The 60,948-nt window shown below is 43.3% G+C and overlaps 10 protein-coding genes and 1 non-coding gene across 11 annotated transcripts; 3 read left to right on the plus strand and 8 right to left on the minus strand.

Annotated features, from left to right (window-relative positions):
• Positions 1-30,199: 30,199 nt before the first annotated feature.
• On the plus strand, positions 30,200-31,199 carry LOZ57_003131 (uncharacterized protein; the record flags this gene model as incomplete). Its single annotated transcript, XM_049252185.1, has 3 exons — positions 30,200-30,282; positions 30,337-30,874; positions 30,966-31,199. 3 exons carry the CDS (start codon positions 30,200-30,202, stop codon positions 31,197-31,199), a joined length of 855 nt encoding a protein of 284 aa, XP_049108689.1.
• Positions 31,200-32,070: 871 nt separating this feature from the next.
• On the plus strand, positions 32,071-32,565 carry ACB1 (acyl-CoA-binding protein (ACBP)/diazepam binding inhibitor (DBI)/endozepine (EP); the record flags this gene model as incomplete). The annotated part of the gene is made up of 3 exons (XM_049252186.1): positions 32,071-32,157; positions 32,238-32,315; positions 32,416-32,565. 3 exons carry the CDS (start codon positions 32,071-32,073, stop codon positions 32,563-32,565), a joined length of 315 nt encoding a protein of 104 aa, XP_049108690.1.
• Positions 32,566-32,952: 387 nt separating this feature from the next.
• LOZ57_003133 lies at positions 32,953-33,025 on the minus strand. Its single transcript has one exon. It is a non-coding gene; the product is annotated as a tRNA-Thr (tRNA).
• Positions 33,026-33,428: 403 nt separating this feature from the next.
• LOZ57_003134 (uncharacterized protein) lies at positions 33,429-34,565 on the minus strand (the record flags this gene model as incomplete). Its single annotated transcript, XM_049252187.1, has 1 exon — positions 33,429-34,565. The coding sequence occupies one exon, from the start codon at positions 34,563-34,565 to the stop codon at positions 33,429-33,431; it is 1,137 nt and encodes a 378-aa protein (XP_049108691.1).
• Positions 34,566-34,706: 141 nt separating this feature from the next.
• Positions 34,707-36,559, minus strand: LOZ57_003135 (uncharacterized protein; the record flags this gene model as incomplete). Its single annotated transcript, XM_049252188.1, has 4 exons — positions 34,707-35,465; positions 35,518-35,917; positions 35,982-36,094; positions 36,152-36,559. The coding sequence occupies 4 exons, from the start codon at positions 36,557-36,559 to the stop codon at positions 34,707-34,709; spliced, it is 1,680 nt and encodes a 559-aa protein (XP_049108692.1).
• Positions 36,560-38,367: 1,808 nt separating this feature from the next.
• On the minus strand, positions 38,368-39,384 carry LOZ57_003136 (uncharacterized protein; the record flags this gene model as incomplete). Its single annotated transcript, XM_049252189.1, has 2 exons — positions 38,368-39,316; positions 39,380-39,384. 2 exons carry the CDS (start codon positions 39,382-39,384, stop codon positions 38,368-38,370), a joined length of 954 nt encoding a protein of 317 aa, XP_049108693.1.
• Positions 39,385-40,837: 1,453 nt separating this feature from the next.
• On the minus strand, positions 40,838-43,208 carry RIM8 (ph-response sensor protein; the record flags this gene model as incomplete). The annotated part of the gene is made up of 2 exons (XM_049252190.1): positions 40,838-42,661; positions 42,714-43,208. The coding sequence occupies 2 exons, from the start codon at positions 43,206-43,208 to the stop codon at positions 40,838-40,840; spliced, it is 2,319 nt and encodes a 772-aa protein (XP_049108694.1).
• Positions 43,209-43,624: 416 nt separating this feature from the next.
• URA9 (Dihydroorotate dehydrogenase (quinone), mitochondrial) lies at positions 43,625-44,900 on the minus strand (the record flags this gene model as incomplete). Its single annotated transcript, XM_049252191.1, has 2 exons — positions 43,625-44,656; positions 44,721-44,900. The coding sequence occupies 2 exons, from the start codon at positions 44,898-44,900 to the stop codon at positions 43,625-43,627; spliced, it is 1,212 nt and encodes a 403-aa protein (XP_049108695.1).
• Positions 44,901-47,181: 2,281 nt separating this feature from the next.
• On the minus strand, positions 47,182-49,168 carry LOZ57_003139 (uncharacterized protein; the record flags this gene model as incomplete). Its single annotated transcript, XM_049252192.1, has 2 exons — positions 47,182-48,746; positions 48,817-49,168. The coding sequence occupies 2 exons, from the start codon at positions 49,166-49,168 to the stop codon at positions 47,182-47,184; spliced, it is 1,917 nt and encodes a 638-aa protein (XP_049108696.1).
• A 2,652-nt stretch (positions 49,169-51,820) lies between these two features.
• Positions 51,821-52,917, minus strand: LOZ57_003140 (uncharacterized protein; the record flags this gene model as incomplete). Its single annotated transcript, XM_049252193.1, has 3 exons — positions 51,821-52,120; positions 52,208-52,558; positions 52,621-52,917. The coding sequence occupies 3 exons, from the start codon at positions 52,915-52,917 to the stop codon at positions 51,821-51,823; spliced, it is 948 nt and encodes a 315-aa protein (XP_049108697.1).
• Positions 52,918-58,880: 5,963 nt separating this feature from the next.
• Positions 58,881-60,197, plus strand: LOZ57_003141 (uncharacterized protein; the record flags this gene model as incomplete). The annotated part of the gene is made up of 3 exons (XM_049252194.1): positions 58,881-59,623; positions 59,707-60,074; positions 60,139-60,197. The coding sequence occupies 3 exons, from the start codon at positions 58,881-58,883 to the stop codon at positions 60,195-60,197; spliced, it is 1,170 nt and encodes a 389-aa protein (XP_049108698.1).
• Between the last annotated feature and the right edge of the window lie 751 nt (positions 60,198-60,948).

A 60,948-nucleotide genomic window follows, 5' to 3' on the forward strand; every position in this document is an offset into this window, starting at 1 on the left:
TGCTGTTGATTTTCATTTATGCAACAGAGAGTTATGTCTCTGAAGACTTTGAGATCTCTTTTCAGACATCACAGCTCAGTCAGTCTGATTCTGATTATGATGATGTAAGTGATATTCTTTCATTTCTTCTTCTTTTAATGCTTCATAATTACTTTTACAAAGTCTGAAATATTCTTTATGAAGTGTTTTCTCACTCCATAATTCTCTTTTCTGTGTGCATGGCTGATGGCATATTCAGAGCACTAATATTTAAGCTTAATGAAAACACTCAATGATGTCTACTGTGTCTAGTAACAATTCTTTTTTGACTACTAGCTCTGTTGTCTTAGTTGATCAGATCTTGAGAGAGAGTGATCATTCATCTCTCAAATCTGAAACTCTTGTTGATAATGTGTCACTCTGTTTTTCTTGATCTGATCTGTTTCTATCACATTTATGTTCTCAGTCTGTGTTCTTTTCTATGCTGTGTTCATTCTCTAGCATTGATTCTGTCTTCAATACACTCAAGATATGTTGAGTTGCTTCATAACATGACTTATAAGACAGTTTCTGCTTTGTAAATTCATTTATAAAGTGATATTGAGAGTCTCAGCTAATGCTTTTTCTTTCTTTAGAAGTCAGTCTCATCAACTTCTTCTCTATCTGCTGTGTCTGCTTCTGCTTCTGCTTCTGCTTCTCTGATCTCTGCTTCAGCTGTTAACTTGTCAGTCAGAACACTGATTACTATGAGTCATCTTTCACTCTTAATTTCAGATCAGAATTCATCTAATTGTGAGAGATGACTTCTTGCTTTCTCTCTTCTTTGATCTGCAACTCTTACTGATCTAACAGACTCTGTTCAACTGAGAGATAGAGTCCAGCTTCAGAAAGAAGTTCTGATCATCATGACAGATAATTATTCTCAGCAGTCATGTACAGCATGTCAGAGTAACTTAAATTCTTCATTGAGACAGTGTGTCACAAATTCTCTTGATAGAGACAGATGTAATAACTGTGTCTATCAGACACACAAAACTTATTCTTTCAATTCTTAGAGTTGTCTTTTTGTTTTCTTTCTTTTGTTACTGTGAACTTTGATCACTAATAGTCTAGTTTTCTCTTTCTCTTGTGAGCTTCAGTCATTAATAGTCTAGTTCTTTCTTTTATTTTAGAGTAAATTCACTACTTCTGCTTCATGAACTACTTCTTGATAGTTGTAAATGCTTTTACAGACTGAGTTTTCTTCTAAATTGATTCACTACTCAGACCACTGCTCTTCTGCTTCATAAATCAATCTCTAACTGCTTCATAAATATCTTTACAAATCTAACAAGATCTCTCTAAGTGCACATTCTCAGAATACAACATAGATCAGACTTGTCTGAATGCTTTTTATGAAACTCAAACAGCTTCTTATCTAGATGTCTTACATTCTTTGAAGACTCTTAAGTTCTTTTCTCATATCTCTGCCACTGCACAAGATATTCAATTGCTCAGTTATTCTTACAGAAGTCAACAATCTTCTGTATCTGATACTCTTGCTTTACAGAAAATGTCTCATGAATTGAGTGATGTGATTGACTATTCACTTTCTCCCATTTCTTATGTTTGATTAAGAGAGACACATGAAACACATTGTGTACTCTCAGTTCTGATGATAGTTTCAATCAATAGATTTGGAGTCTCAATTTTTCCACAATTCAGCATGATCTGTGCTGAAGAACATCCAACTTCTTGCTAAAATGCATTATTTTAATGTTACAAAGATCTAATCACATCTGATCATCTTTGTAAAATGATACTGCAGTATGTTTCTTGTCATAGTAGCTCTTTTAATAGACTTGTGTCTTTATAAGACTCTCTTAAGTCATCTTATGCAGCTCTTTCAACTGATCTGTCAGTTTATAAGACTCAGTTGTGACTGACACTAATATTTCTGCTCTCAGAAAATCCATCTGCAGATGACTTATCATCAAAAGCTCAAAGAGACTCTTCTCTGTTGAGAATTGTCTAGAGTTGTTGTAAGTAAACTCTGCATGAGACAATTTCTCAACTCAGTTATTTTGTTCATAATTGATGAAGCTTTGTAAGTACTGTTCAAGAGTACTATTCAGTCTTTTAGTCTGATCATCTATTTAAGAATGAAATGCTGTGCTTATTCTTCTATCAACTTTAAGAAGATATAACAGATCTCTTCAGAACTCACTTGCAAATATTGATTCACAGTCAGAGACTATGCTTGAGAGAAGTCCATGCAATCTGACTAGCTCATGCATAATCAATTCAGTAAGTTGTTCAGATGTCAGCTCTTTTCTAACTGAAACAAAGTAAGACATCTTCATAAACTGATTCATAATGATCAGAATACAGTTGAATTTCACTTTCTCAAAATTCTGACTTGATGGAAGATCTGTAATCACATTCATTGTGATGTATTCTCAAGACTTTTTGAAAATTGACAAAGAAGACATCTCTTCTTGTGATTTCATCTGAATCTGTCTGAATCTCAAGCAAACATCACAGACATCAACACATTCTTTTACAAGCTTCTTCATTCTTGATCAATAGAATCTGCATGCTAGCAGTTTATAAGTTCTTTCACTCACAAAGTGACCCACCAGAGGTAAATCATGATGTCTTTTAATCAATTCAATTCACAGAACTTCACTTGTGAATATATAGAGATGTTCTTTCATAAAGAGACAGTCTTTCTTCTCTGTTCAGTTTGTGAACTTAATTGAATCTAACTGAAGACTTTTTCTAATCTCTATTGCATGATCATCATCAGCAAGCATCTCAGATAACATTATCATTAGATTCAGAGATGCAGTTTCTTATAAGTCTGTTTCATTCAGAGCATCACTGAGAATGAGCTGCTTGACATCTCATAACTCATTCTTAAATCTTTGAATATTGTGAGTATCATTCAGAAGCAGCTTTACATAAATCTGTTCTGATTCATAACATGTCTTTCTGTTCACAGAGTGCACATTTCTGTTAGGCAAGACATGTTCTGAGTCTTTCTTTTCAGCTCACTGATCAGAACAGATCAGCATGAAATGAAGCTGTTCAGCTACTTCACACTCTTGAATATTCTCATATCTCAATGCTTCAGTATAGTCTGATCTTCACAAAGAATCATCTGCTGAATTCTTTGATTCTTTCACATAATCAATCTTAAATCAGAAAGCTGACAGCTTCTGAATTCATCACACTTGTCATCTTGACAACTTTTGTGTGATTTCAAAATGTCTGAGACTGTTATGATCAGTCAGAACAGAAATGAATTGAATTGATCTCTTCAGTCAGCATTTTTATTGACAGAATGACTCAACTATGGTCAGCAATTCTTGATCATGAATGTCATAGTTGTATTCAGCTGAAATCATCTTTCTTGAATAGAACTCCACTGATCTTCACATGCCATTCTTCTGTAGCTGAAAGAGAATTTCACACACAGCAAATTCAGATGCATCTGTTTTCAGCTTAATTTTTTTCTTTGAATTAAAGTGATATATCACCACTTGCTTCATAAATGTCTTCTTTAAGTTATAGAAGAATTTACAAGTCTCTTCTGTGAGAAAGCTGAATGAACTGCTCACTTCTTCACTTCTTCTTCTTTTCTTTCTGAATTGCTTCTTCTCTGACTTTCCACCCTTTAACATGCTAGTCAAACCAAGCACAAGCTTGGAGAACTTGAGAATGAACTGTCAGTAGAAGTTAGTGAATCTCAGAAAGATTTAAATATTCTGACAACTCTTGAACTCTGATCAAGAAATGATCATGTTCATTCAGACTTTTTTCATTAAGACATCTTCTGGCAATATCACATATCTCAGAAAGTCTATCTCTGTAACACTGAACTGGCACTTGAATCTCTTGCAATAGAGTCTGATCTCTTTCAGTGTCTTGAGCACTTTACAAACATGTTCAGTGTGTTCTTTCTCATTCTCAGAGTACATCACAACATCATTCAGATACATCATCACAAAGACATCTAAGTACTTTCTCAGTGTCTTGTTGATGTATGACTGAAATGTCACTGATGCATTTGTAAGTTCAAATAAAACCATCTGATATTTAAACATTTTCAGTGAAGTTCAAAAAGCTGTTTTCCATTCATCTCTCTTTTTTATTTGTAAATGATGATATGCATTCTTCACATTCAGCTGGATATAGATCTTAGCTTTTCCAATCTGATTCAGAATGTCTTTAATCAGTGGGAGTGAATATCAGTTCTTTACTGTCTTTGAATTCAAGTTCTGATAATTCACACACATTTGTAACCCCCCATTCTTCTTCTTTGCAAATAGAATGAGTGACTCAGCTGATGATCTGAAAGATCTGATGAATTCACTTGACAAGATGAAGTTGACATACTCTTGTAAAGTCTCTGTCTCTGTTTCTGAAAGTCAATAAATGGGGCCAAACTTTGGCACTGCCCTCAGCAACAACTCAATGTCTAGATCATTCTCTCAGTGAGAGAGCAAGAAAGCATCTTTTGCATCACTAAATGCATCAATTAAATCTTTATAACTGTCTGGTATCTGCAGATTCACATTCATGATGGTGACTTGTTCACTTTTACAAACTCTCATTACATAGAAGGGTTTACCACCATCAACAAGTTCATTTAGAGAAACTGACTTGATTTTTGTCATAGAGTCTAATCCACCCTGCTTATGAAACTCAAGTGACAGATTTTCAAATGAAACAACAGAATCATGATGATGTAGTCAGAAGAGATCTAACATTATGTTCTCAGATATATCAGCAATTAATACTTACTCATTAAACATCTATCAATTATTCATAGTATCTTGTGTCTCAAAGAAAATGTTTGTAATTTCTTCAGATACTAACTTTAAATGATTCTTTTCTGCAGTCTTCATCTCAACATTCATTTTATGAATCTTCAGACCCAGTCTTACTGCAAGCTTCAGATTTATGATCAGAAAGAAACATAGTGAGTCTGCTGCAGCAGTTCACTTAACTTCTTTTTCTACTTCAGAGTTATGAACTCTGATAAACAATGTGATTGAAAGAACAGCTTGTAGCTCAGACAACTTCAATTGCTTGATATTCATTCTATCTACAGACTGCTCCTCAAATCTCTATTTCTTCTTTGACTTAATGCACTTATTCACATAGTGATCAGTCTCATCACAATTGTAGCAAGCATTCTTATCTGATTTTTCACTCCACTTTAAATTTGTAAACTGAAAATTGAAGATTCTCTGATGTTGGTTTTCTCTCTGTTACAATGAGATTCAGATCTTGTTTCTATAACTCTGATCTCATGGTCCACAGGCTCAATTTGAATAGGATGGTGTTCCACCACAGTTGGTATTTGTCTCTGAGGTGAATTATAACTTTGAGTTGGGAGTGAAGCTTTTGACACTAAATTGTAATTGCATTGTAACTGTCTGAATCTTGTTCAGTTTCTCTGGGAGATCCTTCTGTTCATTCAGCTTGTTGCACATAGATTTGTCATATTGTCATAGGAAAAGATGTTTGATGAACTTATTCACACTCTGTGTCTCTTCACTCACTTATTGCAAATGTTGTTGAAATTGTTGCAATCAGTCAAAGTCTGATTCATCATCTCTTTTATGAAGATGGAAAAGATTTCTCCAGGTCAATTGGGTTCAGTTTTCAGAATCATTCAGTTGTAAAAGTAGAAATTGTTTAAGTTCAGTTCAGATGTTCAGAGTAGAGTTCTGAACTGAGTGTGATTCTCAAAGATCTTTCTCATTATAGTCCAATTCTGTGACTGCATACTTCAGAATTTCATTGTCATCCAGACCACTAGCATCTTGAATGAATTCTATTTGAAAGATAAACTGTTGATAGACTGCATAGTTCTTGATCTGATAGTTGATCTTGTATTGTGAAGACTTGATGACTGAACTCTTCTTTGAAGAATTTGAATTAGAGATCAGAACATTAAGTGATTCTGTTCACTCATGCTTTCTATTTAGAGTTTGTAAACTCTGCTATAGTTCTTGAATTCTTTTCATGAGATGTATCTGCTCTCTTAAGTTCTCAAGAGATTCTGTGTTCTCTGAAGATGATTTCTCAGTCTGGATTATGCTTTCATTCAGATTTATTGTCACACTTGATGTCTCAGCTAACTCTGATACTGAGAAAAGAGTTGAGAATTCAGTTTGGTCTTGATTGTTCTGTCTTGTGAAAATCATTGTCAGATCATCTGCTTATTTGAGTGGCAAACTGTGAGAATTGAGTGGTTGCAGATAACATGGCAATGGCTTACAGTCTTTGTAAATGAGGTTAGATTGAGTGAGAAGTGGTTATGAAGAGATCTAAGCATGAGAGAGAGAGATAACTTATATTGCTACAACAGTATTTAGAGTCTCTAGATATGTTGCCACTGATCTTTGTAAAGAAGTGTCTGTGGCAGATTTTGTGTGCTCAGCTTTGCTAGTGTGATCATGTGATCAGTTATAAGATTTACAAATCTCAGATGCCATGGAGCATGATCATCTAAGCATCAAGGAGATTTTATGAATCTCTTTGAGATGATGGGATGAATGTAAGAAGACTGCAGTGTGGAGTCTTACAAAAGCATTAAAGAAAGTCTTTTCAATTGCAAAGAGTTCAGCATCAAACACTTTTATATGTTTACTCAATCTTCAAGAATATCTTTGATTTATTTCTGAAATATAAAGATCTGCATCAGTAGTCAGATTTTCTGACTGTGAATCATCTGAATACATGGTCAAAAAGTCTTTTAAATTGAGAAGAAGTTGTTGATGATTTTTCTTTATAAGTATTTTCTCTGCTGAATCAATTTGAATGTCAATGATTTCATTCAAACTTGAACTTCAAGGTTTATTCCATTCTGAATTTACTGTTTCAATCTTGAGAGAAGGAATTTGATCTGAGATCATAGAACAAAGTTTGAACAAGTGACTTGAATATTTTTTAATTCTTTTTGTTCTTTTTCTCTTTCTTTTTTCAGGTGTTTGTTCAACATGATCCAGAGTCCACTCATTCTGATTTCAGTCCAGAAATTTTCTCCAGTCCAACTCAATTTCATTTGAATGTGGAGAAAAACTTAAAGAAACTCTTGTTCTGATTGCATGTTTTTCTGACAATTTCAACAATCTGAAAGCATAGTTTCTGCACAGTTTATTGAATCTCACTTTGGGTGGAGAAATAGCAGCTTCAATTTTCATAGCATAGATTGAAGAAGTTCTGAAAGTCTCTAGAATCTTTCTTAAAGCTGAATTCTGAAGTCTTTCAAACTTGTGAAGTAGACTTTTTTGACCATTTCACCAAACTGGAACTTCAAAATCAGCAACAGAAGTGATGCAAGCCATGTACAGTTGTCTCATTGCTTGAAAAGTAAGATCTTTTTCTGTGTTTGAAAGTCTTATTATTTGATTCAAGACTCTTTCAGCTGATGCAATTTTGATTTCCACATGTCTTTTGAAAATGAGTTGATTGTCAAACCAGATTCTCAACCATCTAACTAGATCTTTTGGTTTGAAAGTCAGATCATTTAATGAAACTGAATCTGATTCAGAATAATCTTTGATGAAGTGAATCAGCTCAGTTTTGTCCATATTAAATTGAACAACATGAGATGTCTGTCTTTCATACATCACACTGATTGCTTTATTCAACAACTCACAGTTCTTCTCAACTGATTCAGAAGAAACAATCAAATCAGTGTCATCAATGTAACTTGAAATTCTCACATCTTTCAGTTCTTCCAAATTTTCAAAAAGATATCTTGTGTAAATTGAAAAAAGAACTGATGAGAGTGGTGAGTCTTGGAGCACATCAATATTAATTGAAACTGATGTTGACTGTTTTTCTTCATCAAAAATCAATTGAATCTTTCTGGTTCTCATGAAAGATTCAATCCATCTGGCAAGATTCTTGAGCAACTTCAAATCCAAACAAATCTTCATCAATCTATTCACTGACACAAAATCAAATGCTTCTTTAATGTCAATGAAAAGAGCTGAAGTCACCAATTTTCTAGCTTTGGCAAGTTGAATGTCATGAGTGAGACTTAAAGCAGCATCAATTGCAGACCACTGTTTCTTTCCACCAAACTGATCAAAGTACAAGAGATCAGTAGTAGTTGCTCAGAAACTGAGTCTAGTGGCTATTACTCTTTTCATCACTTTGCCCAAACAATTCAGAAGTGAAATGATTCTGTAAGACTTGGAAATAGAATCATTTCTGTTTGGTTTCTTCAAAATAACTTCAGTAGCTTGTCTTCAAATATCAGAATGATAGTTCTTCTCAAACAGACTCTTGTAGAGTTGAAACAATCTATCTTTAAGAACTGAATAGATTTTCTGTAAAATCAGAAAAGAAATTCCATCTGGACCAGATGCACTGACTTTTGAATCACTGAAAACTGATCTTTTGATTTCAATCTCAGTGATTTGCTGCCATTCCCACTTCTCACTCTCATGATATTCAGATCAATTGATTGATGAATATTCAGATGATTTTCTGAAAAGAGTACTGATGAAAGCATTGCATTTCTCATCAAATGTGACTGCAGATTTTGATTCATTATCTGAGTCAACATAGTTGAGAATTGGAGTTTTTTCCACTTTCAAGTTCTTTGTGTACTTGTATGCTTTGAAGATTTCTTTTCCTTCAGCTTTTTCAAGAAAGTTATTCCAACATCCAGCTTTGACTTGTTTCACAGTAGAAAAGTATTCAGTTCTTTGAGTCTGATAATCTTCATAGCTGATCAAATCTCTTTTGAAGTCTCTAAAAGCTCTGGTCATTGATTTTCTTTTCTCTTTCAGAAATGAATTCCACCATGATTTGGATCTCTCAGTTATTCTCTTTCTGAAAATATGATCTTGAATTGAGACATGAATAAGATCTCTGATCTTTTCAGCTTTCAGCTCAAGTTCTTCTGGAAGATTAGAAACTGAAGACCATTGATATTCACTTTTTGACAGATTTATTTTCAAAGTCTCATTGACATGGAATCTTCTGTACATATTTACTGAAGTAGCTTAGTTAGTATTAGTCATCCTCAAGCTTATGATCAAAGCTCAAAGGAAGAAGAATAGAACATCTTCTACTACTCAATCAAAATCACATGAACATTCCATAGCTCTTATAGATCAGATAACAAACTGGTAGCATGTCTTGCTTGATCAGGGACTCTGAGGGCAGCCCAAAATTTTAAAATTTCTTGCTAAATTATGCATGAACTCTAAACATATTTAACAACTAAATAACTAAATTTCCTGAAATAATGGAACCAGCAAACAAAACCAGATCAATTATTGAGTCTCTCCCAAAGTCTGTATTGCAAATAGCTAAATACATACTTAACTATAGCCAAAGTAACCCTAGCTCTCAAGTAATTTCACTCAGCACCCAGCATTTAGCAGAATTCATCATCAAGAATAATGGAATATCATTATCATAAAGTCAAATCTCTAACATTTATCAATCTTGTATATTAAAAGAGAATCCAAAAGTGCTCTCACTGAACAGTTCACAGCTGACTCAATCAGAATCAGAGCTCTCTGACATATTTTATCTCACAGACTGAAATCTGAATCCATCTATAATCAGAACAGCAATCTGCAAATTCATCCAGAATATAATGATAATTACAAAGCTAACTTTCTATAGAGCATCACTATCAAGCAAGCAAACTATGTCAGACAGATTCTCAAGCAATCTCTCAAGTAATTTAATCATGAATCTTTCATCTGAAAGTGATAATTCAAACAACATTCCATCAACAACTTTCAATCAAATGCAGCAGAAACTACTCACCCCAACAACATATGAAGATTCATCTTCAGATCAGACAACTACAGCAAATTAACAATTCATAATCATTCAACAATCTATTACAATCATGTTCTTCAAAGATTCAAATGCTGACAACTCTTCAGAATCATCAATTAAAGCTTTGGGGAAACATGCATCTCATACAAATAATATGAATATGCAACAGATCATAGATGCAGTTACAGCAAATATGCATACAATTATACATTCAGAATTAGCAGTCTTACACAGAGAATCAACTACTTCTCTTTCAACAGCAGTTTTATCAGCCCAACATTCTACTACAAGCAATCACACACCCCAGCAAAGCTGGAAAATCACTGATATTGACTATTTCTATCTGAATATGCCATGTCATTGAGGCTGAGACATTGCAGATCAAGAAGAAAAGATCTGAATTAAAGATGTATATCTTTTTACTGTCAGAATTAAGACTGCAGCTGCCATTAAAGATCCACTGCAGATAGATACTGAATTGCACTCATGTCTTCATGAAAATGTCATGATCTGATGAACAGTTAAATTAAATGATCTAGCATGCAAAGCTCTTATCTGTGATTCAGTTGACATTCAGAATTGATGCTTTGCTCTTGAAAAACATTTTCAGATATCATCAGCACAAGCACAATCTAAATTTGATAGCATTCACTATACAGTTGCAGATGCTCACAACAGCAAGTCAACAGCATTCTATCTCACTAATATCATGACAGCAGCTCATCAATGTGAACTAGTCACTTCAGAATTTACAATTGTACTGCATGCATGATGTCATCTTGAAACTTCTCTACAAGTCACAATAGATGAATCACTAGAAGACATAACAATGAACATCTTTCATGAACTGCTGACTTGCAAAGAAGCCAATTGATTTGATCAATATAACATAACACTCACATATCACTCTCTGTACAGAGCTGTCACATTCCAGACATCAAATACAAGATGTCAGTATACTGCAGATCAATTCTATGGACAGTTCAGTCATTCACAGAATAATTAATCATGAAGAATGCAGTCAAACAATCAGTCCCAAAAATTTCAGTTCAAGCCAACTGAACAAAGTCCACCATCTTCATTTCATAATACAGTAGAACCACAACAAGCATATATAACAGATTCAGACTCAATAAATGTTGATGAAGATTACTCATATAAATCAGAAGAAAACTCAATTACTTCTGAAGACAACATATCTTCAGAATCTGAAATGAATCAGATGAATGCTGATTCTCACACTATTTGCTATCATTGTGAAGAAGTCTTTTCTTTGCAAAATCAGCTCTTCAAACATCTAAATATCTGTAAATCATCAGCCTACCTCACTAGTTCTGAACATAATATAGTGGTGTTGCAATGCATTGATCTCATTTCAGACACACAACAGAACTTCCATCACTGAAAACATGCAACAGTGCAAGATTACATTAAGAACTCTTTCAAACTAACAGTCTGTTGCCTTGACTCAGAGTGCAACTCTATGTTAGTTAATCATAAATTTCTCCAGAAACAGGATCTGACAATAATTATTCAAGATTTAACATCATTGTCTGTTAGTGGAATTGATGAGAGATTGATATTCCATGTCTCAGCATGCTTCCCACTACATTTTTCAGATTTCAACTCAAAAGATGATAAAATCATCATTTGCATCATGATAATGACTTGAGTTGTCAATACTCTGTCAGTTAACATACTCATTGAAGTCAACAATTTGGTGTCAGAAGGCATTATTCTTGATTTTCTTCAACAGTGTGTAATATTTGCAAGAGCAGATAACACCCACACATGACTGACTGTCACTCCAAAATCTAATCATCAATCAAAACAAACATTGTATGTCATCTTGATCATGGACATTTCATCACATTCTCAAATCAAACTATCAATTAGAATCTGAAACCAACAATCACTATCAACAGATAGAGACTATATTTTTCACCTCCAATGCCCTACTTTAATATGCTATAATTAAGTAATGCAGACTAACCTCCCATTTACTATTTTAGAAAACAATATCAATACCCTCTACATTATTAAACATTGTGCTCACATTGAATATCTAGAGAAAGCTCAGAAAGACTTTGCATATCATGTTAACATCTCAATATCAGAAACTTTAGCTTGCATATCAGCACAACAACCATCAATAATAAAATTAATCACACCAGTACTAGAGAAAACCAAGCTACCAAATGAAGTCATCATATTCAGCAAATCATCAGACACTCAAAAGCTGACTGATGCAGTCATGACTCATCACAATGTATGGAAAGACAAAGAGACATTTGTGAACATTTCACAACACAGATGAATGAGAATCTCAATTAAAGACACTGCTAAATCATAAGAATCTGCAAGAAAGTATCCCCTTTTCAAACAAAAAGAAGTCATAATTGACAAGACATTTAATGAACTTCATCACAAAGATCATATAATGCACAGTCTACATCATGCAAAGTACACTTATTCAGTCTTTATAGCATACTGATGAATCATGAAAAATGGACAGCAAATAGTCAAAGACCACTCAGTGATTGACATTTGCTCATTAAATGTCTGTTCAGTCTCAGATATCTATCCACTACATCAACAAGAGAATATAATAGCAGTCATAGTTGACTGTTTCTACATTACAGTTTTATATGCCACATTCTTTTTTTATCAATGATGAGTACACTCTGATGACCAAGATAAACTAACAGTGGTAACACACAGAGAACAGAAAGTTTTTAATGTTGCAGTCATGAGATACATTAATAGTGTCCCTTATGTTCAATGTCAAATGAATTATAAATTCCAACACTGGAAAAAATTTGTCTGTATATATATAGATGACATAGTCATTTTCTTCAAAACACTAGAGAAGTATATTCAGCATCTTCACATTATTCTTAATCATCTTGACTCTCTGAACATTTCTCTGAATTCAAAGAAAGTCTTCATTGGATTCCCATTGATCAATCTTCTAGAACAACAGATTATCAGTCTAGATATGTTCACAGCAAAAGAAAAACTTGAAGTGATTGCTCAATTGAAATTCCCAAAAACTTTACACCAACTGAAAATGTATCTTGATTTAACAGAATGGCTACACCAATACATTTCTTACTATGCACAACTCAGCAAACCACTCCAAATCAGAAAAATGGAACTCAATACAAAAGCACCAACTAAGAGCAAAAAGCAACTGAACTACACTAATAAAACTTATATGAACAATTCATTGCAACAAGAACTTAATGCTTTTGCAAAAATTCAAAAGCATTTCACTGTTGAAAATTTTCTTGCCCACCATGATCCCAATCATGAATTATTTATTGACATTGACACTTCAAAGAAATGAGGCTTTGAAGTTATGATTTTTCATGTCAAGAGTACATGAACTGGCATAATTAACAAGCAATTTACTATACCATCATCTTTGACATTAATTGAACTGATCATGTTTCTAAGCAAACTACTCAACAAAGCAGAACAGAACTACTGATCAATGGAACTTGAAGTTTCTTGTCTAGTCTGAACTCTTCAGAAAACTCATCATTTAGTTCTGAATAATCACAATCCAACAGTAGTATACATGGACCATGCTGTCACTCTAGTCATAGCTAAACAGACTTCAATGAACACCACAGCCACAGACAAATTGAATTTACATCTGGTTCAAGCATCAGCATATATACAGCAATATCAACTAATCATATACCACAAATCTGAAAAAACACACATAATATCAGATGCACTATCTCAACTGAAATCAAATCTTGATACATCTGTACATGTCTTTCTTGTCTCATACACTGTCACAATTGTTGAACTTAATTCAAAGTTCTGTGCTGAACTAATAGAAGAATATACCAAAGACTCATTCTTCATTAAAGTCTCACAGACACTTAACTTATCAATGACAGTCAAATTATCATTCTATGTACAGAATGATCTTATATGACATCAGAATAATGGACACAACAGTCTCTGCATTCTCAAAATAAGCATATCTACAATAATTGAATTAGCACATGATTCAACACACTTTGGCATTGAACAAACATTAGCACAGCTCCATGAACTTTTCATTCATTGAATGCATCATAATGTCTGAATCTACATTCAACATTGTCAATAATGTAACCACATTTGCCCAAGACATCATAAATCATTTAATGACTACCAGTCAATATTAACTCCAAAGATTTCCCATCACACAATCACTATGGACTTTATACTAGAACTATCTGATGAACAATATAACATACTCATGACAGTTACTGATAAGTATATCAAGAGATTTGTCTTGATCTCAGACCACACAACATGAACAGTCCATGACTGGGCTATGATCTTCTACACCAGACTCAGTATAGCAGATTGGGCAATCTCTAAAGTTATAATTTCTGACAGAGATTCAAAATTCACATCACAATTATAACACTTGCTTCTAGTCCAAACAGATACCAAACTACTATACTCAACAGTCTATCATTCACAAACAGATGATCAGTCAGAAAGAACTAATCAAACAGTTGAAATTGCACTCACTCATCTTCTACTAAGCATCAATGACTCATTGCAATGGCACACACTTCTACCTACATTGCAAAGATATCTAAATTCAGCAATGAACATCAGCACAAAAACATCAGCATATGAAATACTCTATGATATAAAATCATCAACAGTATTAAACTGACCACTGAATGATCAATCTTGATTCACAGTCAAGATGAATGCTGCTCTACTTCTTGATGAAGCAACAATGGTAGCAAAACATTATTTTGATAAAAAGCATTGATATTCAGAATTTAAAGAAGAAGATTAAGTTTATCTTCAACCTTGTAAAGAATATATCATCATGCTCAGCAAACAACTGCAAAAATTTGGTGATCAATATGCAGAATCTTTTATCATAACAAAAAAAGTAGAAAAGTTAGCTTGTGAACTGAATCTGCTGGACTCATGGAAAGTTCATAAAACAGTCAGCATTGCCCATTTGAAATCAGTCTCAAACATATCAGATTTCTTTAAACAAACAATCTAATCTCCATCATCAATATAAATCAACAGTCATGAGGAATATGAACTAGAACAAATTGTTGCAGAATGTCTCAAAGACAAAGATATCAAAGCAAAAAAAGAATATCTAGTTCACTAAAAGAGATACAGACTCCAAGAAGACTTCTGATTAAAAGAATCAGAACTAGTCAATGCAAAAGAACTGTTGCATCAATACAAAAATGTGAACAAGCTTATATAATGTTACATTCAACAACAACAACACAAACAATCCACAAATACTAAGCAAATATATAATATTTCACTTTCTCCAAACATTCTCCATTCTACAATTTCATCTAACATAACATCTTTTCTGACATTCTTTAACAGACATCCTCTAGTATTCAAGAAACCAATCTTTCAATTTGTATTCAAGCAATTGCTCAGTCTCTCCAACTCAAGCAACAGTCCATTCACTTTGTATTCAAACAACTGCTATTTTCTTTCTACTCAAGCAACTGCACATTCTCTAATTCTCAAACATCTGCCCAGCATGAACATCTCCCCAAATACTAATGCATCTTCAAAAATCTCTATTAGGGCATCAAAGCTCACTATTCTATCTGCATCAAAGACCCTCTTCCAAGTCAAGAAATGATGCAAACTTCAAGATCAACATGAAGTTCCAGAAGAGAACACAGACTTTTAAGCAGACTATACTCTACAATTTGTATATGAAAATGCTTAAGTCAGAATTCTATCTGCTAATGAATGAAATTTTCAGAGTTCTTCATCACACAATCTCTCATCAGCTGCTCCAGAATCACATCATCTCACTCAGATTAAGATAGAAATGATCACAGATGCATGAAAGGACAAGATTATGACAAATAAGTGTACAGAAAACAAAACCATCACACAAAATCACAATGAATGAATTTATATTTGTCTATTCACCAGAGCACCTTTTTTTGAACAGTGTGATTCAGTGGGATGTAATATTGATGATGAACATGTTCAATATGATGAATCTTTTACAATCTTGCAACAACACACAGCAGCTGCTTTAGTCCTACAAACTCAAGCTGAACTAATCAGAGCTGAAATCAACAGAAAATGTGAAGAAGAAATGATTCAGTGAAGAGAGAGTCAGATCATATGAAAGCAGAAATTTCTTCAACAAGAATGATTCAAAAATCACAATATCATCATCTGAGCTTCAGAAACAACAGATATGATAATCAATGAAGCAATTAATCATCTAGAGAATCTTTCAGAAGAGAACTCCCAAAAGAAATTGTCAATTGAATACATTAACTGTTCAGAAAGACAAGAAATCTGGACAAAGAAATACAACATGAAAGCTTCAGACAACATCTTTGACTCATCAGAATCTGAAGATAATATTTTTGCATGCCTTAATGATGACTTATCAACTAGTCCACAAACTGTCCAAACCAATGACAATTTCATCACACTCATGCCAAAACAGAAGCTCAACAAATGTAAAGCTCCCAGCAATAAAACCACCCCACACAAGAAAAAAACATCAGTTAAACAGAAAGCAATTCAAAAGAGTAAATGACTACTTAAGTCTACTGAAAAAGTCAATTCACTGAATGATATCTCTGAACTCAATGTTAATGAGCTCTTCACTGATGATAACATGACTTTCTCTACATTCTCTGACTATCATGCTAACAGTTCACTTAATTGAGAAACACCTAGAAGCCATCTCTCATCAGAACCAAATGACACAGCAATGTCAACTTCAAATACAGGAACAACATTAGCCATAGAGATATCAAAACACTATGAACCAACATCTCAACCACTATCAGACTCATTAAAGAAAAAGAAAACTGATAGTAATGATCTTTCTGGTTTTACTGATCTTCTCTCTTGGGAACAAGAACTAGTATCTCAACAATCTCAAGATGAATAAGTACTGTACCTACAAAACAGACAGTTTTCTATCTTTTATCTTTCCATGAACTTTTCAGCAATAAATGCAGATGACATACTTACCACAGATGAGTTAGATGCAATAATTAAATGATCAGCAATATTAAGTGAACAAACAGCAACACTCACTAAGTATAGAAATGCTTGATACATCATGATCACAGATCAATATCTTGAATTCTTTCAATTCTTCTCTGAACAGTGAAAATTCAACATGTCAGAGTCAGAGAAATGATGTCTAGTACTTCAAGCTCTTGTTACATCAGTTGTTGACATCTACTTCAAAGAACTCTTAGACAAAGTTCAAAAAGACCATTAAGATCTATTACTGAGATCTACAAAATATGAACTCATTCACTTTCTCTGTCAATTCTCTGAAGAATCCATTCAAATACAACCACCTACAGCAATAAAAACAGAAATCTGGACAGCTTTGGATGAAGATGATGTTATAACAATGAAAGAAATTCAAGAATGGCTCAAACTAAGCACAGATAAAAAAAGAGACTCATACATGGAACATCAATTCATTCTGAATGATTTCATCAGACACAAAGTGCTACAACTTTCTAACCATCAATGAAAAGCCCATCCAGCTCATCTATGAGCACTAGAATCAACAGCTGAAGATTATTCACATCTAACATGAATTGATGACACTGATGTGCTGGGACAGAATCCAAAAGACATCCTACAAATATGGAAAAACTTTGCATTAGATGAAGAATGGTACCCACAACATCAAATTAAGATATATGCACTAATGTGATCAATCATGTCCATCCTAGCTCAAAAAAAGTTCCTATATTCAATGACACATACTAAATTGATCAACAAAGCAGTCATTGAGAAGATGTCTTTCTTTTTCAACTTTTCATACTATGACTATCAATTTTAGCTAGCAACAGAGCACAGGCTTTCAGTGAGAACACTGATTCTTAAAAGATATTCTCCAGCAACTGACATGAAATCTTCTGTACATATTTACTGAAGTAGCTTAGTTAGTATTAGTCATCCTCAAGCTTATGATCAAAGCTCAAAGGAAGAAGAATAGAACATCTTCTACTACTCAACCAAAATTGCATGGACATTCTGTAGCTCTTATAGACCAGGTAACACTCATTCACTTTTTCCCAATCAGCTTTCTGAAAGTTGTATTGATTTGCATAAAGAGGATTGTCAACCAGTTTGTCAAGATTCAATTCAATCTGGAACTGAATAATTTCATGATCAGATCCAGAATGAAGATCAGAATCAATTCTCCATTCAAAAGATTTTTGAAATAGATCTGCTGACAAGAAACTTAGATCAAGAACAGATTTATTTCTTAAGTTGGGTCTGACAAATGTTTCTCTATCCACTTCACTAATCAATTTCAAGTTGTGATTTTCAAGTCATTCTATCAAGACATCAGCTCTTATAGGTGTTGTAATGTTGAAGTTCCACCATGAATGATGAGCATTGAAATCTCCAGCAAGAACAATACTATCTGATTTTGAAAAAAACAGTTGTGAAAGATCTCTGTCAACAGTTCATTCATCAGAATCATCACCTAAAGATTTCTCATTGTAGATGTTAATCAACTTAATGGAATCAAGTTGTTTTGATTTATCCATAACATCTAGAATGAGAAGATCAGAACTGTTACACAGATCAGTTCTAAGACAGATTTCAAATCTTGAATTCTTTCTCACAAAGACAGCAACTCTAGGTCTCACAGTTCTATTTTCTGGAAGAATGCAATCATAAGCACTGTGAGTAACAGTGTAGCTGTAGTCTTTACTGACTCATAGTTCTTGAAACAATACATAATCAGTCTGAGTTGAGCAAGCAATATTCAAATAAGTGTGCATTGAGATGTCTTTTCTGCCAACATTATTTTGCAGAAATGTTATCTGAGAAGAGTGTTGTGTTTCTAACATTTAGAAATAGTGGTGGGAACAACTCTCTTTCTAATACTTGTCTGAGCTAATTCATTCTCAGAATCAGTCTCATGTATTCTTTTGGCAATTGATCTGGATTTTGCATTTGTAACAGTTTGAAAGTCAGATTCAGATTCAGAATCAGTCATTCTTGTATCTGTTGTTTGAGTCTCAGTTGTTTTTCTCCAAGCAAAGGAAGAAGAAGAAGTTGACTTGACAGCTGACTTTCTGTAGAAACAGCAAACATGACTGTTTGCAACATGATTTTCACCACAATTTGCACACTTGATTTCAGCATGATCACACACTTTGCCAACCATATCACAAGTCTCACATTTATGTGACTGTGTGCTGTGATTCTTTGCACACAATCCACATCTGGTTTCTCTCTTGCAGTTTAGAGAGATGTGACCATAGAGTTGACAGTTAAAACATTGAATTGTTGTTTTGTATCTTGATTGTGACTGAGCTTTTTCAAATGGAACAACTTGCATTGTCCAATCAGCAATGTTAACTGATTTCAGAGTCTTGACAAGTTCTGTTGATTCCACATGAAAGATAGCTGAAGCATGCTTTTTATTGACTCTGTTTTCTGCTGAAGAGAGCCATTGAGAAAGTCTTTTCAAAGAAATTGAATTGAAAGTTTCAAATTCTTCTTTTAGAAGATTGTGGGGATCAGATGGTTGCAGATAATGTGGCAATGGCTTACAGCCTTTGTAAATGAGATTAGATTGAGTGAGAAGTGGTTATGAAGAGATTTAAGCATGAGAGAGAGAGATAACTTATATTGCTACAACAGTATCTAGAGTCTCTAGATATATTGTTACTGATCTTCATAAAGAAGTGTCTGTGGCAGATTTTGTGTGCTCAGCTTTATTAGTGTGATCATGTGATCAGTCATGAGATTTACAAACTTCAGATGCCATGAAGCATGATCATCTAAGCATTAAGAAGATTTTACAAATCTCTTTTAAATGATGGGATGAATGTAAGAAGATCACAGTGTGAAGTCTTACAGATTTCTCTCTCTTCACAAGTCTTGATCTTCAAGATATTGATGTGATCAAGATCACAGTGAGAGTGACAGCTTCACTGTGATTGTAACAATTTTGTACAAAATCTCTTTTTAATGTGATGAATGTAAGAAGATCACAGCATGGAGTCTTAATTCAATTTCAGTTTCTAGATGTAGATGTGACAGTAAGATCACAGCAAAAGTGACAGCTTCTCTGTGATTGTAATGTAGTTGCTGTAGTAACTGTCATTTTTCATAATTCATCTAGTGATAATCAGCAATCTCTTAAATATAAATATCTCTTTCTTGATCTTCTCTCTCTTTCTCTTTCTTTTTCTTTTTCAACAACATTCTTCTTTATTTTGATAAGAGTTCTAGACAAGCATTTTCTTCTTGATGATTATGAATCTTGAGAGACTTTGTAAAGACTTTTCTCAGTGCTAACACATTATGCAGAGAGATAATTTGTCATGTCTCTCTTTCATTTAAATTAAGATGTCAAAACATGAGCAACAATGGCTCAATAAGTTTGGAGGTAAAATTTCAATCAGTCATTGTTCAAAACTCTCTTCAGAAGCAATGTGAGAGATGTCTTCAGAATTTTCTGCTTCATCTGAAACAGAGTTCTCAACTACTGTCATTTCTTAAGAAAATCAAAGTGGAGAGACATCATTGCCATCAGTTTTCATTTATGCAACAGAGAGTTATGTCTCTGAAGACTTTGAAATCTCTTTTCAGACATCATGGCTCAGTCAGTCTGATTTCAATTATGATGATGTAAGTGATATTCTTCCATTTCTTCTTCTTTTAATGCTTTGTAATTGCTTTTACAAAGTCTGAAATATTCTTTACAAAGTGTTTCCTCACTCCATAATTCTCTTTTCTGTGTGCATGACTGATGACATATTTAGAGTGCTAATATTCAAGCTTGATGAGAACACTTAATAATGTCTACTGTGTCTAGTAACAATTCTTTTTTGACTACTAGCTTCATTATCTCAGTTGATCAGATCTTGAAAGAGAGTGACCATTCATCTTCCAAATCTGAAACTCTTGTTGATAATGCATCACTCTATTTTTCTCAGTCTGATTCATTTCTATCACATTCACATTCTCAGTCTGTGCTCTTTTCTATGCTGCACTCATTCTCTAGCATTGATTCTGTCTTCAATGCACTCAAGATATGTTGAGTTGCTTCATAACATGACTTATAAGACAGTTTCTGCTTCATAAATTCATTTACAAAGTGATATTGAAAGTTTCAGCTAATGCTTTTTCTTTCTCTAGAAGTCAGTCTTATTAACTTCTTTTTTATCTGCTGTGTCTGCTTCTGCTTCTGCTTCTGCTTCTTCAGTCTCTGCTCTGACTGTTAACTTACTGATCAGAACATCAGTTACTATGAACCATCTTTCACTCTTAATCTCAGATCAGAATTCATCTGATTGTGAGAGATGACTTCTTACTTTCTCTTCTCTTCAGTTCACAACTCTTACTGATTCAACAGACTCTGTTCAGCTGAGAGATAGAGTCCAGCTTCAGAAAGAAGTTCTGATCATCATGACAGATAATTATTCTCAGCAGTTATGTACAGCATGTCAGAGTAACTTAAATCTCTCATTGAGACAGTGTGTCACAAGTTCTCTTGATAGAAACAGATGTAATAACTGTGTCTATCAGACACATAAAACTTATTCTTTCAATTCTTAGAGTTGCTCTCTTATTTTCTTTCTTTTATTACTGTGAGCTTTGATCACTAATAGTCTAGTTTTCTCTTTCTCTTGCAGGCTTCAGCCATTAATAGTCTAGTTCTTTCTTTTATTTTAGAGTAAATTCACTACTTCTGCTTCATAAACTACTTCTTGATAGTTGTAAATGCTTTTACAGACTGAGTTTTCTTCTAAATTGATTCACTACTCAGACCACTGCTCTTCTGCTTCATGAATCAATCTCTAACTGCTTCATAAATATCTTTACAAATCTAACAAGATCTCTCTAAGTGCACATTTTTAGAATACAGTATAGATCAGACTTATCTGAATGCTTTCTATAAAACTCAAACAGCTTCTTATCTAGATGTCTCACATTCTTTGAAGACTTCCAAGTCCTTTTCTCATATCTCTGCCACCACACAAGATATTCAATCACTCAGTCATTCTTACAGAAGTCAACAATCTTCTGTACCTGATACTCTTGCTTCATAGAGAATGTCTCACAAATTGAATGATGTGATTGACTATTCACTCTCTTTCATTTCTTATGTTTAGTTAAGAGAGACACATGAAACACATTGTGTACTCTCAGTTCTGATGATAGTTTCAATCAATAGATTTGGAGTCTCAATTTTTTCACAATTTAGCATGATCTGTGCTGAAGAACATTCAACTTCTTGCTAGAATGTGCTGTTCTAATATTACAAAGATCTAATCACATCTGATCATCTTTGTAAAATGATACCACAGTATGTTTCTTGTCATAGTAGCTCTTTTAATAGACTTGTGTCTTCATAAGACTCTCTCAAGTCATCTTATGCAGCTCTTTCAACTAATCTGTCAGTTTACAAGACTCAATTGTGACTGACACTGATATTTCTGCTTTCAGAAAATTCATCTGTGAATGACTTGCTGTCAAAAGCTCAAAGAAATTCTTCTCTGTTGAGAATTGTCTAGAGTTGTTGTAAGCAAACTCTGCATGAGACAATTTCTCAATTCAGTCATCTTATTCATAATTGATGAAGCTTCATAAGTACTGTTCAAGAGTACTATTCAGTCTTTCAGTCTGATCATCTATTTGAGAATGAAATACCATGCTCATTCTTCTATCAACTTTGAGAAGATATAACAGATCTTTTCAGAACTCACTTGTAAATATTGACTCACAGTCAGAGACTATGCTTGAGAAAAGTCCATGCAATCTGACTAGCTCATGCATAATTAATTCAGCAAGTTGTTCAGATGTCAGCTCTTTTCTGACTGGAACAAAGTGAGACATCTTCATAAATCAGTTCATAATGATCAGAATATAGTTAAATTCCACTTTCTCAAAATTCTGACTTGATGGAAGGTCTGTAATCACATTCATTGCAATGTGTTTTCAAGACTTTTTGAGAATTGGCAAAGAAGACATCTCTTCTTGTGATTTCATTCAGATTCATCTGAATTTTAAGTAAACATCACAAACATCAACACATTCTTTCACAAGCTTCTTCATTCTTGGTCAATAGAATCTGTGTGCTAGCAGTTCATAAGTTCTTTCACTTGTGAAGTAATCTGTCAGAGATAAATTATGATGTCTTTTAATCAATTCAATTCACAGAGCTTCACTCATGAATATATAGAGACACTCTTTCATAAAGAGACAGTCTTTCTTGTCTGTTCAGTCTGCAAACTTAATTGAGTCTAACTGAAGACTCTTTCTAATCTCTATTGCATGATCATCATCAGTAAGCATCTCAGATAACATTATCATTAGATTCAGAGATGCAGTCTCTTATGAGTCTGTTTCATTCAGAGCATTACTGAGAATGAGCTGCTTGACATCTCATAACTCATTCTTAAATCTTTAAATATCATGAGTATCACTCAGAAGCAGCTTTGCATAAGTCTGTTCTGATTCATAACATGTCTTTCTGTCCACAGAGTGTGCATTTCTGTTAGGCAAGACATGTTCCAAGTCTTTCTTCTCAGCTTACTGACCAGAACAGATCAGTATGAAACAGAGCTGTTCAGCTGCTTCATACTCTTGAGTATTCTCATATTTCAATGCTTCAGTGTAGTCTGATCTTTGTGAAGAATCATCTGCTGAATTCTTTGATTCTTTCACATAATTAATCTTAAATCAGAAAGCTGACAGCTTCTGGACTCACCACACTTGTCATCTTGACAACTCTTGCATGATTTCAAAATGTCTGAGACTGTCATAATCAGTCAGAACAGAAATGAATTGAATTGATCTCTTCAGTTAGCATCTTCATTGACAGAATGACTCAACTATGATCAGCAATTCTTGATCATAAATGTTATAGTTGTATTCAGCTGAAATCATCTTTCTTAAATAGAATCTCACTGATCTCCACATGTCATTCTTCTGTAGCTGGGAGAGAATCTCACACACAGTAAATTCAGATGTATCTGTTTCCAGCTTGATTTTCTTCTTTAAATCAAAGTGATATATCACCACTTGCTTTGTAAATGTCTTCTTTAAGTTATAGAAGAATTTACAAGTCTCTTCTGTGAGAAAGCTGAATGAACTGCTCACTTCTTCACTTCTTCTTCTTTTCTTTCTGAATTGCTTCTTCTCTGACTTTCCACTCTTTAACATGCTAGTCAAACCAAGCATGAGCTTGGAGAACTTGGGAATGAACCATCAATAGAAGTTAGTGAATTTCAGAAAGACTTGAATATTCCAGCAACTCTTGAACTCTGATTAAGAAATAATTGTGTTCATCTGGACTTTTTTCATTGAGACATCTTCTGATGATACCACATATCTCAGAAAGTCTATCTCTATAACACTGAATCAGCACTTGAATCTCTTGCAATAGAGTTCAGTCTTTTTCAGTGTCTTGAGCACTTTATGAACATGTTCAGTGTGTTCTTTCTCATTCTCAGAGTATATCACAACATCATTCAGATACATCATCACAAAGACATCTAAGTACTCTCTCAGTGTCTTGTTGATGTATGAATGAAATGCCACTGATGCATTTATAAGTCCAAATGAAATCATCTGATATTGAAACATTTTCAGTGAAGTTCAAAAAGCTGTTTTCCATTCATCTTTCTTTTTTATTTGTAAATGATGATATGCATTCTTCACATCCAGCTGAGTATAGATCTTAGCTTTTTCAATCTGATTCAGAATGTCTTCAATCAGTGAGAGTGAATATCAGTTCTTTACTGTCTTTGAATTCAAGTTCTGATAATTCACACACATTTGTAATCCTCCATTCTTCTTCTTTGCAAACAGAATGGGTGACTCAGCTGATGATCTGAAAGATCTGATGAATTCACTTAACAAGATGAAGTTGACATACTTTTGTAAAGTCTCTGTCTCTGTTTCTGAAAGTTAATAAATGGGGCCAAACTTTGGCACTGCCCTCAGCAACAACTCAATGTCTAGATCATTCTCTCAGTGAGAGGGCAAGAAAGCATCTTTTGCATCACTAAATGCATCAATCAAATCTTTATAACTGTCTGATATCTGCAGATCCACATTTATGGTGGTGACTTGTTCACTTTTACAAACTCTCATTACATAGAAGAGTTTACCACCATCAACAAGTTCATTTAGAGAAACTGACTTGATTTTTGTCATAGAGTCTAATCCACCCTGCTTATGAAACTTAAGTGACAGATTTCCAAATGAAACAACAGAATTATGACAGTGTAGTCAGAAGAGATCTAACATTATGTTCTCAGATATATCAGCAATCAATGCTTGCTCATTAAACATCTATCAATTACTCATAGTATCTTGTGTCTCAAAGAAAATGTTTGTAATTTCTTCAGATACTAACTTTAAATGATTCTTTTCTGCAGTCTCCATCTCAACATTCATCTTATGAATCTTCAGACCCAGTCTTACTGCAAGCTTCAGACTTATGATCAGAAAGAAACATAGTGAGTCTGCCACAGCAGTTCACTTAACTTCTTTTTCTACTTTAGAGTTATGAACTCTGATGGACAATGTAATTGAGAAAACAGCTTGTAACTTAGACAACTTCAATTGCTTGATATTTATTCTATCTACATACTGCTCTTCAAACTTCTATTTCTTCTTTGGCTTGATGCACTTATCTGCATAGTGATTAGTCTCATCACAATTGTAGCAAGCATTCTTATCTAATTTTCCATTCCATTTTGAGTTCATAAACTGAAAATTGGAGATTCTCTGATGTTGATTTTCTCTCTGTCACAATGAGATTCAAATCTTGTTTCTATAACTCTGATCTCATGATCCATGAGCTTGATTTGAATAGAATGATGTTCCATCACAGTTGATATTTATCTCTGAGATGAATTGTGACTTTGGGTTGGAAGTGAAGCTCTTGACACTAGATTGTAATCACATTGCAACTGTCTGAATCTCATTCAGTTTCTCTGGAAGATTCTTCTGTTCATTCAGCTTGTTGTGCATAGATTTGTCATATTGTCATAGAAAAAGATGTTTGATGAACTTATTCACACTCTGTGTCTCTTCATTCACTTGTTGCAAATGTTGTTGAAATTGTTGCAATCAGTCAAAGTCTGATTCATCATCTCTTTTATGAAGGTGGAAAAGGTTTCTCCAGGCCAATCAGATTCGGTTTTCAGAATCATCTAGTTGTAAAAGTAGAAATTGTTTAAGTTCAGTTCAGATGTTCAGAGTAGAGTTCTGAACTGAGTGTGATTTCCAAAGATCTTTCTTATTATAGTTCAATTCTGTGACTGCATACTTCAGAGTTTCATTGTTGTTCAGACCACTAGCATCTCAGATGAATTCTATTTAAGAGATAAACTGTTGATAGACTGCATAGTTCTTGATCTGATAGTTGATCTTATATTGTGGAGGCTTGATGACTGAATTCTTCTTTGAAGAATTTGAGTTAGAGATCAGAACATCAAGTGATTCTGTTCACTCATGCTTTCTATTCAGAGTTCATAAACTCTGCTGTAGTTCTTGAATTCTTTTCATGAAATGTATTCACTCTCTTAAGTTCTCAAGAGATTCTGTGTTCTCTGAAGATAATTTCTCAGTCTGAATTATGCTTTCATTCAGATTTATTGTTGCACTTGATGTCTTGGCTAACTCTGGTACTGAGAAAAGAGTTGAGAATTCAGTTTGGTCTTGATTGTTCTGTCTTGTAAAAATCATTGTTGAGCCATCTGCTTATTTAAGTGACAAACTGTGGGGATCAGATGGTTGCAGATAACATGACAATGACTTACAGTCTTTGTAAATGAGATTAGATTGAGTGAGAAGTGGTTATGAAGAAATCTAAGCATGAGAGAGAGAGATAACTTATATTGCTACAACAGTATCTAGAGTCTCTAGATATGTTGCCACTGATCTTTGTAAAGAAGTGTCTGTGGCAGATTTTGTGTGCTCAGCTTTGCTAGTGTGATCATGTGATCAGTTATGAGATTTATGAACTCCAGATGCCATGGAGCATGATCATCTAAGCATCAAGAAGATTTTACAAATCTCTTTTAAATGATGGGATGAATGTAAGGAGGCTGCAGTGCAGAGTCTTACAAAGATCAAGACCATTGTCATTGTTGAAAATCTCAGTAGAAATTTCATGAACAACAAATACTTCTCAATGTTCATCTTTATGATATTTTGACTGAGAAAAATCAAAGTGACAGTCAGTCAATACATCAGAAAGAGCAGATTGTCAGATTTTATCATGTTCTTGAAGAAATTCTGCAGAAAATTGATCTGTTGTGATCAGAATCACTGAAAGTCCCTTAAAAGATTTGACAACTGAGGAGATCACTGATTTTTCAGTAATTTTGGCATTCACAAAGACATCATTGATTCTGTTTCTGATAAAGTAGGTCTTATTTTGAATTCTTTCAGCAATTTCAGAATTGACTCTAAAAATCAGTCTGTTTTCTCTTGGGTTTCTCAAACCAGACTTTGATTTTCCAGTCTCAGAAGTACAAGTTGAAGAGGAAGAGACTGTTGACTGTTTTTGTAGATTTTGCTTAACAGCTTCAGAGTAACTGAATTTACATCCAGCACTTGATTTCCCTGAAACTGTATTCACAGTCACAGAAGACAGAGAAGACACAGAAGAGATGGAATTTGAAGAAGAAACTGAAGATTCTGAACTTCTGAACAGACTTTCCAACTTTTTGAGTCTCTTTTCCAAAAGATTCAGCTTGTCATTGTCATTTTCAAACTGAAAACAGGAAATATCTTTTTCCTTTTGAAAGAAGAGAATCTTTTGAAGACTGAGAATGCAAGAGTTTAATTCTTTTTGAATCAGAACATGATTTTCTTTCTGACATTCTTGTGCAAGAACTTTGAGAACTGATTTAAGTTCTTGTTCAGAATTCAGAGAGAGAGAAGTGGAGATAGAGAACATTTTGATTTGTTTCAGTTGAGAACTTATCTAGAGAGATTTTTTTCTCCCAGAATAGAAATCTCCCAAAAACTAATCCCAGTTTTTCAAGAGAACAGGAAAACTAAGACTAAGTTTTGGCAGAAATCAGTCAAGAAAAAGCCAAAGTTTTCAAAATTCCCTGAACAAAAATAGCAGTAATAGATGGTGCATTTCTGAACTATTAGAGCAGTTTATTTTAAGATTATTCTGAAACTGAGGGGAATGGTGCAAGATAACAAAAGAAAACTTGTGAAGCCAGATGAGTAGATGTACTTAAATAAGAGAACCCACTAACAATTTTTCAAGAGAATTGTCAAACTGAAAGTCTTTTTGGTAGAGAAGACTTAAGTAAACCACTTGTAATCTCAGTTCAATATATCAACTAGTCTCACACTTCAAGAGTGTAACTTTAGTCCCTATATCTTATGTTGATCACAGAAAATGAATGACTTATGTGCTGTTTCTGTCTATCTGAGAAGTCAAGCTCAGAAAAAAACCTCTTCTTGTCTTTTTGAAGAGTGACAAGCAACTTTATCAGAATCTCAGAATCAATATCTAAGATTCAAGATAACTCAATTCTTTTTCAATCTCAGATTACAATTCTAATTCTTCTTTGCAAGACACTAATGTATCTCAAGGCAAAGTCAAATTTCAACTGCAGAAGAACTGAAAGAAACTGTTATGATATGTAAGTAAAAAGTCTTCTTCTTTGCTAGAAAATCAACAAGTCTAGTATGATTATTCTAACTATAAAAGAGCAATTTTAACCATCACTAGCTGATGGATGCAGGAATCAGTGACTGGGAGAGTCTATGTCTTTGGGACAAATAAGAAAGAGAGAAAAGTTGTTTTGTTTAAGTTGTGATTGAATTTATCTTTACTGATTCCAACTGATCAATGGTTCTGACTTTTCAGAAGTGAAAATCAGGGCTGGAGAAAATCAATAGAATATCAGAGAGATAGAGAATTGATCAGAGAATCAGAGATATCAAATCAATTTTTAAGAGATTTTGTTTTGACTGAGTTGTGGTTGAATTTATCTTTGCTGACCCCAACTGGTGAATGGTTTTGACTTTTCATAAGTGAAAATCAGGGCCAGAGGAAATCAATAGAATATCAGAGAGATAGAGAATTGATCATAGAATCAGAGATATCATATCAATTTTGAAGAGAGCTTGTCTTGACTGAGTTGTGATTAAATTTATCTTTGCTGATCTCAACTGGCAAATGGTTTTGACTTTTTGGAAGTGAAAATCAGGGTCAGAGAAAATCAATAGAATATCAGAAAGATAGAGAATTGATCAGAGAATCAGAGATATTCAACTGAATTTAAAAAGATTTTGTTTTGACTGAGTTGTGATTAAATTTCTATGTTCTGCTGGAATTTTGGCTGTGTTCTGCAGTTGTATCACTTTGATGGGGTATAATAGAGTTTGATGGAAAAATTATGTAAGCTCAGACTTCAATTCAGCTTTGATGTTGCTGATTAAGGCTTAGTAAGCCAGAAACACAAAAACTTTTCACTGTGAAAGACTGATGGAGAGCCATCAAAACTGAGTGAATTCTTAATCAGTTTGAGAATGTAAGTATTTTCCTCTTGGGTATAGATTCTTTAACACAAAACAAATCAATTTCCAACATTTCAGAGCTGTAGTGGAGGTGGTTGTGTTGTGGTGACCAGACAAAGTGCCTGAGTAGTCAAAACTGGCAATTCAGTCTTTGGTGTGAGATTTTGCACCCACCACAGTGAATTGCTGGGCAAAAATGGAGAGAATAACTAAATGAAACAAGAGCTTTCCAATGAATATATTTTCATTAAATTTGACTTAGAATTGATGGTGTTCCATATCAAGTGCTGTGTGACCATCGTTTATTTTGTAATTCAAAGCATACGTCGAATCCCCGGTAACTCCGAGGCCGTTGGCAAACTAAACTGAATCTGTACTAGTGGTGATTCATCTGGCTGTTGGTTGGCCGTTCCTGACAGCTTATATAAGCTATTTGCCCACCTAAGCCCAAACCGCTTCCATCCGATTCTTTGGGCGTCTGTGGACACGGGGGCTCCGAGAGTCGCAGGAGATACGGACGCGGATCAAAGCGTGAAAACGGCCCCTCATGGTGAGGGCTTTGAGTACAATCCTTTTTGTTTGCTGAGATGGTGTTAAAGCGTTGAGTCATTCCGTTGGAAAGGAGCGGGCGATATTTGGGGACTTGGCACCGCCGTTGTATCTGAGAAATATCGACAGGCAGTCTGTCATAAGGCTGCCACGCGGCCTTAAAACGATTTTTATATCACAATCAACATTCCATTCCTTTACTACTTGCAGCTTGCCTACAGAGTACGGCTGCGCGCTGCCGTTCATTTGCAATAACTGACCTTCCCTGTACCAAGCTATTACTTGTATTCAAACGACGGGAACCATGGCATACGAGCTAAAGAACAAAGGCAATGAGCGATACAAAGAGGGGGACTTCCCAGGTGCTGAAGAATTTTACTCTCAAGCGTAAGCAGCCGCTGTATCTAATCTCAACGGCCTTGCCAACCAAAATGCTTCCAGAATCCAGAAGAACTCGCATGAGCCCGCTTTCTTTAGCAACCGCGCCCTGGTTCGAATCAAATTAAATTCATGGGCCGGCGCTGAACATGATGCACGCATTGCAATCGATCTTTATGGCCTTGACAATCCCACCTCACTTAAATCCCACTTCTATCTCGCCCAAGCGCTACTAGGGCTTGGAAGACCCGCAGAAGCCTACGACGTCGCCCTAGCTGCCTACAAAACCAGTATAGAACTCATGAATCCGAATGCCGAACCGCTGTCAAAAACAATACTACGGGCCAAGCAAGCGACTTGGGCGGTGAAGGAAACCGCGAGATTGCGAGAGAGGGATGAGACTTTGAGGCAGGTGGAGGAACTCATGGAATCCGAATTACGACGGGATATGGACGAGCTACGTGAGCGATTTGACGCTAACGAACTCGGTGCCATTGGATACGCCGAGGACCAGAGGATATTGCGAGAAGAATCCCAGAGAAAGGTTAATGAAGTTCGGGAGGTGTTTGCGGCAGCGAAGGGGAGTGAGATGAAAGAAAGAGTGAGCTCGGACCGCTCCCAATACGTTTCCCCCCACGCCTGATGTGCAGGGCGTGCATCCATACAGAGCTGACTCTGCCTGGGCTTTACAGATCGTCCCCGACTACCTCATTGACAGCATCAGCTTTGAGATCATGCACGACCCGGTGGTCACCCCGTCCGGCCAGTCCTTTGACCGAGTGAGCATCTTCAAGCACCTGCAGCAAAACTCATTTGATCCCATCACGCGTGTTCCGATGTCCATCAAGGACCTTCGCCCGAACTACTCTCTGAAAGCGGCGTGCGAGGAGTTTTTGGAAAAGAATGGGTGGGCGGTGGACTGGTGATTCTTGAGCGATTTCTTTTACCGTTGTTTTCTCGGCTGGCATTCCCGCTTTGGGGGCTACCTTTTTACCCCTGTCTTGGAGTCTGTATGTATACCCTTGATGAATTTTTGCATGGCTTCTGGCGTTTGTTTATCAGGCGGTTTTGGCTGGTTTGGCCGGTGCGGATTGGCATTTCATAGCATGAGTTCAGCACAAACACAGTGCAAAGCCTCATTTTTGAAAATGCAAAAGCATTGCATCTAACAGCCATCTTTGAGTTGCATTGTGGCCCCATTCCTTTTTCCATGGGCATGGATTTTGTGGTTTTCGGGATTCTTCCGCTCTTGTGGCTTGGGCGGCGCTATCAACACAGAATCAACCACATGCAAAGCCCGCATATCCATGGGCTGTAACTGGACAAGCTGCCTGTCTTCTTAAATCGAACTTTCGTAGCAGCTCTGCCCACTGTCTTGCCTTCTTCCACGGACCAAATTTGAGACGAAACGATGTCATCATCGGTCAGGGCCGCGTGACCCCGACGCTACCCCTCCCCCGCCAACATCACCAGGAACGCCGGCAGGACCGCACACGTCCACACACTCATGCCGCACAAGAACACGCCAGGTAGGGCCCATCGCAAACCATCCTTCAACTGCATCCCAGCTGCACAGCCTGCCCTGACCCCTCTTGTTTGGATCCCCTGCTTCCCCACTGCCTCTCAGTGCACACCATCAACCAACTCCTTCCTTATCTATCCCTCCCGTCCCATCTCTCTCTCACTTTGGAACCGCAAAAACCTGGACTGAAATCCCTCTAGAATTCTTTCAACACAGGGCATCTTCTTCCTCTCCACCTAAGTAAAACAAACCATTTGATCAGGAAAATCACAGCAATGGGTGCGAGAACTCCAGAATTCGACGCTGCCGTGGAGGCCAGCCGGAAACTCCTCGCCAAACCGGCCGACGACGAGCTTTTGATGGTATGCCCTTCCGTTTTCAGCCATCGTAAATGAATAGACGCGGCTGACTTTTTTCTCCCTTCTCCTCTACGTACCAATAGCTCTACGCCCTCTTCAAGCAAGGCATGCAAGACCCTTCGTTTGAAAACGCGCCCACCCCCGGAACTTTTGATTTCAAGGTACTCCTTCAACTCTCTCTTTTCCCAGAATAGATGCCCTATTCCACGCCTACGCGATGACAAATAGTCGTTTGCTAACAGAAACACTGTTTCGAAACAGGGCAAGTACAAGTACAACGAGTGGAAGAAGCTCGTCGATGCTGGCGTTACTCCGGAAGATGCGCAGCAGCAGTACGTTGACTTGATCGAAAGACTCAAGGCCAAGTACGGATACGATGAGTCGAAGGAGCCAGAGCAGGTTGGAAGATAGGCTGTTCCTCGTGTCCTGTATGACCATAGAACATCGGCATCCACTCGTAACTTTTTTTTCCCGTCTATGATTTGTTAACAGAACAAAAAAAAGGGGGATAAGAGGATTATGTGTTATCTGGATTGGGGAAGCATTCTCTTCAGCGGATGAATGGTTATTTTATTGTTATTTCCGCTTCCTTTGAACTCACCCAGCAAAGAGAATATGTCATGTGTTGTTGTTGACCTTTATGTTGTCAATCAACTGCTGTAGCATATTTCATCAACCCAGCTCGTAAAAATAGGCCAAGCATCCCAAAGAACTGGCTTATTCTAAACCTGATAGCCGCTATATTACGACCTCTGGCTAGGTGAGAGGAATAAAAAAAATGTTTCGAAAATGAGAGAATGCCCCGACGCGGGATTGAACCGCGGACCTCTTGATTACAAGTCAAGCGCTACTACCACTGAGCTATCAGGGCTGACTCATATCGGCCCAGGAGTGCCTGCCTATCATGTTTCTTAATGCTAAATCCTTTTTTGATGTTAACCTCGGCCTATCTTGAGCAGCAAGTCAAGTCTAGTTTATATGGTCCAGATAAAATTAAAAATCTCCATATCAGAATCCTAGAGGTTTGGACCGTTTGGTATACTGTTTGATTATGTATTCTCCAAACAATTATGTAACATCAGCAGAAAATCGTAGGCTCAGTATTGCATGTATGTTGACTGTACGGAGTACATTCACTACAGTAAGTGTGTTATGCATTTCTGATTATATGTAGATTTCATTTACAATGTCAAGCATCTGCTTCATTGAAAGATATTGAGCGGGCATTAACCGCGAAACCATCGATCGACCCACGTGAACGGCTCCTCATCGGACTACGGGCTGATCCCTATGGACCGAAGTGCTTCTAGCTTTGTCTTTGGGGTACTCCACACTAGGAACAGATCTAAGTGTGGGACTATGGGGACCATTGCTTCAAGGTCCAAGTTCTGTAAGAAAATAGCGGCATCATCCCTGGTGAATCCAAGAGTGGCCGGTTCACTGATTTCGTCAAGCCAAGTGGCATAGTGCATTATTACCCCCCGGAGAGTGTGGCCGTGTTTTTGCTGGAGAGCCACTAAGTGGTCTTTTGTAGGTGGAGGATGTGGAACAGAGCCTTCAGCGCCGGTAATATCACACTCTGTAACCCAACGAAGGTGAACAAGCGGGTGCATATTTAGGAACACTTCCGGAGTCACGATCCATTCAAACCTTTCATTGGACTGAGGGTTGTGGTAAATCTGGTCAAGATCCAGCTTTCTGAGAGAGGGTAAATTTTGCTCTGAGAGAGCTTCGATCAGCTGCCGTGATGTAACATGGGGTAGAAGCCGACCACCCAGATGTAGTTCTTGGAGTTTAGAAAACATTGGTCTTTCCGGAACAGAAGCACGACTGGTAGCCCTGCTCCCTACGTAGGAGCTAGAGGACGATGATAAGACGCAAAGGGGTAGCGACTCATGGTTAAACAGGAAGCCGAGGTGTTTTAAATCACCAAACCGCTGTACAGCCTGTGCAATGATTCTGTGAGCTCTGTTGCGCTCCACGGGGTTCTGGTCCCAGGAGGAATAGCGCAGGAGAAGGACACTAAGACGTGGAGAAAGGGAATTCATCAACGATATACCTTGCTCAAATCCGTCTCCGGCCGTCGCAACATCACCCTCACGAGAATTATTTCCCAAATTAACATTGCTTAGAGGCATAAAGATCCACCTCACCAGATTCAGTCTTTCATGCCCAAACAGATCGACGAGACTCTGAGAACTTCGAATTGTTTTGATATGAAATACGCCTCTGAGTAAGATAATACGATCCGTGAGTGCGTTTATGCGGCGGCAGGTAAGCAACAATGCTAGGGAAAGCACTTCGTTGGTCCCTCTCTGCGTCCTGGAACCATTGTAATAATTAACATAACCAATAGCCATCGCAAGCACTTCCTCAAGTAAGAAATCAGGCAAATCTAGGAGGGACGGCATATTGCTGTGTCCCAAACGGAATTTAATTCAAATCTCACAGAAAACCTGGCCAATGCTGAGTCATACCATTATTTACTAAGGCGATTGATGAGAACAACGTGAGAAGAATCGATCTAGAAATATACTGAGCTGTAAGCTATCCTAGATAGAGCGATCCACTTTTCGGAAACACGGATCACCCTGCCACGGTTTATCTCTGGGAGCATACGGCGCGAGGGGTAAGTCGTAGGGCATCCGAAATCCAACCAGAGTACAAGATTCGAGCTGGTACGTATCGTCTTTTGATGACGCTTCCAGTACGTATTGCTCAATTTCCGATTGACTAGGAGTGTTTCTCTGAAAACAGGGTACCATCCGCGAATACTCCTTACTTTTTGTTTCGCTTCCATTATCATTTCCTGTTTGGTCAATGAATAGGTTAGGCCACACAACCACGCCAATCTCCCAGTTACTCATAAAAGGACGGCGCCGGCCCCCCCACCCCGCAGGGGATAATCTTGCCGAAGTTACCATTGCCCAGTCGATTGCTTGCATATGTTTTGAGTCTGAAAAGCGGATGTAAGTATTAAGATTTGGTGTTGCCCGGTGACGACCAGCTAAACGGTCTGCTTTATCTGGTTGCGAAGTTTCACCTGACTTTTGATCTAAATTATCCCTATCGCTGCCGGCACCTGTCCAACGGCAAAGGCAGGATTTAAAATAGTCCAAGCAAATTGACGATATTTTTATGGCGATACATCTGCCGGAGGCAAGGCCCCTCAAAGACCCGGAGACCTCATCAGTGGTAGGATATACAATAGAGAACTTAGGGGTATTAATTTCTGAAGACGAATAGAGGGATTCAAAGAAAATATCCCCCAACCAATTTTGAGTCCTGGAGTAGTTAGTGACGGATGAGGTCTGTGTTTGGATTAGAATATAAAAACTCTTTCGTGCCGGCGAAGCTGCTGACCTGAGCCACAATCCCCGGGGTTATATCATAGGGCGATTGTTGATATATAGGAATTTCGCTTATGAGATGCCGCATTGCCTCTATGCCCCATCGCACCCCTGCCTGCCGAGCTCTGAAGCGAATGATTGATGTAGGGACGCTGGCAATTAACGCAGCTCGAATACTCTGAAAATCATAATTCTTTAGCAGACCAATTAAGGGCCGGCTAATTCCAACCCTATATGCGCTCAGATAGGCTAGAAAGTCTCTCTTAAATCGGAGTCCGCTTCCAACGGTGCCAATAATCGAGGAGTCGTAGTGTTCGGTTGGCAAGAGTGGTAGAAGTAGTGGAGATCTCCATACTGCTTGAGCCATATTTTTCCAATCGCCAGGAATCATGTTTGCTGTATGGATAATAATCCTAGCACATTGCTGTATATTAGCTATAACTAGGAATGAAGATGTACAGGGAGCCGCGTTCTTACTGCATGCTTTCGTGAAGATCCTTGAGAATCATCATCTTCGAATTATGAATGCTAGAGGAATATGGTAAGTCCACACCGAAGGCTTTAACGTTCGGGTAACGAAGACAGGCTTCCTGTAAAGCAGTGTCAGCTATGCCGACGTACGAAGTGCAGAAGGGGCGTTTCCTCACCTCAATATGGTCGCGATTCGAAGATTCATCCAATCCATAAATGACATTAACTGCGACAACGCCCCTCACAAAAGGATCAAACTGCTGCATCAAGAAATCAATATCAAACTGATGGTTGAACTGCCAGCACTCGATGATTGCCGGGTCGCCGAGAATATCACTTAGCTTAATAGTATCGACGTTCGATTCGGGAGGCAGGCCATCTACGTATGTCAGGTCCACTGGCGACGGGATGCAATTCAGCTGCGGGCTGGTCTCCGTAGGCTCTGTAAGCGCTGCTGGCACGGCTTCATGCCCAAAATATGCGGCCGCTTGCGGAAAGACTGGCCCGCTCCCGAGGTCGAAATATCTGGCGCGGCTTTCATCAATACGGCTCAAGGGGTATTCTGGCAAGCCATCGGCCTCCATTTGATCATACACGTAACCAAAAACCCGAATTTCAAGTTTTCAGATACGGCGAGGGCTGGATTTGTGTGGCCGTGAAGCTCTTCACCAGGGCCCATCACGGCGCCAACAACAGCCTCAACGCGCCTTCGCTGTCTTGCAAGCGCCAGCCCGTCCAGCAGGCAGACGCGACCGCGACAATCCCGGCTTCCTGTTGCTTGTTGAACATTGCAGCTCCCTCACGGCCCGTTGCTTGCCACCCGAGTGCGGTTGCGACTTCTCCATACCCGCGATCCCACACACACACACACCACACGCTGCTCAACCCTTCTCCTCGGGACGCTGCCACCCACGGGCACATAATGAGATGCCGGAGAACACGGAGCGTTGTGCAACGCAACTGCCCGATAGCCTTTGATCAGCCGGAGAGCGGATAAAATGCGGAGGGAAATCCTGAGCGTTGGCGTCGGTTGTATTGGCGTCTTGTGGCTCAACGCAGCCCAGCGTTGTTTCACACCTCCATCCCACGGGATCAGCGCTTTGGAACGGGCAATGATAGCCCAGGTGGCCTCGACAGGTTTGAATCGTATAGTTACCGCAGGCAAAATACACACACTGGCACTCTTTTCCCCAGGAGCCACCTCCACATTGGCCAGCTCCCATTCTCGTCGGTGTCACCCGCGTGCTTGGCGGGCCAGTGCCATAAGTCCTCGCTACTCCATACACACCTACACCTACGCCATCCAGGTGCTGTTTCTTGGAAGCGACGGCGGGCGGGAGGCGGGCAGGCCGCCTCTGCGCCTTCGATAAGAATAATATGTGTCTTCCCGCGGCCCGCCCTGGGCTTGACCTTCCCCAATCTCCAGGCCGGTCGGTCTCCACAGGGCAGCGTGCTGGGCAACGAATCCTCCTCAGCACTCTGCACTATAATTAATTCCTACCGTGTAGGAACACACGTCACGGCCCGAATCTGTTGGCAAGGCGGGTCCTACCTTGTTTTAGCCTTCTTCCAGAAGAAGCCTTTCTGTTCCAATTTTTTTTTTTTTTTCTTCTCTCCTCCCCCTCTAACGCGGCAATCCAGTCCCATTTCACGCACACGATGCGGTCGACCTGCTGAGCAAAGAGCGAAACTCCTGCTGGTCTTGAACGATACACCTCGCCGGATCTCGCAATGGACGAAGATGAGCGGGTTATTACGTCTCTTGGGTACAAGCAGGAGTTCAAGCGCGAGTTTTCGCTCTGGACGACCTTTGGCGTCAGCTTCTCGGTGCTAGGCCTCTTGCCTTCTTTCGCGAGCACCATCTGGTATGGTGAGTACTCGTTCTTCTCCGTTCTCGGGTCACACTCGCTCGCGAGAGGGAATGGCTGAGCGTGGTTCAAAGGCATGGGGTACGCGGGCACAGCAGGGATGGTATGGGGCTGGATTCTCGCCATGGTCTTTATCCAATGCGTGGCCTTAAATATCGCGGAACTGTGTTCGTCGATGCCTACAAGGTCTGTCCTGTCTGTGCATTCTCGAACGACGTATGGGAGTAATAATAAATCGAGTTAGTGGTGGTCTCTACTACACCGCTGCCGTTCTAGCCCCTGATGGATGGGGACCACTGGCGGCCTGGGTAACAGGGTGGTCGAGCTGGTTGAGTCAAGTGATGGGAGCGCCGTCCGTCAACTATGGCACTGCGGGTATGATTCTCGCGGCGGGCTCGATCTATAACCCTGGCTACGTGCCGAAGCACTACCACACGTTCCTCCTGACCACCTGCATCATGATAATCCATGGAATGATGACCAGCCTGCCGACAAAGTGGATCGCACGAGTCAGCTCCTATGGCTCAGCTTTCAACCTTCTCGCCCTCATCACTGTCCTTATAGCTATCCCTGCTGGGACCACAAATTCCCCAAGGTTCAACTCTTCTGCAGACGTCTGGAAGAAAGTGTACAAGGGGACCTCCTATCCAGACGGGGTAGCCGTCCTCATGTCTTTCGTCAGCGTGATTTGGACCATGTCCGGATACGATTCCCCCTTCCATCTCACAGAAGAATGCTCCAACGCCAACATTGCGGCGCCCCGAGCCATCGTGCTCACGTCGACGTTTGGCGGCATTGCGGGCTGGCTTCTGCAGGTGGCGGTAGCATACACGGTCAAGGACATCCGGGAGGTGATGGAGTCGGACCTGTCGCAGCCCTGGGCGTCGTTCCTCTTCCAGGTGATGCCCCGGAAAATCGCCGTGGCCATTCTCGCGCTGACCATCATCTGCGGCTTCTCGATGGGCCACGGCTGCATGATCGCCGCGTCGCGAGTCACGTACGCGTACGCGCGCGACGGCTGCTTCCCGTATTCGGACGTCTGGAAGAAGGTCAACCAGCGCACGACGACGCCCGTGAACGCGGTGTGGATCAACTGCGCCATCGGCATTCTGGCGACGCTGCTGATCTTCGCCGGCGAGCTGGCCATGGGCGCCCTGTTCTCCATCGGCGCCATCGCCTCGTTCGTCGCCTTTGCGATCCCCATTGCCATCCGCGTGTTCGTCGTCAAGGAGAAGTTCCGGCCCGGCCCGTGGAGCCTGGGCCGGTACAGCCCCATCATCGGGATGTTGGGCGTGGCGTTTGTGATCTTGATGCTGCCGATCCTGTGTCTTCCGACGTATACGGGCTCGAAGCTGACGTAGGTTTATATCCCCTCCGTTTCTTGGTGATGCAGTGCTGACCGTGTATGCAACGTCCAGACCGGCAAACATGAACTGGACCGCGGTGGTGTATGGCGGGCCGATGCTCGGCGTGCTTATCTGGTGGGTGGTGGACGCGCGAAAGTGGTTCAAGGGCCCGCGGGTCAATCTGGACCACCACATGCTGGACCGAGCCCGGGGGGATCCGAACGATGAAAAGGGGATCGTCAAGGCGGCGGCAGAGGAAGAGGAGTCTGTGTAGTATCTTGTCATTTATTCTCGGGGATATCCTTTTTTGGGGTAGCACTATTTTTGGAGATGAGAGGACTCTTCTTTCTTTAAATTGGGATCGATATCGGCATTTTTGTGTGTTGGGGGGGGGGATGAAAACTGAAAGTAATTTGAAGAATATCAAGAAGTTTTTGGATGCAGACGTATCGCTCTTTTTTGTAGTTATCGGGCGTGATATGGAAACTGGTATAGGGCCTGGATCCTATCTTTGGCAGTGTAAAACCGTAGAGGCAGCAATACGGAACATGGCGTAACATGCACGCGATATGGCCGGCCATGTATACGGAGTACGCCTAAGGGTAACCTCCTCCACAACCATCGGGGCCTGAAAAGCGTGATCCCATAGCAAAAATAGCGTAGCTAGTCATGTGTCGAGAGGCAGGTGATGTATAGCTTTCCGGATTAGTATATAGCAGGAAATAAATACCCCGACAGGATATCCAGCGACAAAAACAGAGCTGCAAAATATACGGAAGTAGTAAGATCAAGATAGTAGGAAGAGAATTGTATAGTGTGAAATGAAATAGATAGATAGATAACTACTTGCAAGAGGGCAGAGAGTGATCTACTTGCTTGTATAAAACCAGGTGGCAAAGCGAGGGATGGAATACAAATAGATTAAAAAAAGAGACAGAAAAGAGTAGAAAGAAAAGAAAAAAGATTTGATAAGAACGCCCCCCTAGATAGTGACTAGTATTGATATCTTCATTCCCTCCTCACTGTTCTGTTTGTGTTTTATTTCTTAATAAAAACAAGGCACAGACAGAGTCGCAAAAACATGGAGAGAGGGAGAAAGAAAGAACGGCAAGGAGGTTTGTACAGTACATACATACACACATAGTGAACGATATTTGGGAAGGGAGGCGAAGCGAATTCAAAACAGTGGGGAGGGGGAAAAGGGAGGTAGGTAAGGCCAAAAAGGGGGGAGGGGGAGGAGTCATTAAAAAAAAAAAACAAACTGGTAGAAATAAAAAAAATAAGAAGATATCTGGTCATCGTCGTCACCCTTTCAAGCCTGGTTGGGACGAATAAAAAATAAAGTAGTAAAATTGGGAATAATCTCAACACCATCTCCCCCTCCCAACGCACCCGCCGCCGCCCCTAACTGCCTCCCAGGCCCGGTCTGGTCCTTTTTCTCTCTCATATATGTATGTACTTAAACCAAATCGCCGGAACAGCAACAGCAATAACAAAAGAAAACAGAAACGGAAAAAAAAAAGAGACAGAGAGAGAGACCAATCTTATATCTTTGCACATTACGCGCATTGCATCTTTTGTTCTTGTTTTTTTTTTTTTTTTGCATCTTCTTGTTTTTTCTTATATAAATCCATATCTATAATAATCCTCACGAACCATTCGCATTCACATTCACATTCACCCTCGAATGCAAATCCCAATTCCCGCGCTGATACCGCGGCAACGACTCCTCCTCCTCCAGTATCAGCACCGGATGGCCCATGATATCTTCCTCGGTGAGCACGGGCGCCGACGGCACCTCGCTGCTCGGCCCGGCGCCGTGCTCGCTGGCCGCCGCCGCAGCAGCCGCAGTGAGGTCGTCGTCGTCGTCCGGTGGCGGCGCGCTGGCCTGCGCGAGGAGCCGCTGGCGCTCGAGCTCCTGCTTGTCGTCGGTGGGGTGGGGCCAGGGGGGCGGGCTGGCGGGTGGTGGGGAGTAGGGGAAGGTGTGGTGCGGGTCGGGGGAGGAAGAGTGGTGGCAGGTGGGAGTGATGGTGTCTGTGGACGGGGCGGAGACGGCGGGCGAGGCGTTGCGCGGGTGGTGGTGGTGGTGGTCGAGGGGCGGGAAGTCGGAGGGGAAGTATTCCGAACAGTCGTCGAGGACGGGCGCGGAGGGCGGCGGGAGCGAGGCGGAGGAGGAGGGCCCGCCGGGGTCGTCGTCGTCGGAGAGCGGCGGGACGCTGGGGAGCAACATTTCCTCGGCGCGGCGCAGTCTCGTCTTCTCGTCCACGGTCTCTTCGGGCTGCGGCGGAGGGACGAAGACGGGTGGCTCGTCGTGGGTCGGGTGTAGGGGGTGGTATTCGTCGGCGGGCGGTGGCGGTGTCGGGGGGTGGTCAGGGAGTGATGACTCGTCCGGGCGCTGGCGGCGCGAGCTGTCCTTGGAGCCGACGGTGACCTCGAACAGGCAGGAGATGACGCTCTTGTCGCGGCGCACATGGTCGGTGTCGAGGATGGTGGTGGCGGCGGCGGCGGCGGCGGCGGGCAGGCCGTGGTGGCCGGTCATGTTGATGCGCGGGAGCGGGAGCGGGAAGCGGTCGTGGCCGGTCAGCTTGCCGCGGATGTCGACGACGAGCTCGACGTAGTAACGGAAGCTGATCATGGCGCCGGGCACGCGGGTGATGGTGGGGAAGGCGTTCTCGGGGATGCGGATGGAGGCCTTGATGTCGGCGGTCATGGAGGTCGGGTCGACGATGAGCGGGCAGAAGACCTGCGACAGGTCCTTGCGGAAGACGCTGGTGGTGCGGGTGACGCCGAAGCTGAGCCCGCCCAGGCCGGTGCGCGACTTGGGGTAGTAGTCCTCGAACACGGGCTTCTTGCCGTGCTCGGGCGTGCCGACGGGCAGCTGCGGGTACATGTCGATGCGGCCGAGGCGGTACAGGGTGATGATGACGCCGTTGGCGCTGCGGACGGGCTTGGAGTGCTTGATGGCGAGCGTGATGGGGAGGAGGTCGCCGGGCAGCACGCCGGCGCGCAGCACGCGGGCGGTGGCGGTGATCTCGGGGCTGGCAGCGGTGGGCCACAGGCCGTCGTCGTGGTCGGCGTCAGCGTCGTCCGGCCGGGCAGCGGGCAGGCCGCGGGCAGAGCTGGGCTCGCTGACGATGTGGAAGCTCTGGGTGCTGTTGGTGCGGCAGCTGGAGTTGTGGCTGCGCTCGCTGGGGACGGGGCTGCGCGGGGGCGGCGGAGGAGGAGGAGGAGGAGGAGGAGGAGGGTCGGCGGGAGGCAGCTCGTCGGAGGCAGCCTTGGAGCGGGTGCGCGGGAGGGCCGAACGGCGGGCGACGGGCTCGAGCGAGATGACGCGCGGCTTGGGGACGGGCAGGTGGGCGATGTCGATGGACTCGAGCAGCAGCACGTTGGCGTCGCAGGTCATGGTGGGCGAGATGGTGGTCGGGCGGGTGAGCGTGGCGGTGAGCACGTAGGCGATGGCGCCGCGCTCGAACTGGGGGTGTTAGCATGTAGATATAGATGGAGTTCGCGAAAGATAGACGCACGCTGATGCTGGACGGCAGGCTGTAGGGCGGGAAGGCCAGCTCGAAGCGAAAGTGATACACGCCCTCGCGCAGACGGCCGTCGCCGCACAGCACGACCTCATCCTCGAACAGCGTGGCCAGCCCGTTGCCGCGGTACTCGCCGTTGCGACGGCCACGGCCCGGCGCGACGAGCCCGGCGGCAGCGGCGGCGGCGTCGGCGGGCGCCACGGGGTTCTTGAACACGCGCGCGGAGCCGTGCAGGCACACCACCAGGTGCGTGATGCGCAGCGGCTTGACCACCGTCAGACGCACGGCGCCGCGCACCAGGTCGCCCGGCGCGTACGACCGCCACGGGTCGTCGGGCTCGACGTGGAACGCGGCCACCGCACGGTTGCGCGCGCCGAAGCGGTCGGTGAAGCGCGAGAGCAGCGACCGCGGCCGTGGCGGTGGGGAGGAGGGGGAGGGCGAGGGTGAGGGCGCGCGCGCAGGCGAGCCCGGCGGCGCGTCGAGGGCCATGGGGAGCGAGAGGTGGGCGGCAGGTCAGGAGCGGCAGCGGGCGGGCAGCGGCGGCGTCGACGGGGCGGCCATGGCGGAGCGGGGGATCTCAGCGAGAGAGCGTGTGTCTGTGTGTGTCTGTGTGTGTGGGAGCGTGTGAGAGATCTTGAGTGAAGGCCCGTCAGGAGAACGTCGTTGCGGTTGGCCCTCGCTAAGCCCGCGGCGGCCTGGCTTGGGCGAAGGCTTAGTTAGTCGCCCCTCGCTGCCTTAACCCGCGGCCGCCCAGCCCCAACCCTAACGCTACTCTATCTACCCTCCCCTATGCTCTCCCGCCCCACGACGCCCGCCCGATCAGCGCCCGATCAGCGCCCGCCCGAAGCTTTGCGCAAGCTTTCGCGCCCAGCCCGCCCCGCCCCGTAAAAGCGGCGAGACGAGACCTACAGCGTCGCCCGCAGCTCGTCCTTGATGCGCGTGATCGTGCCGCTGCCGCCGTACACCAGCCCCGTGTACACCATCGCCACGCTCGCCCCCGCGTTCAGCACCGCCGCCGCCTGCCGCCCGTCCGTGATCCCGCCCGACGCAAACAGCACCATGCCCGCCTGCTGCTCGTCCAGCACCCGCCGGTACCGCCCAACCAGCGCCACCGTGCGCTCGAACAGCGCTGGCCCCGAGAACCCGCCCGTCTCGCCCAGCGTGAGCTGCTCCGCCGCCGACAGCCCACCACCACCACCCACCGCCCGCCGGTTGGTCGTGTTGCCGACGATCACGCCGTCCACGCCCGACGCCCGCACCGCCGCGCAGATCCCGCGCACCTGCTCGTCGCTGTCCTCGTCCGGGCTGACCTTGACCATCACGGCCGGCCGCCGGCCACCGCCATCCTCCGCCGCCGCCGCCGCCGCCGCGCCCACCACCGCCGTCAGCAGCTGCGTCAGCGGCGCCGTGCGCTGCAGGTCGCGCAGCCCCGGCGTGTTGGGGCTCGACACGTTGACCACCAGGATGTCGGCGTACCGCGCCAGCTGCTGCGCGCACCACACGTAGTCGCGCTCCACCGCCGCCATGTCGCTGTCCGGCGTCGTCTTGTTCTTCGCAATCTGCACCGCCAGCAGCCGCCCCGCCGCCAGGCTGCCCACCGGCACCCCTGCCTCTGCCACCGCCGCCGCCGCCACCTCCTCATCCACATCCGCCTCCGCGCCAAACCCGTGCGCGCGCGCAAACGCCCGCACGCGCCGCCGCAGCCGCCCCGCCATGTGCTCGGCGCCCTGCGAGTTGAGTCCGTAGCGGTTGATCAGCGCGTTCTGCGACGCGATGCGGAACACGCGCGGCCGCGGGTTGCCGTCCTGCGGCCGCGGCGTGCACCCGCCGACCTCGACGACCGCCGGGCCCAGCGCGAACAGCGCGTCGGGGATCTCGGCGTCCTTGTCCAGCCCGCCCGAGATCCCGATCGGGTTGCTCAGCGTGTGGCCGAATACCTAACCACAGAATTAAAAAAAAGGGAACTCAATCCACTCAAGACCAACGACGTATGGTACGCACCTCTGTGACCAGCTTCCCATCGCCGTCGGGACACCCGCGCTCGCGCGGGTGCAGACCCCAGCCGTACAGCCGCCGCAGCAACCGCACGCCCGCGTGGTGCGCGTCCTCCGCGTCCGGATACACCCACCGCACCAGCGGCGGCACCACGTACCGATGCGCGCTCGCCCGCGTGTCCGTCATGTACACGGCCCCGAGCCCCAGTCCCAGCACCGCCGCCGTCGTCCACAGCGCCCGGCGTACTCGTTTTCTGGGCCGTTTCGTCGTGTTGCTAGCTGCCGCCGCTGCGGCGGCGGCTTCGCTTTTCGCCGAGGACGTAGCGTCGGAGGAATTGAACCGGCGGGCGGCGCACGGGTTGTTGTGTTTGTGGTGGTGGTGGTGGTGGTGGTGGTGGTGGTGGTGGCCGCGGGGGAGGCATGGGGACGTGAGCGGTCGCGACGCCGCGCCGCAGCGCAGAGGTATTCGTCGAGAAAACATGGCTTCCAACATCCAGCAAATCGAATGCAGGTCACGACTGCGGCCAATGGCACGGGGCTGCCACCTGAAGCAATTAATTGACTGTCGAGGTGCATTGGTCGTCGTGAACTTTTTTTCGGGGGCGGCGGGCGAGCCGAGAATAGCGTTCACGTGACGTCATTCTGGCCCCAAAAAAATCTCCGGGTATTGGCACAGTGCAGCAGCGGTTCAACGGGAGCACCCGCTATTTATATGCGGCTCTTCGCTGTCAATCATGCAAACGTTTACCCAAAACCGTGTATTATTTTCTATTTTTGCGCTTCGTGAACTAACAAGTGACTCCTTAATTCTAGGCTCTTGACCTGACCGCCCAGCGCCGCCGAGCGGGCGGCATTGCGTGTCGTTTGGAAAGCTTGGGTGCGCGCCAGCACCTCCTTCCTGCCCTCCAGAGAGTATCCCGTTGCTCGCGGATATCTATCTGATATTCTTTCAGGAAAAACACCACTCCATGGCTGACTTCTTACCTCCTCCTCAGCCTACGAACCAGACATCTCACCATCGCACAGCGCCGCCGCGGCGGCGGCGGCGGAGGCAGGAAGGGCATGTTTCATGTCCATTCTGAGCGCTGACGAAAAACAAGAGCTCAGGCCTATAGTTGGTTCACCATCACTAACTCTTCCCACCACCAAGGGCTTTTTTTTTTCTCCCGCGGTCTTACCGCCTGGACCGCCTAACTACAGTACTAATATCTCAGCGGCTGTAAGGCTCCGCGCTGCGGCCACCTTACATTCATCCCATCATTCAAAAGAGGTTTGTAAAACCTCTTTGATGCTTAGATGATCATGCTCCATGTCATTTGGGATTCATAAATCCATACCGGAATTCCAGATCTGTGGAATACCGTAATGTTACGGTAGTGGCAACGTAGCCATGGGTAACCACTACGCAGTAACTCAGCACAACGTTGAAACTACAATTGCGTAATATTACCTTTTTTGGTTGCCACAACTTGAGTTGGTATTCGCAATGTTGTCTTGCATAGAGTTAATTGGAGTTGACAGCCTGCGGGCCCGGTTGGTCCGTATACAGCCGTCCATGGACCCGCGGGCGTCTCCATTACGGGCGTAGCCCGGAATTTCAACGTCGGCCTCATAGTGAGCAATACTATCAAATCACCATAATAGACTTATAAGAGCTGACTTGAAACTAATAAAGACACAATTGCGGAAATACAGTACAGGACAAAATAAGATCTGTGCCTCCTAGTGATTCATGGATAGCTGTTGTGGTCTGCCGGCTGTCAACCATAGGCCACACCGGCCAGTGGATGATAGAGGTCATTGATCCAATTCTCCTGTCCAGCGACGACCAAGAGACAGGCAATGTTGAGAGCATAATTTGATTTCTTTGAAGCCTAGACTGGAAACATGCAACTTTTTCTTATTCTGATACAGTACTTCCCGAATGCTGCGTCACCATTAAACACATTTAAAGAGCTTCCCAAGCCCTAATGCCAAACTGCGCCAACCTAATTAGAGATAACCCAGATCTCCCCCTGTTCCTGAAACTCTAGCGGTTATAAACAAACATCTTCATGGACGAGAAAGTCTCCCTCAATGAACGCGGGCTGGGTTAAGTTGTTGAAACAGTACTCCATTCCCTTGCTTGTTGGCCTCCCAGCTAAAACTGTGGAATAGTATAGATAACCGAGAACTCTACAACCTTATTCTTCCAGCACTTTGACCTCGGACATTTCAGCGGCTGCCGGGCTTAATTATCGATCGATCGGTTATATTTTTGACGTCTGGTGCCGCTGTTCTCTCATCAGATCAATGAACCACTTTGGTTAAATTGTTTCGCCAGTTGGGCCTTCCACACATGAGCTAGAGGTGCATGATCCAATTCAACAAACAGCTGCAGATGTAAACCTGCCCCCTTCGGCCTCAACCTGTTTCATATGCCCAGCATTGTGTACAACCCATTTCTCTTCCTAGAGGCTGACGGATGTTTACGTCGGAATGGTACGGAGTCGTACCAGCGTTGATCCTCGCTTGAGAAGCAGGCCGTTAGCTGTGAAGAGTATGCTGTCTGGAATCGGAGTATCCTCCCAATCACCGACCAGCTCCAAAGTGTGCTCGCCACTCTGCTTGCTAGCCTCGGTGTTTACCCACTCCAGTTGTAGTCGGAACTCGGTCTTCGGCTGGGGTGCTGTTGAGGCATTATCTTCGAAGGTGGATATGTCACACTCCCAGTGGATATGCAGTTTGGGAGTTAACACACGGAGTGTACGGTTGTCGTTGGTGAAAGAGTGTGTCGCAACTGCGCCTCTCATCAGATGGACCGTCCGTGAAATGTCGTCTTGCTGGTCTTCTGGACCGTGGCAGATATTCTTGATGGCACCTCTGTTTTCATGCGGCTGTACTTTGGCCGCTTCTGTGCCTCGCCCTGCGTTTGGCGATTTATCATCAGAAGGGGTGACGACGCGTACTGATGCCGTGGGGGCACTTGAAGTGAAGTCTTGACTAGTAGTGTTAATTCTCCGCGCTGGTCTGGCTCTTGTCTGAACGGATGCCTGAGAAATGACGGTGATATCAGACTGATTAGAGGGCGTTATGGCTGGCAGAAGGTGAACAGTGCTCTCAAGTGGGTCCGACCGTGACGGGGTTTTTCGGTTAACGCTCTCCTGTAACTTCAGTTCAATATGATTGGTGAACTCTGGGAGCAAGTACCGCAGGTCTTGCTCTGGCCACTTCCAAGCGGTGTAAAGTCTGCCGTGCGTGCTTGGAACAAGGTACTTTCCCTGCGTTGCGAGAAGGAGGTGGCACAAGTAGCACGCGCTTTTACTAGAGCAGATCACACGGGGCCGATGAGGTCTGCTGTGTGTCTCGTAAAATATGACCAGCTGGACTTCAGCATGAAGCCTTGACTTCTCCATTAATTTGCGTTTCACACATTCCTTTATATTCCCGGCACATTGCCCGGTGCGCTTTGAGATTCTGTGTATTAGCCCTTCTGAAACCCCTTCCAGCGCCGCATCGGGATTGGACACAGCGGCCGTTGATGATTGAAGGTTGACAAATTCTACCTCAATATTTGAAAATATGGTGTATCTTCGTGCCGCTCTGAGAAGTTCATTGCAAGCATCGACATAATGACCCGACTTTTGAACTCCATGCATCAGCGCCTTCGTCATGCTGGTCTCCCATCTACCACGTTTGTCAGGTATACGATGTAGGATTGGCTTAAATCGTCCCAGGGCATTCATATTGTTGACCAGCGCCAGAAGACAACTGTTGGAGTATGGAGAGAGGGCATCGCCACGACCCATTCCCTCTAATTGATCGAAGTGGCCCTGCATCTCAGTAATGTACCTGGAAAGATCGTTAATGGTAGATGGTGAGAGTTCAGATTTGGGTAGTAGAGCAAGGGCTTCCTGAAGCCTGCTGAGCAACGACGATTTGCCCCTGACTTTCCGAGAAGAAGCATGTCGCGATCTGAGCCGGCAGAGAATACGTTTGCGGTTCAGTGATATCACCGCCCCAAGGAGCGCCAGACCATTTCCTGATCGATTGACTGCTCTAACCAGTAAGTGACTGGCGATATGCACGAGTGAGAGGAAAAGGAAAGAACGGGTTATGTATACCGCCGCGTGCCTCGCTCTCCAGGATCCGCGCCACATCCCTTAATCCTCTCTTGAGATCATCGTGGGAACCCGTATTCGCGGCGAATCTGATTATAACAGTGTCTTCGGATACTTCCTCGACGCAGATAGCCGTGACGTGCAAGGCATCGTTTGAATATGCGGAGATAAAAGCTAGCTGTTGCGTAACCGATATCTCACTATCTAGTGGGAGAAGGGTGTTGGTCCGCCCGTTCTTCTCAATATTATCTCTATCCAGTGTGCCTCTTGGCTCCCCGGGGTTCCTATCAATTAGATTCAAGAGCGCGATCTTCACGGCAAGACTATCGACCAGGCTCCTTGCATCTCGAGGCATCTTACGTATATAAGATGTTCTTGGCTGGTAAGGGACAAGCACTTTAGTTATTGTCAGTCGGGCGCTTTCCCCGAACGGGCGAGGCCGTGGGCCGATGGGGCACGGCGTGACGGCGCTAGGCCGGACGGGGACGACGCGATTCCGCATGCGGACGGGGCCCAGAAAGTTTCCATTCCTGATAGCCGATCAAGGCCCAGTCCAGCTAACGGAGAAGGAGGGTGCCAAAGACAAAGGCCCTACATCATCTACATCTACACCTATACATAACAAGCACCTAAGGCAGAATGTTGAAGTTATGGGCAGGAAATAGTTGTGCATTATCCAGATGACGATTAACCTCTTTGTTGTGATTGAAGTAATGAGAATTAAAATACAATTGTCTGTTCTGAATGTTTTGTGTGCTGAAATGGACATTGCTACCTGGTCTAATGGAGCTACACAATGTCCATGTGATTTTGGTTGTGTAGTAGAAGATGATGCTCTATTCTCCCTCTAGCTTCATGGATAAGCTCAAGATGCTGACTAACTAACTAACTATTCTGATATTATGTACATTGATAATTTCATGTCAGTTGCTGAAGAATATCTTTTAAGAGCAGTGTCCTCACTGAAAGCATGTGTACTGAATATATGAAGTTAGAATTGATAATTATAGTAGAGAAAGTTAAAGAACAAGATCATCTTTTCAATAACTGCTTTATTAATAAATTTAGAATGTGTCATTGAGTATAGAAACTTCTTTTGAGCTAGAGTAGACATGATTAATTACATTAATGCATATATTTTAATTTAATGTTGAGAATATTATTCTTGATTTAATGTAAAGTTCTTTCATAGTTGTAAAATGTTCTTTGAATTCTGCTCTAGTATGTTAGTATCATCAATTTAAGTTAGATTTAGACAATCTTCAGTCATTACTTCTAATACTCACAGATAAGCTGAATGAGCTTTCTGTAGATGATTAGAAAGATGTAGTATTTTATATCTGATGAAATTATTTAGAATAAATTAATGTTCTCTGTAAGCATCTCTTTTTTCATTTATTTTTAGATTAAATCATTCTTAAATTTCTTTCATTGTTATAACATTATTCTCATCTAGTGTCATTCAGATTTCTGTAGTTATTATTGTAGATAATTGCATTTAAATGAGTTCTTCAGAGAATCAATATAGAAAGTAAATAAGTTTATATTTTGTTTATCTTATTATTATGCAGACTCAGTGAAATCTTTTACTGAATTTTCTTTTATTAGTAGTAATCAGATAGTAGAAAAGTACAGTCATCTATCATCTTATAACATCATACTGAGCATTTTTGTAAGTGACTGTTTTGTTACAGTTACTACATTCTGAGTTTTTTCAAGATTCTCTGATACTTTTAGTAATATCTGATAACTTAATTCAATTATATAAGGCCAAGATCTGTTAAGTCACTTCACAATGCCTGGGGACAGTTCAACCCACATCATACCAATTGCACACTGGTAATATCCATGTTTGGAACCAGTTACCAGTTAAGACACCTGGTGACCACACACCTGGGCACCTGGGGACCCTAGAATTCTCCACTTGCCGCCCGCTGTTTTCCTTCCAATGGCGTGCGTGGTTCAACTGTCAAAGCAGGGTTTGTAACACCAAGGCAGCTTGCCGCCCCAGGACAAGCTTTTTGCCCTAGGAGTACCACATTTCCAGTGGGCCATCAATTCTTAACTCTGAGGCAAACCTCGCCCCAAGAATAGCCACCTTTCTTCACTCACAGCCCTAAACTTTGATATCCTCCCAGGGCAACTATCGGGCACCGCATTTCTTCACTCAAAGCTGGAGTTTTATATCCTTCTTGAGGCAGCCACATTTCTTCACTTGAAGCATTACAATCCCAAATACCTCAGAATTCATTATGAAGGCGCTAAGGCACAGAACACTGTTTTCCATACACTAGGAGCTCATAGGCATTCACTGTTTCTCTTTAAACACTGTTTTACATCACCTACCAAGGCGTTCAGGATCACCCTGGAGCTCCTTCAACTCAGGCCTATATCGTTTAATGAATGTGATAGCACAGGGCAAGCTAACATAGGTGCCTCACAAAATATGCTTCTCTCCATATCTCCGGCCACCAGGCATGACATAAAACGTCTCCTTTGTACTTTCGAGCTGAATTGCCCCGAGTCCTTGGCTCTCAGCTGTGTGTATGTTACAAGTGGCAGAAGACTCCCCGCATATTCTTTTTGTGGGCGGCCGACAGTGGATGATGGAAGACAAGCCTCTCCTCCAGCTCCTGATATGCCTTCAGTCACTGTGAACCCACTGGGGAGCTGGTACTGATTCCAAAAGCTACCAAATGGGCAATATTCTCCACGATCAACCGTCATGCGGCCCGTCGCCCGGAATTCAAACAGGCCTTTCTTCGTCTTGAAATGCGCAAGTCCGTTGGATTCACTTGATCACCTCGAAATTAGCTTACACATGTAGATAATAGATGATGCTCTCGTTCTTTCTCTCATATTCCCCACCCAGCCCACGAAACAGGCAGACCGACAGATTTTTGGCTACAATGGATAATAGAAACTCGCATACAATGTACAACAAACAAGAAACAGGCGCCCACATAATAATTTACGCAAATTCACTCCTATCTTCCACCTAATATTCTCAATTTCCAGTTCGCCTAGCCCAATCTTCCATGGCTTGTGCATATCCTGGAAGATCCTCACCGCGGATTACACAACGGGCCCGCCTCTGAGGTATAATCCGTTCATACCTGTCGCGATAAATGTTCATGTCCATGGCATAGTTTTCATCAACACGACGTGCGTATTCTTCCGCCTTGAAGCGAATTCCGCCTGGAGGCTGCTGCCCGCCCTGCAGGAATCTGATGTAGGCGTGCACCTGAGCTTCTGAGAGTTGGAAGATCATGTACCCGCCCACTGGGTGGATAAAGATATCCTTGCACTAAGATTGGCAAAAGATCAAAAGTTAGGGAATATTAATTCGGTTCAGAAGCAAAAGGAGTCTGTATGGGAAGTATGGGACTCTTACTTCGTGCCCTATCTCCCCACGATCAAACAAAACAACCCCCCCAAACAGACGATATTCCGCCCAGTAACCGACAATATCGGCAATCCCATTAGGATATTGCTGCCAGAAATCATAAGAATGATGGAAAAGCTCCGCTGGTAGAGCTTGAAGGGATGGTGGGGGTGGCATGTTGGGCCAAAGCAGTTCATCAGGCCATACTATGGGGTCGGGGGGCTCTGGTTTATGAAAGCCTCCATCGTAAGCCTGATACAAGTGAACAGCGATGCCGTGACAGAGGACAGCAAGAATCTCAATAAGACGTAAGTGGGATTCTCTTGACCCAGGGGTAGTGTTTTGGAATGCTTGCGCAATCTGCTGACTTTTTAGCATTCATTCTCCAAAATAGAAAGCTTGGGGCTCTGAATGTACTATACCTTTGCACTGATTTGAAGACTACCAAGATCCAGATTTCGACGGCACGACTCGACTGCCTCCAAAGCTGCATCACTTGGATGAATATTGTTGTGGAAGCTTTTGCGAAACTCGTAGACGTAATCTTGATAGACATCACGCGTGGGGCGGCCGTCAACAACTTGGGCAAATGTCTCCATGGCCAGGTCTGTGGAGAGGATTGTCCACAAGGCCTGTTGCAAAACCTCGAAGTGAGGTGGGGACAAATTCTCCAGCCCAACCGTTGCCAGGCTTTGTGTCGATGTCGGACGCTCAGGCATGGTCTTGAATTCCAAATGTCACCAGTAAGTGGACAATGTCTTTAAAAAGTCATCTTTTTCAATGTGACGATGAATGTAGAAATAGTGCTTGATGTAGTTCAAACCATGAATTCACGGAAGGAGGGGAAATCTTTGATGCCCTTGTAGGCTGCTCAGCGCTGGGTGACCTAGTCTGAATGTAAGCCAAGGCCTGGTTCATCCAATAAAACAACCGAAGTTCTATCTAGGTAAGTAGAGCCGCCTGATATAGGAGAAAAGGCAATGGACTAAGAAAAGGGTAATAGGCTGGCATGCCATACCAGCTTCGTAGTGACGGTTGGGCTTGGAAAATCAAACGAGAGGTCATTGACAAGGTTTGCTTGTATGGTCAGTCAAAACTCTTCTTCCCCTCAAACTTCAGACTTCATGGGTAAATACTGAGTATTGTTGAGTTAGATTTCTCGTTTCCCTTTGATGTCGTCCCACCTCCAGTAGATCCTCATACTATGGAGAGCATCCTGGTCCGTGCACCTGAAGTCCAAACGACTCGATTCACTGGATGCTACTCCGTACAATGCTACAGAAATGCTAGCGGGTACTGATTGTTTGTTTGTTTATTATTCATTATTTTTCATAGGCTCTTATGGAGTCTTAGACTATGAAGAGCCACTCTCCCTAATTTGGCTTAGTTACAGCATGTGTTATCCTTAATATCTGGACTCCCAGTCTCCCACCACTCCATTCTGTAGCATGTCCAGGGGGGGCCAAGACTCCTTATTTGACTTTTCATCAAATTCTTCTCTTAGATCATCCCCCCCAGGGAAACCCTCACAAAACCTAGGGTGTAGCTGGTATATTTAAACATGATAAGAGCCAATAGAAAATCAGAACAAGATGTATAAGATCACACTAAGACTGACAAGCCCAGTCTATTAACTTGTTAGAACAGACAGACAATGACTAATGCTGAATGATCTCTAAGGTGGTCAACTTTATAGTCAGGTTGCTTAATCATCTGATATAACTTAATCTAGCATATGCTTATGTAATTCTCATACCATCACCCACTCTAAACTTTCCTAGTTCCCAGCAGTCAATAATCTTGTCTTCTAGAAAGAATTCTCTCCACTCAGAGAAGAGGCTTCTCTGTTGGTAAAATATCATTTGGAGATAGCAGGATTTCAATCTGTGACCTTTTTTCCCAGGTGGTTGTTCCCCAAAAACAACAAACCATGCCAGAAGGATTCCTGCAGACGTTTACCAACTATGCCATACACCCTCCCCACTAGCGGGTACTTATAAAGTTATAAAAGTTGAATTTCATCGGGTGTCCAGTAATCTATATAGCCTACATTTTTTAATAAATATATAGTGGTTACTTTTTTGATATCCTAAAAAATATTGATGGCAATTCGTTTTCAACATTAGTGCAAGTTTACATGGCACAAGGTACCCCATAACAGTCACCCCCTCCACTGGTTGATTTGATTGCTGCTACGACTATTATAATTTCTTACATTACTCATACTACTTGAAAGAATCGAGAGTTTACGGTTACGACTGCCTGAAAGGAGGGATCTCGAAAAATCTGCGGTGCGAACATCAGGTTATTTCTTACCTATATCGTGGAAACATCTATTTGTGGTAGACTATACGCCATTGAGCTTCTGCGAGAAGTTGGTTAGGGGCAAATCGGGGTATGACGGCGATAACTTGCAAAATTGTATTTGGGATTCCTTCGAACTAAGAATTACTTTCTGACTGGGGATTATAATGTGTAGTTATTAGATGAATAGATTTATTCCTTGACACTAAGTCCTTTATATAAATGCGTTTTCTTCGCAATGTTTGAGCCTACGGAGTTCCGTCGTCGACGATGTTACAAGACGAAAAAGCGGTCATGGATAGTAATCGGAACGTCTGATATTCCGGTATCGATGGCCCCGTGACGCAGCCGGTTTCGCCCGACGCCACATGGCGCGCCGTTCCGGGATTTCCCCGCAGCCGAAAAAGTTGCTTTTGGAATCAGCGACGGGCGAAGTCCTCTGAAACGTCAACCACGAAGACCAGCGCAAGGCACCGCCTTTTTCTATACGGCAGCATCCCACGACGCTTGAGCCTCTGTCGGCCTGGATAGTCGGTCTCACGCATTAATTTGTGTGCTGTTACCGTCGAAGCTGCGGTGTTGATTACCCCGCCTACCTCTTCCTTCCGACCGGGCTTGGGGCTCATACTCGTTTTTCTGTCGAGAATCAATATCAGTCGCGCTCGGGCCGGGATCTTTTATATAATAGGACAACACTGCATACACCAACGGTTTTGGCCGGGGATATCAAGGAGTGGGGGTTTGGCTTTCTTGGGCGCCAGGAAGAGAAATCTCCTCTCCACCAACCCCAGATTCCGCATTTCTAAGAAACCCCCCCAGAGAGCTTTGCCCCTCCTTCACGCAATTTGAAGTCGCAAAATCGCACCCGCTCCGGTTCATGATCCAGCGCTTGGATCGTCCTAACAACGTTGCCGATCTAGCCATTGTACACACGTAACAATCGTCACGATGTCGACCAACCGGCCGTTCCTCTCGAACTTCCTGGCCGCCTTTCGCGCCCAGTCCAACTACAAATCCGCCAAACCGCCTTCCCCGGGCCCGTCAACGTCGCTCTCGTCCTCCCACGTCGGCCCTGCGGCAAATACCAGCACGCGAACCGTCACCTCCAAAGCCGCCGCAGGCCGGGCCGGCCATTCCAACAATCCCAACGCCTCCGCGCCCACCGTGCAGGCCGCAACGGCCACCGGCCCGTCTTCGAACCACTTCTCCTCGCACCACCATCACCACCACCACCACCACCATCACCATCACCACCACTCACACTCCGTCTCGCCGTCTTCCCGCTCACATACCCGCTCAGCCTTGAACGCCGCGTCTGGCGGAGCGCTGGGCGGCGCGTCGAGCGCGACACCCCCGACCACCACGACCTCGATCCCGATCCCCGTGTCCAACAATCGAGGCCGGCGGGGGAGCGACAGCAGCAGTGGAAGCGGCGGGTTTCGCGACGCGTTTGGCTCGGAGAAGTGGTACATAGGCGGGCGCACGTCGGGCGGGGAAGAGAAGCTGTACCCGTTGGGAGCGGTCACGAAGGGTGGAGGGCGGTTGAGTGATAGGGTGGGAAGTCTGGATCAACTTAGTCTTTGAAGGGGGAGGGTGAACAAAGGGAATATGATGGTGCCTGTTTCACGGCCGCACCCTATTTGGATGTTATTTTTTGTTTTTTTTTTTTTTTTTTTTTTTTTTTGCACTCGGGACATTTGCTGGGACGGATTAGATGAAAGCCATGATGGCATGTACAATCTACGAAATATTTTTTTTGCTTTCTCGCTTGCAAGCTTTGATGGGGCGTTTTATGAATGCATAGCGTTGATATGATGATTCTCTTTTGGATGAAAAGTGATCTTTACCTACCTACCTTTCCTGTTTCATTCCCCCCCTTTTTTCCAATATTGGCCTCTGTTGGGGATTATATGGCTGAGACAGCCCGATGTTGAAGATAGGCAAAACCGTCCCTCCTCTCTCGACCGCATGGCCACTTGGCCAACAGAGTTCGCCGTTGTCCAAGCTACTGCTACTAGTATGTACGAGTACGCGAGAGAGGTGCTGGCGGCTTGAGAACCAAGCTGGACCTCTCTCTCCCAGCACCCCCTAAGCAAGCTGGGAGTAAGTATGCTTGGAACCAGTGGCGAAATGTTTCCAAAACAGGCGGCGCCGCCGAAGGTGTATGTATGTCTGAGCATGTACGGAGCACCCAGTATACGAGGTACATTCTGATCTCGCCTCCTTGAGCCCGTTACCATCACAATCACCTTCCGTTTGCGCATTATTGAGACGTTGAGGTGGACTCCGAGCTGGCTGAGTCAGTTGCTTCGTTTTTTGGGTGTCGTGCGTGGGAGACCTAAGCGGCCGCTGGGCACGGGCGTTTTCTCAAAGATTCGGGGGGGATATCGGCCAATGGCTCGAACGAGACGCAGCCACGTTCACCGCCAAAGCAAGCCCGATCTCGTTATTATCTTGCCTGGCCAACAAGAATCAAGGCAACAACGGACTTCCGAACTGATGCCATTCGATACCATTAGAAAAGCATTGCTCTGGTTCCTGTCCCGGCGGCGATCACCGGCTGCGTTGGCTCTAGTGCACATCCGGGCCGAAAATAGCAGGTCCCCTTGCGAGCAAAAGGCAGGTTGGCGTCCAGTGGAGAGGGCGGCAGGGAGGGTGGAGCTTGTTGCCCAGTTCGCTGTTTGCCGCGTCCAACAACTGTCCGATTGTTATTGTTATTATTGCTTGCCGCCGAAGCGTCCAGAAGAGCTGCTAGTCAAATGAAGACAGAAGAGAGTAATATGCGGCTTCCCGTGGTTCACGTTCGGAACGCAAGCAGGCGCAGCAAGCATGTTGTTGCTGGGATCCTGCTTCTGGCAAATTTGAAGGCAAATCTGCCTCAATAATGGACGTTTCTCGCCCATGCATATCTAGCAGTGCTCGTCGAGCCAATCTGGCCCATGCGTTTTATTTCGGCCCTGGGGTTTCAGGAGCTGGTTCAGAGTCCGGTCCACTCACTCCTCCCCCCTGCTCGCCAGGTCCGCTTGCAGCTGCAGCTACAGCTGCAGGCCGTCACCCACGACGGTCGAAATAAGAAGCAGAAGCATTTTCGCCTTGATGGGCCTGGGCGGCGCAGTGGACACGAGCAGTGTGCCGGCGTCTTCTGGTAGCGAAGAGGTGTGGCAACAGGCTTGGTATTGTCGATAGGGGGGGCAGATCGACGGGCGGGCGTCAAATTACGGAGCACCGAGGAGTCCAGTCCCTTTCACTCCCGGGGCGGACGAACTGCGAGTGGGCCGCGGCGAGCCGGGGCCGCTGGGCCAGCCCTGGCGAGCGAGCGAGCGTATCGAGGTAGAGTAACTAACTGGTTACTACTCTAGGCGGTGATGGGCAATCGCGCACAGGCACAGGCACAGGCACAGGCACAGGCACAGGCACAGCCCGCTGAGTCAGCCGCCCGCGCCTTTCTGCTGCTGTCACACCCGCGCCGTGCCATGGTCTTGCCGCTGCGCTGTCCGTCGCCCTGGGCTGCGTTATTGAATCTTCGACCATGCCCCGGTCTTGAACTCTGGTCCGAGGGGGGGCGTGCGCTTGTTGCCAGCGAGCCCATTTTCTCCGAATCTTGAAACGGTGGCCCGTTTGCAATCGCCCAACCCCGTCTCTTTTGGAATTGCGCGAGAAAGCAAAGAATCCACAACTGTTGCATTTGACGATTTCGCTTTTTGGGGGGGGTATAGGATAGGATTAGGGGGGGCTCTGTGCCTGCCTGCCTACTTGCCTGGTCCCCGCCAGTTTGAAGGGAACCCCCTACTATCGATGCCACCCCATCCAGGAACCAACCATCAACCCCCCCGTAGGATGGCTGGTTTCGGCCCGGCAAGACGGCCGCTTGCCTCAATTGACAGGAGGCTGGCTCTGCTCTTTCTCCGGCCCGACAGGCTGTCCAATCGATGCTCTCCCCGTGCAGCTTTTCCCACCAAAGTCCGGCTAGGTTCCATGGCTCCCGGTGGCTCTTCCCTATCATGTCTCATTCAAAACTGCAATGATGCAGCTAGCCTGGAAGCGAAAACGATACTCATTTCCCCCCGAGTATTTTCGCCGCCATCCCCTTGGGGGGCTGCACTAGGCGGATTTGGTTTCGACCTTTTTTGTTATCGGTCCGTCTGGATGTCTCTGACAAGCTATGTTCCAATGCTTACCATGCGGCCCAGGACGGAACTAGAGCAGGGATGCGGGATTTAAAGCCCCATGACATTCTTCAATGCTGTCGGCTCTGTTGTATAAATGCTGTTTGGATATCTGACGCTGCCTGTCTGTTCATCGTGTTGAATCTTTTTTTTTTCCTTTCGTTTATACATACTCTCGTTAATACCCAAATATACTGTTCATATTTGGCACCATGTTGCACCGACTATATACACTCTTTATTCTGTCTTTGCTTGCTTGCCATTTGGCAGCTAGTCCACTGGCAACTGCTATTCCCGCTGTCCATCAGGCACGGACTCTCCATAACTTTTGGCCTCCTATCTACTTCTGGCCATTCCGCAATGGATGGCCTATCTTTTTCCCTAAACCAAACCCTCCAAAGCCGACCCCCACGCCAACCAAACCCAACCCTACACCGACAACCAAGCCCGCTCCTACCTATGGACCATCCGTTCCTACATACGGACCATCCGTCCCGCCCACGCCAACAAATGCCCCTTCAACTGCTCCAACAGTCGCTCCAACTAACCCCCCAAGCACGCCGCCAAACACTCCTACCAATGCTCCCACTAGTATCCCAGTGCCCTCCTCAAGTGCACCGCCGTCAAACCCACCAGCTTCTTCCTCGCCTTCGTCTACGCCTCCACCCTCCCAGACCGTCGTGCCGACAAGCTCCTCCGTGCCATCGCCAACGAACGCCCCTGGTAGCGTGATCCCCGTTGGCCAAGTCATTGAGGCTTGCACGGTTCCCGGCACGGTTGCCTTGACGTTCGACGACGGCCCATTCCAGTTTACCAACCAGCTTTTGGATATCTTTGCTCGGAACAATGCCAAGCTGACGCTCTTTGTCAATGGCCAGAATTTCGGCAGCATCACTGACTTTAGCCCTGTTATTCAGCGAGCTGTCAACGAAGGCCACCAAGTTGGATCCCACACGTAAGTCTAAATCATACTCTTGGGGAGTGATATCTCTCCTAGAGCTATTGCCTTCGGGGTACAGTAGCTAACGAATTCTTCAGCTTTGGCCATGCCCGTCTGTCTGATCTCAACCGCGATCAAATTACTACTGAAATGACGCGCCTCGATGACGTGGTTGCCCAGATCCTCTCTGGCAACCGCCCCACGTATATGAGAGCTCCATTCTTCGCGTACAGCGATGTCATGCTTCAGACCATGAAGGACCTCAAATACCACGTCATCGATGCCAATGTCGACACCAAGGATTTCGAGCACAACACCCCCGAAGGTGTCCCAGAGAGCATGCGTCTCTTCAAGGCCGAGCTTGACGCTGGTGGCTCCATCTCGCTGAGCCACGATGTCCACCAGACCACGGTTCAATTGCTTGCGCAGCAGATGCTGGATGAGGTCAAGGCGCGGGGTTTGAGACGTATGTGTTATCCTTCTGGTAGATCTTTTTGTTGTGGGGTTAGTGGAGCTAACTGTTTATTTAGCGGTGACCGTTGGAGAGTGTCTCGGTGATCCAAAGGAAAACTGGTACCGCAAAGCGTAAGCGTTCTAGGCGGCAGAGTGAAAATATATAATATGGGAAAACCCGGCGGAGGAATTCTCCAGACGAGGACACATTGGTGTCAAGTCCTCCTTTGGGGTTGAGAAGAGTGAACAGAGAGCTACTACCTACATACCTGCACACAACTCCGCTTCCGGGTGAAGCTTCAAAAAAGGAGCACGAGCTCTCGGATGAAATAATTTCACGCACCCTCCCTCCCTCCGCACGTCTGAAAATGGAGGGTAAAAACCCTTTTTTTTTTTTTTTTTTTTGCTATATACTTTGATTTTTCGGGGAAGCTTTCTTGGATAGAAGCTGGTTGGAATTGGGCTGGTATATTTTCGCGCGCACACAAACCTCCTCCTTTATTTTTCTTCTTCTCTTCCTCTTCGATGTGATACCAGTGCGCGCGAAGCATGTGTTTTTGTTTTCGCGGACATGCGCAGCATGCGCAGAAAATACATCCAACCTTGACACCTAGAGTCAAGATGTGGCGGCCACATGTTTTTTTTTTTTGGGATGGCGGGACATGCTGCTATATACGACTATAATTATACAGTATGTAGATCTGTGCCAGGCATAGAGATATATAGGCTTAATTCGAGACCGATTCCTGAACATACAGATCTATAACACTCCAGGTTATTTGTGTCCTTCTCTTCTGGACTCCGGGGTGGTGTTTGTTTATGAATGGGGTGAGAGAGAGAAGAGCATTCATCCTTAGCCATTTATTTTGGAATCCATCCAGAACCGA

This window comes from Ophidiomyces ophidiicola, assembly GCF_022830035.1.
Source record: "Ophidiomyces ophidiicola strain CBS 122913 chromosome Unknown scaffold_10, whole genome shotgun sequence".
Taxonomy (NCBI): Eukaryota; Fungi; Ascomycota; class Eurotiomycetes; order Onygenales; family Onygenaceae; genus Ophidiomyces; species Ophidiomyces ophidiicola.